The 72,089-nt window shown below is 41.9% G+C and overlaps 1 protein-coding gene across 1 annotated transcript; it reads left to right on the top strand.

Annotated features, from left to right (window-relative positions):
• The first annotated feature begins 14,708 nt into the window (after window positions 1-14,708).
• On the top strand, window positions 14,709-55,366 carry GNAT3 (G protein subunit alpha transducin 3). The gene is given in 8 exon segments (XM_073331887.2): window positions 14,709-14,826; window positions 29,890-29,932; window positions 39,224-39,365; window positions 46,796-46,953; window positions 50,721-50,849; window positions 52,918-53,047; window positions 53,444-53,597; window positions 55,176-55,366. Coding segments are annotated over 8 exon segments (1,065 nt in total).
• Window positions 55,367-72,089: the final 16,723 nt, after the last annotated feature.

The raw sequence follows: 72,089 nt of genomic DNA, 5'->3' as shown, positions 1-72,089 counted from the left end.
TGAGGACATTGGCTATTGGCACAGATTAGAGCAGACTTCAGACTGCTATAACCTGTTCTGAGGGATTAGCCCAGCGCATACTAGACCCAGGATTAAGGAGCACTAATAGCAACTTGCAACCCCCACTTCAGTAGTGGGTAATGTTCCCTATTTTTACAGCTCCCAGGGGAGTACAAGGTGTTTACAGCACAAACAAGAACACTTGGTCCCTGCCCCGAAGACCTTGCAGCCTCGCTGTTTAATTAGAGATGAATTCACAGAGCAAATTAGATGCTCAGGCCACTACTGGTGATGCACATAGTTTAAATGGACAGACAGACATGAAATCAAATGGAGTTGCACTGACATAAAGCCAACATAAATGAAAGGAGGGTCAGCCCGTTCGTGTCTGCAGAATAAGCAAGCATTTGACTCAAAGTTATAGCCCTGTGCAATCATGTAATAACTGGTTACATTAAAGAACATTTGTTCAAGTAATTACACTGTCAAGCTTCTGCGTATAAAATAGCTGCTAGCTGCCAGGAATTAGGAAGATGCTTGGATGGATAGGCTATTTCATAATTGTTTGATATGGGGTGTCTTGCACCTTCTTCTGAAACATCTAGAACTGGCCACTCTCCAAGACAGGATCTGAACTAGATGGACCAGTTGTGACCTGCTATGGAAATTCTTATGTTCATCATTATTTTCAAAGCAAACATAACTATTTTAATGAACTAATGTACTGCAGGAGATCTCATTGATGGAGGCATAAAACAACCGGTTATCGGGAACTGCCCAATTTTGTATGATACCAACATCCTCTAAAATGAAAGTACCAAAAGAATTAGAAATAAAAATGGAAGGACAAGAAAAAGGTCATCACAAAGATCCCAGTAAGAAAACTTTTGAGTTGTGTTGAGGGGATTGAAGATGGGATTTTAGCCATATTTACAACTAACATCTGTAGTTCTGTAAATAGACATGCTCTACAGAATACATAAGAAGTCAGTGGGTCACTTACCTGCCCACACACATATCTCACCTCCAACCCTCCACAAAAGCTCAGAGGAACCAGGCCAGGTATGAAAAGAGGCAGTGCTCTTATTGCTGGGGCTCTGCTGGATTTAAAGAGGCTTGGCAAGTACAGATGCGAGTATAAGGAGGCACATAGTTGAGAGTGTGAAAATGTAGCCCAAGGCACAGTTAGAAGAGAAACAGGTAAGGAGGGAGGTAACATGAAATGGAACCATGAATGTGGAGTAAGGTAAAATTGTGTGAGGCCTTGAATATGTGGCTGAGGAGCCTGAATTTAATGCAGAAGGAGAGAAAGATGAAACTATTCTACTACCATCCAGATTGATAGGGACTCAGATTGGTTACCCGCTCATGGCTGTTTGTTCGGTGCAATCAGTTGGAGGTGCCAGTCCAGGTTCTATTAGAGATGTGTCCATGTCTCGAAACCACTGCCACAAGTGGCACTAATTGTCACCCTTAATGGTAGGACACATACTGATGGGCGTGGAAACAACAATCTCCTCATCCATAAATGTGATTCATATTTGAACCTATTCACTATCTTCACCAATTGTGCAGGACAAGTGTATTTGAAATTTTCTGGAGAGAGGACGTGAGGAGGATGAAGAGCTTTTTTCCCATCTATTTTTGTTAATCTGTGGGTGATGCTTCCTGAACATGTGGACAGGAAATCCCTTCCCTTTTCCTAAGGATCTAGGGAGCCTCAGAGCTACACTAACTACATTCAGAAGAGACGTTAGTTTTTTTTTTCTTTCCCTTTCTGATGCTGGAAAAAGAACATTTGAGGGCAACGGTCCCATTCAAGTGGAAATACTTAGCTCTTAAAGTTCCTTCTTTGAGTATGGGGGAAGGAGAGAGGAGATAATCCTGCATTTCTCCCAGAGTCCTTTGCAGGAGAATACTTTCCTTTCTATGGAAAGTGTCAGGAAGATCTATGGACAGCTAGCAGGATGCTGCAGCATAAGCGATAAGGGTATTAATATGATATCAGCACCATTGTATTTTTATTCTCAAAATCACCAAACAGTGACAGGCTTTACTAATGCCCCTGTGTGCTGCATCTGTGTGGATGGGGCCTATCCAGCTTGTAGCTATGAATAGTTCAGGATCACACAGACATTGATCAGAATGTCCTCATTCAGGGTGGCAATACATAATGTGGAACTCTGTGTTGTCTATGCAGAATAGCTGGACTGAGCAAACATGGGCTTGGTGCAAGATGAGCAGGGGGCATGTAAAGGCGGCTTTAGTCACACTTTCAGCCCACAAATCTTGGGAATGGCCAGGAACTAGACTGCTCCCTGGTGTAAGATCACCCATTCTTACAGCTGTCTGCCTATTTCCTCAAGGGACTGTAATGACAGTGGGGTATCACCAGGATGTAGGGACATTTCGGCTTTTCCTCAAGCTACATTCTCTCCCTGCATTGGGCTCCAGGAAGGAGGGTGGCATAGAAATCATTCAGTCAGCCGAATGGTACCTGAGGATTCTCTTAGTCAGGGATTGTCATAAATATACAGGGAAGGGTAACCACCTTTCTGTATACAGAACTATAAAATCCCTCCTAGCCAGAGGCAAAACCCTTTCACCTGTAAAGGGTTAAGAAGCTAAGATAACCTCGCTGGCCCCTGACAAAAATGACCAATGAGGAGACAAGTTACTTTCCAAGCTGGTGTGGGGGGAACAAAGGGTCTGCCTGTCTGTGCGATGCTTTTGCTGGAAACAGAAAAGGAATGGAGTTTTAGAACTTAGTAAGTAATCTAGTTAGATATGCATTAGATTCTGTTTTGTTTAAATGGCTGATAAAATAAGTTGTGCTGAATGGAATCTATATTCCTGTTTTTGTATCTTTTTGTAACTTAAGGTTTTGCCTAGAGGGATTCTCTATGTTTTGAATCTGATTAGCCTGTAAGGTATCTACCATCCTGATTTTACAGAGGTGATTCTTTTACCTTTTATTTAATTAAAATTCTTCTTTTAAGAACCTGATTGCTTTTTCATTGTTCTTAAGATCCAAAGGTTTGGGTCTGTGTTCACCGATGCAAATTGGTGAGGATTTTTATCAAGCCTTCCCCAGGAAAGGGGGTGTAGGGCTTGGGGGGATATTTTCGTGGGAAGACGTCTCCAAGTGGGCTCTTTCCCTGTTCTTTGTTTAACAGGCTTGGTGGTGACAGCTTCAGGTCCAAGGACAAAAGTTTGTACCTTGGGGAAGTTTTAACCTAAGCTGGTAAGAATAAGCTTAGGGGGTCTGTCATGCAGGTCCCCACATCTGTACCCTGGAGTTGAGAGTGGGGAAGGAACCTTGACTCAAATAAATTGGTTAGTCTCTAAGGTGCCACAAGTCCTCCTTTTCTTTTTGAGAAAAGACTTAGACTACCACCACTGGCAGTGCTTCTACTCAGGGTAGTAGTAAAGATCCCTACAGCACAGGACACCCGGGGCAGTTCATTGTCTCTGAAGAACATGCAGTCCCTTGGGTGGGGATTACAGTCAACATCTCAACAGCTCCTCCAGAGAAAAAAGGCAAAGAAGGACCTACTCTTAATGCAGCAAGTTGTCGCCCAGTCCATAACTTTTTAAGCCACAGACTTCTCCCTCTGATTACATAGCACAAGACTACATTGCAGATACATGTGACCTGAAAATCTGGCAGTAAAATGTTTTTCAGTAACTCTTTAGAAACAATTATGCTGAACAGAGCTGCTTTTTCAGGGATATTTTTTATTTGACTCATCCATCCCATGAGGAAGTGGGCCCATCAGGCGTATTTGTCCTCTGAGGACTCTTGCATACAAGTGCTTTCCATCTGTAAGTCCTAACCCTTGTTTGTCACTTAAATGCTGCTTAAATGCTGTTCAAAGGTCAGCCTGCTGGAACATGCTCACTGAATTGGAAGGAAGGAGCTTGCTGCCTCATGAGCACTATGGAAAAATGTGTGCTTTAATCTGTTGTTTATTTGCTCTTGTGTTAATTGGGTCTAGGAGGGAAAGGTTAAAATGGGGGGCTCTACTCAACACATGAAAATTGTGTGTTTTCACTGTTGCTTCAGTTCCTGTGCTGTTAGGCGTTGTGGAAGCTGGCAGGTTCTAAAGATTTGCTCCCACGGGAATTGAAATAAGCCAGAATGGGATGTTTACAGAAAGATGTTCTCATTGTTTTAAGCTGTTCCTTCATGTACTATGTCCACCCTGTACTTGGCAAATGAACTTTTCAACTTAGACATCAAGGATTATCACTTTTCCTTCTGAAAGTCTACATCCTATTTTTTCTAAATACAAGCTGTATCCACAGCAGTAGTAAACTTGGGGAAATGTGAAACAGCCTCATAAGGAATGGAGCAGCATCAACCCATAGTCATAATAGTAAACCTGCAAATGGCTCAGGAGCTGCAGGGTTCTCCCACTGTTCATCACACTGCATTATGTTTTGGCTGGTGTGTGGCTTAACTTTCCTAACAGACTCAGTGAGCTAACATTGATGAGGACTGGAACCTGTTATAAGGGAACCCTCCAGGCAGAAAAGCAGCCACTCACAGTCTGTCAGAGCCCATAGCATGGGCAGTCTGACCTAGTGCTTGGAGCCCAGAGCAGGGTCATGGTCAGGGGTCAAAGCCAGAGTCACAAGCCACACAAAAAGAGAAACTCCGGTACGAAACTGCAGAAAAGCTCCGGTACGAAACTGCAGAAAAACCTGAGTGTCTCTGGATTAAGTTTAGAAGTGTGAACAACAAGAGTGATGTAGTGGTGGGAGTCTGCTATAGACCACCGGACCAGGGGGATGAGGTGGATGAGGCTTTCTTCCGGCAGCTCGCAGAAGCTACTAGATGGCACGCCCTGGTTCTCATGGGTGACTTTAATTTTCCTGATATCTGCTGGGAGAGCAATACAGCAGCGCATAGACAATCCAGGAAGTTTTTGGAAAGCGTAGGGGACAATTTCCTGGTGTAAGTGCTAGAGGAGCCAACTGGGGGGGAGCTTTTCTTGACCTGCTGCTCACAAACCGGGAAGAATTAGTAGGGGAAGCAAAAGTGGATGGGAATCTGGGAGGCAGTTACCATGAGTTATTTGAGTTCAGGATCCTGACACAGGGAAGAAAGGTAAGCAGCAGGATATGGACCCTGGACTTCAGGAAAGCAGACTTCGACTCCCTCAGGGAACGGATGGGTAGGATCCCCTGGGGGAATAACATGAAGGGGAAAGGAGTCCAGGAGAGCTGGCTGTATTTCAAGGAATTCCTGTTGAGGTTACAGGGACAAACCATCCCAATGTGTCGAAAGAATAGTAAATATGGCAGGCGACCAGCTTGGCTTAATGGTGAAATCCTAGCGGATCTTAAACATAAAAAAGAAGCTTACAAGAAGTGGAAGGTTGGACATATGACCAGGGAAGAGTATAAAAATATTGCTCGGGCATGTAGGAATGAAATCAGGAGGGCCAAATCGCACCTGGAGCTGCAGCTAGCGAGGGATGTTAAGAGTAACAAGAAGGGTTTCTTCAGGTATGTTGGCAACAAGAAGAAAGCCAAGGAAAGTGTGGGCCCCTTAATGAATGAGGGAGACAACCTAGTGACAGAGGATGTGGAAAAAGCTAATGTATTCAATGCTTTTTTTGCCTCTGTCTTCACTAACAAGATCAGCTCCCAGACTGCTGCGCTGGGCATCACAACATGGGGAATAGATGGCCAGCCCTCTGTGGAGAAAGAGGTGGTTAGGGACTATTTAGAAAAGCTGGACGTGCACAAGTCCATGGGGCCGGACGAGTTGCATCTGAGAGTGCTAAAGGAATTGGCGACTGTGATTGCAGAGCCATTGGCCATTATCTTTGAAAACTCGTGGCGAATGGGGGAAGTCCCGGATGACTGGAAAAAGGCTAATGTAGTGCCAATCTTTAAAAAAGGGAAGAAGAAGGATCCTGGGAACTACAGGCCAGTCAGCCTCACCTCAGTCCCTGGAAAAATCATGGAGCAGGTCCTCAAAGAATCAATCCTGAAGCACTTATATGAGAGGAAAGTGATCAGGAACAGTCAGCATGGATTCACCAAGGGAAGGTCATGCCTGACTAATCTAATCTCCTTCTATGATGAGATTACTGGTTCTGTGGATGAAGGGAAAGCAGTGGATGTATTGTTTCTTGACTTTAGCAAAGCTTTTGACACGGTCTCCCACAGTATTCTTGTCAGCAAGTTAAGGAAGTATGGGCTGGATGAATGCACTATAAGGTGGGTAGAAAGTTGGCTAGAATGTCAGGCTCAACGGGTAGTAATCAATGGCTCCATGTCTAGTTGGCAGCCGGTGTCAAGTGGAGTGCCCCAGGGGTCGGTCCTGGGGCCGGTTTTGTTCAATATCTTCATAAATGATCTGGAGCATGGTGTGGATTGCACTCTCAGCAAATTTGCGGATGATACTAAACTGGGAGGAGAGGTAGATATGCTGGAGGGTAGGGATAGGATACAGAGGGACCTAGACAAATTGGAGGATTGGGCCAAAAGAAATCTGATGAGGTTCAATAAGGATAAATGCAGGGTCCTGCACTTAGGACGGAAGAACCCAATGCACAGCTACAGACTAGGGACCGAATGGCTAGGCAGCAGTTCTGCGGAAAAGGACCTAGGGGTGACAGTGGACGAGAAGCTGGATATGAGTCAGCAGTGTGTCCTTGTTGCCAAGAAGGCCAATGGCATTTTGGGATGTATAAGTAGGGGCATAGCGAGCAGATCGAGGGACGTGATCGTCCCCCTCTATTCGACATTGGTGAGGCCTCATCTGGAGTACTGTGTCCAGTTTTGGGCCCCACACTACAAGAAGGATGTGGATAGATTGGAAAGAGTCCAGCGAAAGCCAACAAAAATGATTAGGGGTCTGGAACACATGACTTATGAGGAGAGGCTGAGGGAACTGGGATTGTTTAGTCTGCAGAAGAGAAGAATGAGGGGGGATTTGATAGCTGCTTTCAACTACCGGAGAGGTGGTTCCAGAGAGGATGGTTCTAGACTATTCTCAGTGGTAGAAGAGGACAGGACAAGGAGTAATGGTCTCAAGTTACAGTGGGGGAGGTTTAGGTTGGATATTAGGGAAAACTTTTTCACTAGGAGGGTGGTGAAACACTGGAATGCATTACCTAGGGAGGTGGTAGAATCTCCTTCCTTAGAAGTTTTTAAGGTCAGGCTTGAAAAAGCCCTGGCTGGGATGATTTAATTGGGGATTGGTCCTGCTTTGAGCAGGGGGTTGGACTAGATGACTTCCTGAGGTCCCTTCCAACCCTGATATTCTATGATTCTATGAAAAGGTCAAACTGGAGTCAGTAGCTGGTGTTAGGGCGAGGAAGCGGGAGCAAGGTGTGGTAACAGGAAAAGGGTGTGGGTACCTGCAAGGTACCAACAGTTAAAAAGGAGCTGGAACGTCAAAAGTGCTTTTATCAAACCATTGCAGCACGTAGAGAGAGAAGGCAAAGTTGTGCAGGATCAGGATGCAAATAAATTAAACTTTTCCAATTAGTCTCAATAACATCCACTTTTGTTTACTTAGTTAAAACTATTGCTGGTTGGAGATTCTCCAACTGAATGTGGTTTTTTTTTTTTCAAAATACTGATTCATTTAAAGCAAAATGTTTCATTGAGATGGTTCCAGTTTGACAAAGTTGTGATGGAACACAGGCAGGATTCCATCTGAAACCTAATCGGTTTCCCACCAGTTTGCCTATCTGATTCCTCAGCAGCTTGCCTGGTGAACTGACAGGGAGCTGAGAGCCTGAAGCCCTGGGGCTTTGGCATCCAAGCTCTCCTGGTGGGAAGCCAGGAGTGTGGAAACTGTGGCTCCCAAGCTCCAAGGCTCCAGACTCTGCTGGTGCTTATAGGCTCCTGGCTCCCCTTCAGGCCCCCAGCTGAGTTGCAAGGGAGCTGGAAGCCTGGGACCTGTGGCTCCAACACTCCTTGGCTTTGCCAGGGCTCCTCCAAAGCTTGCAGGGAAGGCTGCCAAGGTGCCAGGACTAGAAGCTCTGGGAACAATGGAGCCTAAACTTCAAGGTCCTGTCTTCTGAGCAGCCTAGGTTCTCATAGCATGCAAGATCTGCTCTGGATCTGGACTCCATTCCCTTTCATGCCGAATTTTGGGTTTTCATTCTACAACAAACCAAATTTCACAATTTTTGCAATACTCTGTGAAACAGGATTCCCTTCCTCTGCCCAGCTCTAGAGACACAGTGCAAGGATATTCTTCTTCTCCACTTTGTTCTAGTTATTTTGGCAGTGGTGTCATACCATGGAGTGTGAAGGTGACAGCCCCTCACTGCATGGATGGGTTGAAATCTAATTATATATTGCATTCAATTATGGACTAGTACACCAACAACTGTATTGAAAAAGCTATGTTAGAGAAATACTCAAGCTAATCTCTGCAGAGTCAAGAGCTGAATGCAGTAGATTTGTTGTCCCGATAGCAGCAGCAGGATGAAAGCAGGCTTAATCAGTAGACGAAAGCTAATCTAGACCCCAGCGATTAAAGCCAGAAGGTCCAGAAGAGGCTGACATGTTAGATAACATAGTTCTTAAGCTTCATTGGAAACATGTAGCACAAGGAAGAGATGTCACAACAAGAGGAATAATGTAAGGAGGGTATTAATAGTTGTAGTAACTGACCTGTTCCTACTTGAAAGCTGGATCATTTTTACAGGGATATCTTTTTATTTATGTGTTTTTATTTTATTGATTCCCCCCCCCCCAAATGAGGGGAGAACAGAAAAAAGAACCTCAAAAAGCAGAAAAGTAAAGGAATGGGAAGGGAGGGGCAGAGAAGGGAAAGAAGAATGACATCACAGTTTCCATCTACCAAGAATTAATCAAATATAAAAAGTAAGACCTAATCATTTCAAATTTGTCTGAGGGCCCTTGATTCCGAAATGTTTTTGCTTGGGAAATCCTTGAAACTTGGCAAACTTTTCTGTGGAAAAAGGTGTCTGTATCAGAAAACTTTCAATTTCAAGTAAGTCTGCAATTTATTGTGGATATCTCACCCAACATTAGTGGTGAGTGCCTAGTATGGGCCACTGTTTCTCCATCCCATGAAGTGTCTCTGGGGGACTGTATGTTTATGACACTCACCTGACAGCTGAAACAGTGGTGAAGATACCAAGGATGCAGAGAAACACTATAAATGCTAGCATGGATTTCCTTATAACTACATGCCACAAAAGTGAAGTCCCATATCACTACTTGAGCCCAATCTATAGATTATATCTATATCTATTTAGATAGATAGATAGATAGATAGATAGATAGATAGATAGATAGATAGATAGATAGATAGATAGATAGATTGATTTAAGAATCCCCAGTTATTACTTTGAGGGTTGATAGGTTCTTGTCCCAAGATCAGGCCCAGTATAATACAAACTATTATATAGTTGGGAACCCTGATGTGCACCGTTGTAACACTCAGACTACAGAAACTCCTCTATGTTTACCAATAGTTTATTAATTCGTTTAGCACAGTCACAAACACCCCAACTCAGTAAGGTAGATAGAGATACTACAGAACGTACATCTGTGCATTCATATAATCACACCATCCCTCGCAGAACAACCTGAAATGTTAGCCATCATTTTCCTCATCACCATCACCTTCCTCCTCATCACCGCTGGTCCTCATTTTGGCACCTTCCAATGATTATATCTCCTCTGACTGCCCCTAGGCTGGGATGTGACTTGTGAATGTTATGCTGATGCCACTATGTTTGATGCACATTCAGTAGGATTATTTCCCCTTTTCCTTATTCCTCACCTTACTAATGTTGGAGTGTCTTTACTATAGGTTAGTGTATCAATTATCTCAACTTATTATCATATAATTCAATTCCATACCATAGCCCTCTTGTGGTTGGGTATCTGCGGATGTAGCTCATGTACCTGTTATATACATCAATGCGTTACCACAATGCTCTTGTGGTTGGATCATGTTCCTGTGGTCAGAACTTCCCCTTAAACACCCTATTTTCAGTTCCCCAAAACTTGGGGTTTCTGTTGCTCATTTATCTGTTCAAAGTTTATCTGTTTAAAGTTCATAGGCCTTAAGCCTTATGCTAACTGCTGAAGCTAATGTCTTACAGGATACAGGCCTGTAGGTTCCTTGCATTACTGCTGAATATAATAAAAGCAGAATATAATGCAAAGCAGTGAATATTTAAGAATCCCCTGTGGGCAAGCTAGCCCACTGGGCTACAATACTGCATGTTTACTAGGGGTTAGAAGGTGCTATCAGACTGTTCCAAAAGGAGCAGAAGTGTTTCCAATCTCCCCCTTCTCGTTGCTGGCATTTGAGTGCTTGTTAAGGGAGAGGAGAGTGTGAGGAAGAGAAGAGTAGGGAGCTCAGCACTTCATCTTGATATAGAGCCAAACCTGCATTCAGTGTTTGAAATTTTAAAATACAAAAGATGGAAGCAATTAAATCCAATTAAAGACAATCAATATGAAAAACCATATATTTCCTAAATGCTTAAATACTAGAAAAAGAACACAATTGCCAGGTAGGTTCATAAAGCTGTGGTATCCTTCAGCAGGATGATAGAAAACTTTCACCATCCTCATGATCCAAATAACTTTGGAGTTGTTCCATTTTCTCATGTACATGGTTCCTGGGACAATCATATAGGTCACAATCCAATGTGCATTAACATGATTTATAACACTTCCATTAGTCCAATGTGCATTGAATCAGGTCCATAAAACTTACAGATCCTAGACTTACTCAATTGTTTTGCTTGATTAAGTTTCCTTCTCTTCTCACTGATATTCATTGAAATGGTTGGGAAAAACATTAGTGATAGCGGAAATTATGAGCAGACTCCAGTCTATAAAATGTCATTCTTTACTGTAAAAATATGAAGAAAGAAAGAAAGAAAGAAAGAAAGAAAGAAAGAAAGAAAGAAAGAAAGAAAGAAAGAAAGAAAGAAAGAAAGAAAAGCCATGCGGGGGCAGATTTCCTCACCTGTCTCTCTCTCTCTGATTAGGAAGAAAAGAATGCTGAAGAACTTTGAAATTCAAAACTGGATCCACTGCAAAAGTTTGCAGACTCTCTTATTATTTGCCAAATCAGAACCCTGGATCTGAACAGCCCTTTATTTTGGGATGTTCAGAATCCAGATACAGATCCAAATTTTCAAACTGATCCTATTCCTTAAAAAAACAATGTAAAAAGTCTCTTCTCTATCATTTCCCTTATTGGCAAAATAATACCATTACCACACACTGCTTTGAATACTAGCACCATCTACTGTGCATTCCTAGCATAAATCCAGTAACATAAATTGAATTACTTATCCTTTTAATGAGCAGTTATAGTCCAAAAGCTTATTATTTCCCAGTAAATTTGATATCAAATGTAGTTAGTTTAGAGATCAAGCCAGAATAAACCCATTTTATTCTCCCATAGCTGTACTGGCTAATATGAATAAAAAGTAGTAAGACTGTTTTTAATGAAATATTTTCATACGATTTGGGAGACAGGCAGTACGCAGGTCTAATGTTACTTTTATAGTTATAATATACCAAATAACACCTAATTAATACCAATATTTGTTTTTATCTTTACTGACTTTCATTACAGCTCCCCTAAGCTAGCAATTTAATTGAAGTGAGTTGTTGTAAATAATCACACTAGCAACTAGAGTTAGTGGGAAATTTGTATTTTAAATGTTGTGGAAATTATAGATCTGATTTTTGATTGCCTTGCTCCTGTGCCAAGTGAGTACAAAGAGGATGTAACACTCTCATTCTGACCTATTTACACTCACCTTGTGCCGGTATACATGACAACAGAAGGTGCAAGGAACTGAAGAACCATTATAGGGTCCAGTTCACCATTTCCCTATTCCAGTTTTATGCATGTGTATCATCAGTATAAAGCTGGAGTAACACAGTGATGAATTAGGCCCATAGTTTTGAGACAATGTTATTCTTCCCTCTAGGCTTGTGACTTTATCATTTAAATTGTAAGTCACTTTATATATATATAGATGTACTGCTCTAAAAATCTAATGCTCTGAAGTTAATCGGAGCTCGAATTCTGATAAACAAATGCCTGGCACAAATCTTTCAGTGATGTGACTCAGTGATTTCATCTTAAAAACATACTGGAAAGATTTGGTTATGCACAGAGATCTTATTACCTGCTATTTTAAAGAATAAATATAGCAGGAATGTTGACTTAACACAGCAGAGTGTTTTTTGGCTGTGCAAATAAGTATGCAAAACTCAATTGTTGACACTTAGCAACTGGTTCCACGCCTATAGAAGAGCAATGCAGAGAGTCATTAAATATGTTGTTTTCTGGTAGAGTTACACCAGTGAGTAACAAGGATGTAATGAAGGAGCCAAATCTGCAGACCTCTGCACCGGGTTATATTGTCTTGTTGATGTGTGGGGATAATGCCTATTACCTAATGGGACCTGCACAGAGGAAAGGATCTATTCCTCAATTAAGACATTTCTCCATTTTGTTCCAAGAGGAATGTAGCCAGTTAATACCATGCTTGCTTTCTCTTTATTCCTTTCTCTGCACATTCACCTCATCCAGCACTGGCCTCCTTCCTCTGACTGCTGACAGTCTGGCCACTACTGGTGCCAGAAACTTCTCCTCTGCTGCTCCTGACCTCAGGCCTCTGTTCATCTCTCTGCCCCCTCGGCACTCATTCTCATTTCACATCTTGTCTGAAAATATAGCGAACCTCACCTGCTTCTATCTGGTCACTGGTATTTCCCTTGGCTATTATTTACAGGGCAAATCCTGAAATACTTGATTTATTTGTGCTACCATAGCTCCTAGGAACCCTATTTGTGGAACTGGATGCAAGTGCATTAAGTGCTGTACAAATGCAGAAGAAAAAGATGGTCCCTGCCCCAGAGAGCTTCCAGTCTAGCTATAAGACAAGAGACAACCAGTGAGTTCAGACAGACAGACAGAGGGGAACAAGGAAATAAGGGGATAATGTTGGTTAGCATGATTGGCAGTGATCTCTGCACAGGTAGCTTAACTGCTGTCAAGTTTTTGGTAAACATCACAGAGAAGACTAATTTTGAAGGGGGATAATGAGTTAGTTGACGATGTTTGCAGGGAACTCCTCCCAAACATGAGGGGCAGCATAGGAGAAAGCATGAAGATGTTTGTTTACAAATGTAACATGGTGATGCAGGCTTTCGTCACACACTGATCAGAGGCAAGAGTCAACCTTTCCATGCTGAGTGAGATGATAGGTCTGGTGGGGATGGATCATGAAGGGCCTTGAAAATGAAGGCAAGTAGCTTAAGTCTAATACAGTAGAGAAAGGGGAGCAAATGAAGAGATGCAGAGAGATGAATGACCTAGGCAAAGCAACTTATATAACCCTCATCACTATGGAATCTGAGCACCTACTGACTCATACAGTCTGGCAAAACTTTTGTTGTGTGTAACCCTGGCATCATTAAAGTCAATGGCAAAACTCCCATTCAGGGCCAGGATTTTACCCGTTGAGTTTTAAGGGAGTTTAAAGTAAGGAATGACTAAGAACTGGACATCATTTGAATTAAATCCTCATCTGCCTTCAGTGTGCACTGCATGCACTTGGACGGAGGGGACAGGAAAGGAGTTGTTTCCAACCCTCCAGTCCTTAGGGGCTTTGTCCCATCCTTTAGCCATGTATTGATTATAGCCGCCACTCCCAGGGCACTGGTGACTTCCCCATGCCAGGGGAAATTTCCACCTGGTTGGCTCCACTGGTTTTGGGAGCCCTTTGCACTGGCCGACTGGCACAGAAAGACCATTGCAAGGGAGAGAATTTGGCCCTTTAGAAAAGCCTGTTCTTCCACCCCAAAAAAGAGGGAGAGTGATATTTCTAACTAAACCCCCAACTGCAATGTGTTCCATAACAGTTAATGGGGTGATAGGAATTGGCAAAGACACCATCGCTTTTACCAAAAGGTAGCCACACAAAAGTGTACTCCAGCAGTTACATATTGTTACAAAGTCTGAACAGGAGTCAATGCATATTCTCATAATAGTGTGAAATTAGAGAACATTTAGACATCCCAGGATGTTAATAATTGATTTATTCTTAATGACGTGATGTCATCAATAACTACCCCTAACCTAGACTTCTCAATGTGAATAACAAGAACATTAGTAAGGATTAAAAAAATTTTAAAATGCACCCAATTGTTAGGGATATAATAAATCCTTATGCTTAAAGGCATAACCCAGCCACTGACTCATGAGGTGAGAAATTTACATTCCCTAGAGCCAGGTTATTCTGTAATTGCCCACTTCAGGTTTCTTGCACTTTCCTCTGAATCATATGCTACCAATCATTGTCAGAGACTGGATACTGGACTAGATGGGCTGCTGCTCTGATCCAGTATGGAAATTCCTATGTTCCTATATCATGATTCTCCATAGCTATAATAGCTGAGTAGGCCATTTTAATTTTTTGACATCATAACCCAGTAATTCCATGTCCCTATGTAAATCTCTGTTTGTGCCGTCTCTGAATCGTGTGATGGATCAAAAGCAACTGCTTAGTCTGAAGGCAATCTCTAGATAAGAGGCTGAATGGGAATTTTAGACTTCCTTATAATATTGCTGTTGCATTGCCTGTTCGAACTAAAGCAGCTCTTCTAATTAGAAATAAACTAGCTAGGACAATACACTGATTCTGTAACACCACACCATGGGTAGTGGAGTCAGTTCAGAGAGTAAGGAGTCTGCCAGAAGATCAAAGGAACTGGAGAAGACACTCCATGAAGATGCAGAGCGGGATGCCAGGACAGTCAAATTGCTCTTGTTGGGTAAATAAATAATAATAATCTATTAGTCCTTCTATTAAAGTATGATTTTCACATTGAAACTAAATTTCAATACAGTGATTATCCAGCTCTTACAATTTTACTTTAAAGCAGACAATTATATAAAGTGAGAAATACAAAAAAGTTTTGTGATTTTACAGTGATGCCATGCACCTGCTTTATGTCAGAACATGAATGATCGGGACAAGCAAGAGGAGACAAGCAGGTTGAAAATGAATTTGGTCTTTTTACATTTAATCATTTTTAGATCATTTAAATTCATGGAATGAAAGAATTTGAGAAACAGAAATCACTCTTAGAATAATTAGTTAGAGTAATTGCTGTAGTTTTTTGTAATGTATAATACAGAAAGTAAGAGTCAACGGTACAATAAGCAGTCTAAACGCCCTAGCAAATGGATTGAAAGAGGCAATTGATTAAACAAAAAATCGACAGATGCAACTGCCTAATGAAAATGTGTTGTTTTAAATTTGCAAAACTGTTGCAACTTGCTGTATAAAGTAAAAACAGATGGTTTAGTGAAAATGTCTATATGTAAAAATGCTTCTGTGTTCAACCTGTTTTAGAATGTTTAGCGGATTATGTGAAATTAAGGCAGATGGATTTTGCTATATGCCATTTCTCCTCCTGTGAACTAGGGAGTACTTGCCAACAGGCAGCATAAGCAATACCGCAGTAGTAGTTCTGTACATGAGAAAGTTTGGAATTTTATCAGACCTCCATCAGTACACTATGTACTTCTATAGATTTCTGAATAGTGTTCTAGTGTGAGAGTAGTGTGATATTTGGCGTAACAATATAAATGAATTTGATCAGATGACTAGGACTCACTATACCTGTATTTACGAAATGCTTACAAAAGCTTTTACATTGTAGTTTATTCATACCAGTCTCATGGGAGAATTTAACTTCCCAGATTAGACTGGAGGACGAGTGCTAGTAATAATAATAGGGCTCAGATTTTCCTAGATGCGTTAGCTGATGGATTCCTTCAGCAAGTAGTTGCTGAACCGACTAGAGGGGATGCCATTTTAGATTTGATTTTGGTGAGTAGTGAGGACCTCATAGAAGAAATGGTTGTAAGGGATAGTCTTGGCTCAAGTGATCATGAGCTAATTCAGTTCAAACTGAACGGAAGGATTAACAAAAATAAATCTGCAACTAGGGTTTTTGATTTCAAAAGGGCTGACTTTCAAAAATTAAGGAAATTAGTTAGGGAAGTGGATTGGACTGAAGAATTTATAGATCTAAAGGTAGAGGAGGAGGCCTGGGATTATTTTAAATTAAAGCTGCAGAAGCTATCGGAAACCTGCATCCCAAGAAAGGGGAAAAAATTCATAGGCAGGAGTTGTAGACCAATCTGGATGAGCAAGCATCTCAGAGCGGTGATTAAGAAAAAGCAGAAAGCATACAGGGAGTGGAAGAAGGGAGGGATCAGCAAGGAAATCTACCTTATTGAGGTCAGAACATGTAGGGATAAAGTGAGACAGGCTAAAAGTCAAGTAGAGTTGGACCTTGCAAAGGGAATTAAAACCAATAGTAAAAGGTTCTATAGTCATATAAATAAGAAGAAAACAAAGAAAGAAGAAGTGGGACCGCTAAACACTGAGGATGGAGTGGAGGTCAAGGATAATCTAGGCATGGCCCAATATCTAAACAAATACTTTGCTTCAGTCTTTAATAATACTAAAGAGGATCTTAGGGATAATGGTAGCATGACAAATGGGAATGAGGATATGGAGGTAGACATTACCATATTTGAGGTAGAAGCGAAACTCAAACAGCTTAATGGGACTAAATCGGGGGGCCCAGATAATCTTCATCCAAGAATATTAAAGGAACTGGCACATGAAATTGCAAGCCCATTAGCAAAAATTTTTAATGAATCCGTAAACTCAGGGGTTGTACCATATGATTGGAGAATTGCTAACATAGTTCCTATTTTTAAGAAAGGGAAAAAAGTGATCCGGGTAACTAGGCCTGTTAGTTTGACATCTGTAGTATGCAAGGTCTTGGAAAAAAATTTGAAGGAGAAGGTAGTTAAGGACATTGAAATCAATGGTAAATGGGACAAAATACAACATGGTTTTACAAAAGGTAGATTGTGCCAAACCAACCTGATCTCCTTCTTTGAGAATGTAACAGATTTTTTTTAGACAAAGGAAACGCAGTGGATCTAATTTACCTGGATTTCAGTAAGGCATTTGATACCGTGCCACATGGGGAATTATTAGTTAAATTGGATAAGATGGGGATCAATAGAAAATTGAAAGGTGATAAGGAATTGGTTAAAGGGGAAACTACAACGGGTCCTACTGAAAGGTGAACTGTCAGGCTGGAGGGAGGTTACCAGTGGAGTTCCTCAAGGATCGGTTTTGGGACCAATCTTATTTAATCTTTTTATTACTGACCTTGGCACAAAAAGTGGGAGTGTGCTAATAAAGTTTGCGGATGATACAAAGCTGGGAGGTATTGCCAATTTAGAGAAGGACAGGAATATCCTACAGGAGGATCTGGATGACCTTGTAAACTGGAGTAATAGGAATAGGATGAAATTTAATAGTGAGAAGTGTAAGGTCATGCATTTAAGGATTAATAACAAGAATTTTAGTTATAAGCTAAGGACGCATCAATTAGAAGTAACGGAGGAGGAAAAGGACCTTGGAGTATTGGTTGATCACAGGGGTTGATGACTATGAACTGCCAATGTGATATGGCCGTGAAAAAAGCTAATGCGGTCTTGGGATGCATTAGGAGAGGTATTTCCAGTAGGGAAAAGGAGGTTTTAGTACCGTTATACAAGGCACTGGTGAGACTTCACCTGGAATACTGTGTGCAGTTCTGGTCTCCCATGTTTAAGAAGGATGAATTCAAACTGGAACAGGTACAGAGAAGGGTTGCTAGGATGATCCGAGGAATGGAAAACTTGTCTTATGAAAGGAGACTCAAGGAGCTTGGCTTGTTTAGCCTAACTAAAAGAATGTTGAGGGGAGATATGATTGCTCTCTATAAATATATCAGAGGGATAAATACCAGAGAGGGAGAGAATTATTTTAGCTCAGTACCAATGAGGACACAAGAACAAATGGATATAAACTGGCCACAGGAAATTTAGACTAGAAATTAGACAAAGGTTTCTAACCATCAGAGGAGTGAAGTTTTGGAATAGCCTTTCAAGGGAAGCAGTGGGGGGAAAAGATCTATCTGGCTTTAAGATTAAACTCGATAAGTTTATGGAGGAGATGGTATGATGGGATAACATGGTTTTGGTAATTAAATATTCATGGTAAATAGGCCCAATGGCCTGTGATGGGATATTAGATGGGGTGGGATCCGAGTTACCCAGGAAAGAATTTTCTGTATTATCTGGCTGATGAATCTTGCCCATATGCTCAGGGTTTAGCTGATTGCCATATTTGGGGTCAGGAAGGAATTTTCCTCCAGGGCAGATTGGAAGAGGCCCTGGAGGTTTTTCGCCTTCCTCTGTGGCATGGGGCACGGGTCACTTGCTGGAGGATTCTCTGCTCCTTGAAGTCTTTAAACTACGATTATATAGCACAGATATAGGTGTGAGGTTTTCTGCAGGAGTGGTGGGTGAAATTCTGTGGCCTGCATTGTGCAGGAGGTCAGACTAGATGATCATAATGGTCCCTTCTGACCTAAATATCTATGAATCTATACCAGATCATCAGCTAATATAAATCAGCACAGATCCATTGACTTCAGTTTTAAACCAGACTTCAATTTGCACCAGCTGAAGATCTAACCCTCATTATTTAAATAAATTATGGAATAAACATAACACCATAGATATCTCAAGCAATAGTAAGAAGGTACCAGTTTGGTAAATATTACTTGGTTACATCATATTAGGGATATGATGTAATTTGTAAGCAGGAAAAGTTGTAAATCTATTCAGAGATGTTTAGTTGCATATCACATTGGCAAATACTCTATATATGAAAGTTTTCCCTGCAAAATTGACAAATCAGTAATGTTAAAGGGATATATCTTTGCAATCTACTGATGAAAAGTGCTACATAAAAGATAGGCATTTATTATTATTATCATTATTATTATTGTTGTTGTTGTTAGAAAGCCAGAGCTGTATGTGACCATATCAAATCATGAGAAACAGTGTTCCTTAAATAAGACAAATTACTGTCCTCTCAGAGAAAACTAAAGTTGGTCAAAAGTTGGGGAAGAAGGAATCTTTAAAAAAAAATTAAAATTGAAATTCTAAATGTTGATAAAGATTTTAGTCAAAATTTTTAAAAAATTGACCAGCTCTAGAAAAAAAATCCTATTATAGCCAAAAACAGTGGATAGATAGATAGATAGATAGATAGATAGATAGATAGATAGATAGATATTGGTAGGAAATATTAGAATTACCACACTGGATCAGACCCATGGTAACTCTAGTCCATTATCCTGACTCTGACTCTGTCCAGCACCAGTTCCTGCAAAGTAAGGTGTGGGGAAACTCAAAGGAGACAATTATGGGATAACCTGCCACCAGGAAAAAATTTTTCCCAAACCCCCATCATGTAGGGGTTGCATTATACTATGAGGCATGAACAGTTTTATCCCTTCCAAAATGCTTCTTTTTCAGTATTTATTATTATAATTCTGGATATGCTTTGCTGGATAAGAGTTTACTACCGTGTTGAACCCCATTAAGATCTTGGCCTAAATGTTATCCTGTGGCAATGAATTCCATGGCCTAACGGCATGTGATATGAAAAAGTATGCCTTTTTATCATTTTAAATTTGCCACCTTTCAATGTCGTTCACTGTCCTCTTGTTCTTGTCTCAAGATATAGGGTGAGTAGCCTGGTCTACCTTCTCAAAACCGTTCATTATGTTTAAGCCCTTTGCTTCTCAGTTTAAACTGATTTTTACTGAAAATTTTCGGGGTTTTACAAAAAGTATTATTCAGGTTTTTTCTGATTTTCACCCTACTTTTGTATCATTCAAACATATAAAAATAACTTGTTTTATTAGGAAAATACAATACATTGCATGCGATATCTGTATTACGATAATACATTAGTCTGTGTGTATATGCAAAGCTGCCTATTGAAGTAAGGCTATGTATGAGTCTAGAAGATACACACAATAAACAAACAGGTACGCATGCAAGCTCTGAAATGCATGCGCTTCTGAACATACTGATGAATCTCCCACCCACCACATACACATTTCAAGCTGTTAGCAGATAACAACTTAAAGATTTGACACACTGCAATGGGAAGGAAATGAAAATCTGTATCAGAATGCATTTCAGAACACAAGGAAGTATTCCAAAGTTTTAAAAAAAACAAAACCAGGAGAAACGGATGAAGTTGAGTGTATGCACTGCAAATGGTGTAGCCTAGTTATTAAATGTAAATATTTATAGTCAAATAGTTCTAAGTCTACAACAATCAACTGTTTATTGAAATGAAAAGTTTTATTTGGGGATGAGAGATATATTTGGGGATGAGAGAGATATATTCTTAAACTCAGAGGTGGCATTGTGTTTTGTGTTCTGTTTTCATTCTGCAGCAAACCTCGTTGATGAATGGAATTCAAGGCCTCCCCTCCCCCCGTCTTTCCATCCACCAAAATAAACCCCGATATTTTTCATCTGCTTTTGTTGTTGGGGTAATAAACTCTGATAAATTCCCGGGAAAAATTAAATGAAATAAAAATGGAAAAAGAAGGGTCCTAATTATGTTGTACCTTTCAGTCATGTCCCCTTTTATTCACCTTCTCCCTAAGGGAAAGATTTCAGTCTTTTCCATGGGAAATACGTTTTCCCTTCTGGAATCCTTCATGTGGACAATAAGGAGGCAGCTATCTACTAAAGAGCAAGTGAAAGGAAAAGATTTTCTGGGTTTAGCAGATCCTACTTACAGTGTCCTTTAAAAAAAAATATGGAGCTACTAAGACTGTACTTGGCCTGCCCCAGAGGGAACCACAGTGCTTCCCTGAGCTCCTTGTGCAGATGCAGCATACGCCCCCTTCCATGATTAACTAGCACTACTGGCCAGACTAGATCTGGGCCCAGTTCACAGATTTTGGATCTAGCTCTAAAGATGAAATTTCCCCAAAGCTTAGGTTGCTTAAGGTCTGGGCTTTTGGTCCATACCCATCTCTGAGTAAGAGCATGGACCTGATTCTCCTTTCACTTTACACCAGGGTAAATCAAAGCTGCCTGCAGTGTAACTGCACTGAAGACAATGGAGTTACATCAGCGAAAATCCATTTTGCGATCAGATTCAGGACCCCTCATGTGGGGACGGGGAAATGTATAGATGATGTCAGTACTTTGAGCATGGGTCAGCTATTTTTTGTGCAGAAAGTGTTGTTTGTATCCTTAATGTCATCAAGACCCCAATTATTAAATAATTTCAATGTAATTCTACTGAGCATCATAGAAAAGGACTGTCATGTAGACAGATTTTTACCCATTCAGACCATATATTGCCACTGTATTATAGACCAGATGTCACCATTGTTTCTTTAGAGATAGACATATTGCAAATTAGAAGAGTCCTGAGAGTGACCATAATGCCCTTATGATTAAAAGAATGTAATAGAGTGTACTGTTTCCAGCAGTATTTTTACCAAGAGGAGGATTTAATACTTAGGCTAATCTCTCTGGAGTTCACAGCTTTCAAATAGGAACCCACCTACAAAAATGAAGACATCATTACTTAATTCAATTTCCATTATTTGTTCAAGGAGTTTAGCATGGAGATGCTGATTATTGCTCTTGGAACAGGAATTGGGTTGCACAGAACTATAGGTTTCGGATTCACATAAGTCTCACAGTGGATGCAAAGATGAAAGCCTTTGTGATTCTATCTCCTCCCCCTGGAAAAATGCCCCACTCCCCACCATGACCATCCAGACATGCACATAATTCACATTTGATTTATGAGCTAGGAACAAACCCCAAGGAAATAATAAGGTCTCCTTGAGAACATTTGAAAACTTAGTTAAGTGGCAGCCTTTTTTTTTTGGTACATTTCATTTAGACTGTACATTTCACAGAATGGAGACCTGCTACTTTATTGTCCTGCCAAACTCAATGGAGACCCATGACACTGCATCAATAATAATCACAGCGCTCCTATAAGATTGGGCCCCACTGGTAATCTAAGTGATAAACACATTGTTCGAGAATCCTGCTTCAGGACTGCTGAGACTTTGTCCTTTGCTAGGGCTCCAAGCAGCATCAGGACTTAGGCAGCTTTGTGCATGCTGAGCAGAGGCAAGTTAAGTGCCTGAGCTCCCTTAGCATCTACAGGGTTTGGCAGCTGTTGAATGGTGGTTTTTAGAATGTCAGTGGTCTTTAAATGTCAGATTTTGGTGTCTTGAGAAGCAGTTAGGTGTCTAAGGGCAGGTTTACACTTAAAATGCTGCAGCTACACCACTGTAATGCTTACGTGAAAATGCTCCTCCTCGGATTGCAGAGAGCTCTCCCATTGGCATAGTTAATCCAGCTCCGTGAGTGGCAGTAGCCATGTCAATGGGAGAAACTCACCCATCAACATAGCGCTGTCTACATGGTGGTTAAGGTCAGTGTAGCTACATTGCTCAAGGGTGTGGATTTTTCACACCCTTGAGCAACATAGTTATACTGACATAGGTCTGTGGACCTGACCTAAGTGCCTTTGTGAACCTGACCTTAAGCCACTTTCAAAAATGAGACGGGGGCTTGTCTACACAGGACCACAGTCTGGGCTACATGGGTGAGGGGGGTGAATTGTAAAGTGCTGTAACGTGTTGCACTCTAACTGCCTCTTGTAGACCCTGTAGGCACTAGCTAAAAGGCACCTAGTTTGTGCTGATGTAGACCGAAACAGCACTGTGTTAATGTGAACTAGGTACCTGTTAGTTCTCATCAGCGAACACATTGGAGCGCTAGGGTTGCCAATCCTCCTGGATTGGCAGGGAGTCTCCCAGAATCGGCCTCAATCTCACGGTGCCTATTGAAACCAATCCAGCAGATTTTAATAGGCTGCTAAAAGTCTGGTTGGTGGCACAGTGGGGCTAAGGCAAGCTCCCTACCTGCCCTGGCTCTGTGTGGCTTCTGCAAGTGACTGGCACATCTCTCTGGCTCCTAGGCACAAGGGTGGCCGGGGGTCTCTGCGCACTGTCCCCATCCCAAGCACCATCTCTGCAGCTCCCATTGGCTGAGAACTGCAGCCTAGAAGCCAGATATGTCAATCATTTCCTGGAGTTGCCTGAGGTAAACACCGCCTGAAACCCGCATCCCTCAATCCCTCCCACACCCCAAACTCTTGCCCCAGCCCTGAGCCCACCCAAACTCCCTCCCATATCCTGCAACCCACACCCACTCCTCCATCCCAACCCCATACCCCAGGCTCAGGTCGGAGCCACCTCCTAGTCTCAGATCCCCTCGGCCCCACCCAGAGCCCACACCCCTTCTGCACCCTGCTCCAGCCCAGTGAGAGTGAGCGAGGGTGGGGGAGAGGGAGCAACAGAGGAAGGGGGGAATGGAGTGAGTACAGGGTGGGGCCTCAGAGAAGGGGCATGGCCTCGGGATAGGGGCAGGGGAAGGGTGTTTGGGTTTGTGCAGTTAGACAGTTGGCAATCCTATAGAGTGCTCTACAATTCACCCCCTCCCCATTGTCCGGACTATGGTGGCATCAGTCAGTTAGAAATAGTGTAAACCTTTATAACCATATTAGCTATTTGCGGCCTTTCCCTGGGTTTAACCATAGCCAGCTAGCACACTTTTAAAAACTATTCTCATTGTCTATACTAGGTGCTAAGAGGTGTAAGACAATGTGTTAACTAAAATGTGTTATTTAACACAGCTCATTTATCCCAGTGTAGACAACACCCAGCTTACTCCAGATGCCCATACCAATCCTTACTGCTCCTTTCACCTCCTGTTTCTCACACCTGATTTCATGACTTCTTTCTTGCTGCCCTCCATCCTTTCCCCCACCATACGCCAAGAACATTTCACTAGTCTATAAATAGCATAGCTCAGCCAGATTCACTTAGCCTAAATACCCCCCCACACACACACACACACCTGCTTCAACAGAAGGGAGTCAGTCTCAGCAGTGAGGGAGGGGACATTAACTGAGGGACACCAAGTAGCTTCTTCCACACCCCCACCAGGAGTCTCTGGCACTCATTGACCAGCTGTGGGGAAAGGTGCTGAATGGCCAGTATTCCCCAGCTCCCTGGATTTAACCTGAAGTGGGAGCCATGTGGAGCCTCTTATCCACCTCAAGCTAGGAATGGGAACCCACTCTGACAGATGCTGTGGGCCTAGCTGATCATTTGGGGGGTCAGAAAAGATTTTTTTCTCCCCTGGTCCAATTGGTAGAGGATCAGGGAGCATTTTGCCTTCCCTGAAGCACCTTCAAGCCACAGTGGCTTAAGTAGGAACAGGTGTAGTATCTAATTAAGGTACTGGAGTGGAGTTGTTTATTGGGCACAACTTGTGGCCAGTTTCCAGTGTAGTTAAAAAAATAAAATGAAGGGTTTGCAGAGGTAAAAGATCTGGGAGCTGGTGTTTGGCCTTGGGCTTTTGGGATAGGGTGAGACCATGTGGCCTTATGGCTCTTGTGGACTGAGGTCCCAACCCTTCAGCACCCTCTGTCCCTCTTGCAGGGGGAAGGTGCTAGGATTCAGAGAGAGCTGAGTCCTGGGGGGTTGGCTGAGGAAAGCCTACCCCGTGTTATGGGTTATATGGTAAAGAGCCCTGTAGCTGCCACAGTGGAACCAATTAAACGCCTGGTATAGAAGAGTGTGGGTGATGGGCAGGTAGCGCCCCTCCCCTGTGCTAAAATGTAATAAAAGTTGCAGCTTGCCGCTTAATTCCATGCATGGGCCTGTCCTCATTTCACTGCTGGTCCGTATCAGTCCAGTTATATTTCTGAACTCGTAGTCATTCATAATCTGTTGAAAAATTTCCTTCCCACCTTCCTTCCAGTCATCATTCATTCCTAATCCCTACCCTCTCTTCCTATCACATGGTTCTGTCTGAGTTTGGGGCTGGTTCGCAATGTCAGATGCTATCTGGCCCTACCTGCTTTGTTAACATCCACTCAATGTGCAGCGGCAGTCAAAAAAGCGAAGAGAATGCTGGGAATCATTAAGAAAGGGATGGATAATAGGACAGAAAATATCATGTTGTTTCTATGTAAATCCATGGTACGCCTACATCTTGAATACTGTGTTCAGATGTGGTCGCCCCATCTCAAAAAAGATATATTGGAACTGAAAAAGGTTCAGAAAGGGGCAACAAAAATTATTAGGGATATGGAACAGCTTCCGTATGAGGAGAGATTAATAAGACTGGGACTTTTCAACTTGGAAAAGAAATGGTTAAGGGGAGATATGATTGAGGTCTTTAAAATCATGACTAGTGTGGAGTAAGTGAATAAGGAAGTGTTATTTACTCCTTCTCATAACACAAGAACTAGGGGTCACCAAATGAAATTAACAGGCAGCAGGTTTAAAACAAATAAAAGGAAGTATTTCTTCACACAACGCACAGTCAACCTGCCAGAGGATGTTGTGAAGGCCAAGACTATAACAGGGATCAAAAAAGAACTAGATAAATTCATGGAGGACAGGTCCATCAATGGCTATTAGCCAGGATGGGCAGGAATGGTGTCCCTAGCCTCTGTTTGCCAGAAGCTGGGAATGAGCGAAAGGGGTTGGATCACTGGATGATTACCTGTTCTGTTTATTCCCTCTGGGGCTCGTGGCATTGACCACTGTAGGAAGACAGGATACTGGGCTAGATGGACCCTTGGTCTGACCCAGTAGGGTCATTCTTATGTTCTAACATTACTCTTTAAAATGACCACTGGCCCACATTCATCCCTGGTGGAACTAACTCTGTGAAGGTTAGTGGACTTAACACTTATAGCAATTCTCTGTCCCAAGTCTTTAAGAAACAAGTTTTATGTTTAGCCATTTATACTAGTCTGAGCATGAATGAAGAGTGTATTTCAGAAAGTTAGAAATGGCTTGTTATAGATTTAAAAGCTTCAAAGGTTTAGTTCAAAGAGGCACCCAAGAATTAGGACGTATGTGCAGACTTTATCCCCTTAACTCAAACATCTTGTGTTTAGACTCTAAATATCACAAGAACAGGCTTTCTAGAGACACTTCCATCCAATGAAGTGAACTGTAGCTCATGAAAGCTTATGCTCAAATAAATTTGTTAGTCTCTAAAGTGCCACAAGTACTTCCATCACTGCATTTCACATTCCATTCAGGAAGAAAATGCAGAGGGAAGTCTTTTCTTATATATTCAACAACAAGCCCTGATGGACTGAGTGTGGATCTGGGGGTCAGGAATCCTTAAATTTTTATCCTGGTTTTGCCATTGACCCACTGTGTAATCTTAGACAAAGCACTTAAACACTCTGTGCCTCAGTTCCCCAATCTGTAAAATAATAAAATACTTCTCTAGCTCACGGTAATGTTGTAGAGGCCCTGACCTGAGATTTTCCAAGTACCTTCCACCCCACTGACATCACTGGAAGTTGCAGGTGTTCTGCTTCTCTTCAGAACGGACCCCAATTTTTAAAAGTGGCCACTGATTGGGGGGGGGGCTTCATTTTTGGGGTGCACAACTTGAGAAGTTAAAATGGAGGCACTCGATGTCAGACGCCACTTTGGAAAATGTGAGTTCCGATGCTTTGCAGGTCTTTGATGATATGAAGTTCAAAATACATGCCAAGGGTCTTTCCTGCCAAGCTCAGCAGCAAACTTTGATATTTTCGAAAGTTTACTGAACTTTTCCAGGCTTCAGAAAAGGGTTGGGGTTTTTTTTTCAGCTGTAGACACTAATTAGGGTCAATCATTTTTTATTCAAAGTAGTGTGCCCATTCCAGGACAAACTAACAAATAGTCTGGTGGGGAAGAGTTCTTTATGTTGTTCCTGAATAGTTATACCATTAAAACATCATTTACCTATGGAGAGACTCCAACCTAGGTAGTTATGCAGCTCTTATCATTGTGTATTGTATCTTTACCTTTCCTGGGGCTTGGACTCTGCAGAGGTAGCTGGTGTTTTATGAGCATAAGTGAAGCAACATGTTGCAAAGGAGATGCACGCTGCTCTCACTCACACACGTACACACAGAGATACACCCACACATGGGGACTTCGTTTTTGCATTCTCCTTTTATAGTTTTTTCTCTTTAATCTAAACTAACAGTGATTGAAACTGAATGTGACTGACCTTCCTGCATGGAAAAATTTAACACAGTGGTCCCCAAACTTCTTCATTCATGCCCCCCACCTGGTCTGTGCACACACACACACCCCCAGAACTGCTGTCAGGAGCAGGGCCAGAGCTGCGTTCGGGAGCTAGGGGGCCAGAACGCCAGGGGCAGAGTGGGGCTGGGTTGTGCACCCTCCCTGCCCCCAGTAAGGGCAGGCATGGGCCCCACTCCCCCCGCAAAAAATAGTTCCCCCACACCCATCTAGGGGGCATGCCCCACAGTTTGGGGACCACTGATTTAACAGAACTTATCTCAGTCTTCATCAGTTACTCCAAGTAGGAGATAACCTAAATAGTTGGAAGGATGCAGTGTTGCCTTCTGGCTAGAGCGCTGGACAGGCACTGAGGAGACCTGGGGTCCATTCCCAGCTCTTCAGCTGGCTTGCGGGGTACGTTTAGTCACCTCTCAGTGCCTCAGTTTCCCTATCTGTAAAATGGGGGTGAAGATACTGATCTCCTTTGTAAAGCACTTTGAGATCTATAGATGAAAAGCACTAGATACTACTTAATAAATAAGCATGATTAGATTCACTTTGTAATAGCTCCCCCGTGCATAACTCCAGGAGTGTACATAATTCTGGTCGTTCAGTGTTACGAGCAGAGGTCTGGGAACTCCTTGCTTCCCCTTCTGACTCTATCCCAGACATAAGAGATACATATAAGGTAGGATTATCACTAGCCCTAATCCTCAAAGCGGAACAGGAGGGAGCCAAGGCCCCCAAGACCCTATGCAACCCACTGAAGAGCTATTGTGACTCTGGGTCCTCAGCTCACTTGCCACTGTTCCCTGTGAAGGAGGGATGGAATGCAGGTACAGTCATGACTCTCTGCCCCTTGAATGCTCTGGCCAGAGGAGCGGGCTCAACATGAGGAAAGAAGAAAGGAAAGATTCAGGGTCCAATAAATTCTTACTATTACACTCCCTTGGGAGCAAGAGCTCCTTCTGAGGCAGCTAAGAGTGATCCTATACTCAAGACTGAACCGAAAAGTTCTATGTAGCCTATGATTAAAGTATTCCTGAAAGATTAATTAAGAGTATAAACAAAGGAGAAGAGATGCACCCATTGGGTTTAAATCCCAGCTCCTTCTATAATTTAACATTGTCTTTCAGTCACTGAACAGGGACTCATTTATGTATTATTTTCACTAACATTGTTCAATGCCCTGGGCTAGCATTGGTATTTTGCACGAATATCATAAGACCAGACCTGAAGAAGAGCTCAGTACAGCTTGAAAGCTTGTCTCCCTCACCAACAAAAGTTGGTCCAGTAAAAGATATTACCTCACCCCCCTCATCTCTCTAATATCCTGCCAAGACAGCTACAACAACACTGCATAAGACCTCTCTGTCACGTAGTGAAACTGTAGTAAACATTGCATAATCCGGGATGGGCTGTGGTTTGCTCAGTTCCTTAAATGGGTATTGAGAAGAAACTGACTGATGACCTATTACAAAATTTGCAAGTTTCAAATGCAAAACCAATTGTTGACATGGTCGTAATTAATCACAGAGCGTGGCAGGTGGCTGCATTGGCCAACTTAGCATAATCATGGTATTTTTCACCAGTGCTTTCTGCCACTCATCTGATGGGTTTCAGAAGAATGTTTTGCATCTGTTTTGCTGGTTGTTGTGACTCATTTGCTGACATTTAAATGTTGTGAACTTTAAAAAAAATCTGTTTAGAAAATACTTCTCATCAACTCATTCCCTTTAGCCAATGAACATCTAGTTGGAATAGCGATGGCCTGATTCTCCACTGCAAGTAGCCATTTACACCTGTGCCAAAGGAGGGTAAATCAAAGTATTTATGCACTCATGCTGTAACCGACAAAGAGCAGGGCAATGGAAAATCATGTTCCTTGAGTTCCTGGCGTTTAGCCCTCAAATTATGCCCCAATTCATACAATTGAAACATTAGGGCCTAAGACCTAGATGTGGGAAGTAAGTTACACACCTGAGCTGCGAACATTGCTACTCCCCAGTCTGTGCTCTGACCGCTTTTCATGTGAGTAAGTGCAGCTCCGCTTGCTTTGCAGCAGGGGGATATCGTTTTGTGACTGTTAGCCATTTTGCACCTGAATAGGAGGGCCAGGTTCAAATAAATAAGGCTACCCACTCCCAAACCCTGATCTCAGTTCTTCAACTGACTTTATGCAGGCAGACTCAGGGACCCAGGCAGAACCTCGGTGAAGTCAATGGGGCCCTGTGCAGATACAGAGTTCTTCCTAAACTGAGCGAGCTTGGTTAGGGTCCTACTTTCCACACACACCCTCGCTCTCCCTTCTGCATGAGAGTCCAAGGTTATGGTGCATAGAAAGTGGAGTTATATCTGCAACAACGGGTTTGCACCCATGATGCTTCTAACTTTCCACACTCCCCCACCATGCAACATGATGCAGAATCAGGGGACTTTTGTTCATGAAGCTGAGCTCTCATATGCTTCAAGTGCCCAGTGGATGCTGACAGAACATAAGTCTGGCCCATTTTCTTTTCTCTTTGTTTCCAAAATCTATATTATTTTAATTACATCAGTGTTCTTTTAGCTTTTACAAATGACATTTCTATTAGGATTTCAGTGCAAAATACGCCTTGACTTAAAAAGAAAGAGGATTCTATGAGATAAAATGATGCCTCTGAAGAGAGTATGCGCCTCTCCCCTTCCCCAGTTTTTGTCCATGAAAATTATGGAATTTGCAAGATTATTTTAATGTCTATTAGTCTTATTTGTGTATCAGAAATATTTTTGAATATTCCTTTTCTGCAGGTGCTGGAGAGTCAGGAAAGAGCACTATTGTGAAGCAAATGAAGTAGGTATATGAATATTAATTTCCATTATAAAGTTTGTATACTTGCAATATGTGCAGCAAATGTCTCAGCTATCAGTAATTTTATTTTCAAATAAAATGCAACAAAAAATTAAAATCAACTTCCATTTCCAACATACAAAGTGAAATACAAAATGATCGGAGATATATAGCTGATTTTCTAATCAAATATATTTGGCAAATCTTGCACTGATCCAACTACTACTGAAGTCAAGCAGCCTTTCCATTAGCTTCCACAGGAATTGCACCAAGCCATGAGTAAGGCTGCATGTCTGTCATGGAGGTCACTGAAGTCACAGATTCTGTGACTTTCCATGACCTCTGTGATTTTTGCAGTGGCCGCTGCTGGGGCAGTCTCGGGCCACCACGTCCCCCCTATCCCCACCCCAGCAGCAGCAGTAGTTTGGGTGTGTGAGGGGGCTCAGGGCTGGGTGTGCGGGCAGAGCTTATCTCTGGAGGGGGCTCCCCGGAAGGCCAGGGGGCTCTGCACGCTGTCCCTGCCTGCACCCAATGGGTGCTGCAGAGCCAGAACTAGTGGCAGGGGCAGCGTGTGAAGCCCCTCTGGCCATCCCTCCCCCTAGGACCTGCAGAGACATGCCGGCCATTTCCAGGGAGCTGTGAGGAGCCAGGTAGGGAGCCTGTCAGCCCTGCCAACCCCCCCCAGCATCAGTGGAGGTCCTGGGCCATGTGTCACTGCCCACCACCCCACTTGCACCAGAGGTGGTCCCACGCCACACGCCACTGCCTGCCTCCCCCAGCACCAGTGGGGGTCCTGGACCACCCCACCCAGCAACCACAGTGCCCCCCCACCCCCGAGCCACCTCCACAGCACCTGTGGAGCCCCCAACAGGCCATCCCCCAGCACCCGCAGTGCCCCCCCAGGGCAAGTTTTAGTTAGAAGTATATAGTACAAGTCATGGACAGATCACAGGCCTTCAATTTTTGTTTACTGCCTGTGACCTATCCTTGACTTTTACTAAAAATACCCATGACTAAAATGTAGCCTTAGCTATGAGTATTAGATCAAGGAGTATAACTGAACTCATAAATCTATGCTTTGCTTCTCAGAGTGTCAATCGCTGTTGATCTTCACAGATTTCAGAGTAACAGCCATGTTAGTCTGTATTTGCAAAAAGAAATGCATCCGATGAAGTGAGCTGTAGCTCACGAAAGCTTATGCTCAAATAAATTGGTTAGTCTCTATGGTGACACAAGTCCTCCTTGATCTTCACAGAATTACTCTAATTCCTGCCTATAGCCAACTCTCTAGTGAATGCAAAGATTGTGTCTGGCCCTTGTGCCTTGTGCTGAGTGGGAGGTACAAGCATACCTGATTGCACACTTTGCACCAAGGCTAGGGACAAGTGCAGGGAATGATGTCTTTGTGTACCCAAGGATGTAAACCTCTCCAAAGGGCAAGGGAAGAAGCTGGGATGATGGCCCTACCCCACTTGCAGGCATCAATGGTCCCAGCTGGACACGCTGGGAAGCACAGGTAGGATCATCCAAAGGGCAATATCCCTTTACAGACTCTCATTGGGGATTTGATTGTGCCATTACTTCAGATAAACCTAGTGCAGTAACTGTTCACTCAACAAGGGCCTGGTCCCGCTACCATTGAAGACAATGACTGTATTTCCATTGATTTCAAAGGGAGTGGATTAGGCACTGAATGAGCTTCATCATGGACTATTTTATTATATTTATAGCTAGGCTGTTCACATTTCTTTACATGTAACTAAGCAGGCCAATTTTTCTAAAGGTAGCTAAAGTAGTAGTTTAAAGAAGTAACTCAACTGTGCCAAACCAGTGGCAACATAACTCCAATTTAAATGTGCAGCCCATGTCCTCCTTTACATTTAAAAATTGTAAAATTGTATTGTTTAATCAGGGCTTATTTTTCCAGGTGAATTTGTGAATTATTGCCTGAAATTGCTTTTTATAGTCATCTGACAAATACAGAGGGCGATTACAAAATTCCAGAGCCAGAACCATTGTAATTATTTGAGCATGCCACCACTGTATTGGTATCAATCTGTTCCAATGTAAACATTTTTAAGGAGAGCATTTTTAATAGAGGGGACACTTTATCTCTTATTTAAAATTTTCTGGTTATTTGACATCCTTATCAACCCATTTAAAGAATAATTTGGATAATGTTGGCACAGGGATAAATGCCATAATGGAAAATGTTTCCTTCTTTTCCTTTTGGGTTTGCAGCAGGACAATTTTAATAACATCACCATAACTTTCACCAAATGTTTTTGCCAACTTTTCTGTTTCAAGTAAGATAATGTATTTTTTATTTCCTTCATTGTAAGTCTGATTGAGCCGCACATCCTCTGCACACTCTGCAAAGTGCTTTAAAACGTACTTAACCCCCACTGAAGTTGTGCTGAAGTGCTTTGCTGAATAGGGCTAAATTTAAGCTTGTTCTGTGAGAAATCTGAGAGCTAATTTACCCGATAGCATTAGAGGTAAACCTGAAAAGCTCTATGTAACTTTTAAAGCCCCATGTCTATAAGATTTAGAGCTGGTGGGAAAATAGGGGGGTTTCCATGGAAAATTATTAAAAAAATTGTTTTCATTTTTGTTAACAATTTCCATGGAAAAGTTTGACTTTTTGGTGAAATATCAAAGCCAAAATATGTTGGCCAAAACATGAAATATTTCAATATTCAAAGGTTTGATTGTCAGGTGTTCCGTTTTTCAAAAAAATGTCAAAATTTTCCATGGAAGCAGACACTGTTTCCAAAAAAAAAAAAATTGTTTTGTTGAAAACTTTCCTGTCAAAAACAGTTTTGACAGAAAATTTTTGACTAGCGCTAATGAGGCCATCCTAATACTACTAATATGATTTTTTAATGAATACATTACAATACTATACTTTCTATTATTCATCATAATGGAGATATCTGTAGACCTGATCCAAACCCCACTGAAGTCTGAATTATTCCATTGGCTTCTGTATTCTTTGGATAACATCCTCGGAAACATAAAGGAGAATTACAGCTTATTTTCAGTTAGAATTGAGGAAGACAATTCTTCAGCTATTAAAAGATTTTCTTATCCTTCTGAGTATTTACAAGGTGATATCACTGGTTTTAAATTTTCTCTAAAGAAGGCTATGCTTTGAGAGTGCATTTGAAAATGTTTCCTTGCTTGTTAAAGTCATACATAAAGAGAATAGGGGGCTGCTACTGACTAACTATTCTTCGGGCTGGGTAGCATGGATGCTGCCAGAGGACGTGAATATAAATATAAAAGCCTCAAGAGAAAACAAGTATTTTTCTTTTTGTAATTACAGTAGCTAGTGCTATTTTGAGGCCCTCTATTTTCTTCCTTTCTTTGTTGTTCAAATGCTTTTAAGGATAATAGCAACATTTAAAATGACTGAAAATTATAAGTGCATTTGCCTGTCTTCCCTTCAGATGTTCACAACCCCCCACCCTTTAAAACAGACGGTAAAAACGTGTTCTTTTAATCCCACAACTTCCACACAACCTCTAATGCATGCATTGCTATGGGGCATGCAGACTAAAACAGCCAGCCTTAGGTTTTGAATTCTCTGTAGTTTGGAGTTTCCTTACATTTCATGCCATTGTATGTACTAAAGCATCTGATTTTTATAGCTGGAGGGCTATAAAGGTCACTGCACAAGTTCCAAAATATCTTGAAAACATATCGGAAATAGTTTTTTTCTGTAACAAATAGCATATACAGAAAGTGAGATGGGATAGTACAATGTGGAGGTTTTTTAATACTCATTTGGATGACTTTCTCATGACCTAGTTTTCCACTCATGACGAACATAGACATTCCACGCTCACCCCAATAAGTACTCCATGCTACCATGTATCCTCTACGTGCCTCATATGTTACATACAATTGGCATTCATTTTTTTCTTTCATTTTGAACGTTTCTAGAGGTTCTAGAGGTGTTTCTCATTCTGGGGCCAAGCCCACTGAAATCAATGGGAGTCTCTGAAGCCTTCCACTGTCTTTAATGGGCTTTGAATTAGATCCAATATATATTCATTTTGAGAATGTCACTCAAACCACTAGGCACTTCCAAAAAGGAAGGTAAGCTTTAAGCTATTTTGGAACTGTTTTAGAGAGGGGGTTTGGTACCTCACTGTATGCAAAGTTGTAGCTTTGCCTTTTCTTTTGTGATTCAGGTCAGAGATATGATAGGATTCATAGACATTCCATTCTAGTCCACTCCCATTCTCTCCTAGGCCTTGTCTACCCTACACAGTTTTGTCGATGCAGGTTATGCCAATGATCAAAAACCAGTATAATTACATCGCTTGTGCATGTTCACACAATGCTCCTTCTGTCAGCAGAGTGCGTCCACAGTTGGTGCTCTAGTATTGACAGTGAAACGCTATCCCACTGTGCTACTTCCCACCTTCTGCAGCTAGGAGGTGTGCGACGGCAGAGTGGATCGCAGTGCATCATGGGTGTGGCTCCACGTCCCATGATGCAGTGTTTTCCATCCCATCATTCCATGGGCTTCTGACTGCGTTTCACAGCATTTTTCAACAGCCCCTGTTTACTGTGCGCCCACCATCTCTGTCTGAAAGGATTGATCCTGCACTGCTCTCTACTGTTGTGGTCACTGTTATAAACATATTGCAGACGGTTATGCAATATATCATGAACTCCCCATCTGAGCAGGAATCAGAGTTGCCTGACCTGCTGTTTGTCATGGAAAGAAACTACACCAGATTACTTTAGGCATTCATGGGGCAGCTGCACACAATGGTGCACCGCTTTTGGGCTTTGGTGGAGCACTGAGTGGTGGAGCACTGAGTGGTGGAATCACATCGTTATGCAGGTCTGGCATGATGAGCAGTTGCTGCAGAACTTTCGGATGTGGAAAGCCACCTTCCTGTGTTTGGAGCTTGCACTGCGGCGCAAGGTCACCAAAATGAGAGCTGCCCTCTCAGTGGAGAAGCATGTGGCAATTGCTGTGTGGTGACAGTTACAAATCAATTTGGAGTCGGAAAGTCCACCGCTGGGGCTGTGTTAACGCCAGTGTGCAGGGCCATTAATCACATCCTGCTATGAAGGACTGTGACTCTTGGCAATGTGCATGAAATAGTGGACAGCTTTCCAGCAATGGGTTTCCCTAACTGCAGCAGGGCAATAGATGGTATGCCTATCGCAATTTTGCCCCAGACCATTTTGCAATGGAGTACATCAATAGAAAGGGGTATTTTTCTATGGTATTTCAACTACTTGTGGATCACTGTGGATGTTTTACTGACATCAAAGTGGGATGATCTAGGAAGGTACATGACGCATGCATCTTTAGGAACATTGGTCTGTACAGAAAGCTACAAGCAGGGACTTTTTTTCTAGAACAGAGGATTCCAGTGGGTGATGTTGAAATGCCCATATTGATCCTGGGAGACCCAGCCTTCCCCTTAGTCCCATGGCTCACAAAGCCTTACACGGGAATCCTGGACAGCAGCAAGGAACACTTCAACAATAAGCTGAACAGGTGCAGAATGGTCATAGAATGTGCCTTTGGAATATTAAAAGCACACTGGCGCTGCCTTTATGTCAGGTTAGACCTAAATGAGGAAAATATTGCCATGGTCATAGAAGCCTGATGTGCACTCCATAATGTTTGTGATACTAAGGGTGAAACATTTCCCCCAGGATGGAGTATGAAGGTGGATCGCCTGGCATCTGATTTTGAGCAGCCAGATACCAGGACTAATAGAGGAACACAATGGGGGGGAGGAGGGCTATTTAAATCAGGGAAGGTTTGAGGCAACATCTTGACAATGAGCAGCAGTAATGTGTCTTTCTATACAGCACTCTACCATGCTTTGTTAACTTTCATGAAAATTTTGATGATTCCGGATCAGGATTTGTAATCAGCCAATGATGAAATTGCCGTCGTGTATTAATTCCAGCAGCAATCACCATGTTTTGGAGACAAATAAAGATTGGTTATCTTTCAGAGAGTTTATTTTTATTAAATACCAATTAACAACATACACAAAAGGCTTGGTGGGAAGGGATATAATAGTAAAGGGCAGTATAGGCTCTCATACCTGTTTATAAGTTCAGCTATCATTTTGGAAGCTGTCCGAAAGCGTGGAGTGAATGAGTTACCGAGATGGGCTGGGAACTTAGAAGGAATGTGTGGGAGGAGTTTGGGGAGGGCATGGAAAACAGTTCTGTATCAGCTCAGGGGGAAGGGGTGCACTTCCTGCGTGTGAACAGTTTCAGACCAGGTTGCTATACTGCTCACCTGTGTGCTGCTTTGGTCCCTGCACAAGCAATTGCTGATTGGCGTGGGAAAGTTTCCTACAATGGGGGAAGGAACAGAGCTCTTCTCTCCTGTATCATGAGACAGACTCCTGGGACTGGCTAGATCCCTCGGGACTGGAAAAGAGATCTGGACTCGCCACACCACCAGACGACCCTGCCATATGCTGCACATCATCCTCCAACTTGACCTCCTCATTCACGACTTTATCCTTGGGGTTGAGTCCACTGTCCTCAGTCTCCAACCCTGCCGAAGTATCCATGGAGCTCTTGGTGGTTGTCATAAATATAAAGGGAAGGGTAAACCCCTTTGAAATCCCTCCTGGCCAGGGGAAAGCTCCTCTCACCTGTAAAGGGTTAAGAAGCTAAAGGTAACCTCGCTGGCACCTGACCAAAATGACCAATGAGGAGACAAGATACTTTCAAAAGCTGGGAGGAGGGAGAGAAACAAGGGGTCTGTGTGTCTGTCTATAGTCTGTCTTTGTCGGGGATAGACCAGGAATGGAGTCTCAGAACTTTTAGTAAGTAATCTAGCTAGGTATGTGTTAGATTATGATTTCTTTAAATGGCTGAGAAAAGAATTGTGCTGAATAGAATAACTATTTCTGTCTGTGTATCTTTTTTGTAACTTAAGGTTTTGCCTAGAGGGGTTCTCTATGTTTTTGAATCTAAGATTCAAACCTATAACCTATAAGATATCTACCATCCTGATTTTACAGGGGGGATTTCTTTATTTCTATTTACTTCTATTTTTATTAAAAGTCTTCTTGTAAGAAAACTGAATGCTTTTTCATTGTTCTCAGATCCAAGGGTTTGGGTCTGTGGTCACCTATGCAAATTGGTGAGGCTTTTTATCCAACATTTCCCAGGAAAGGGGGGTGCAAGTGTTGGGAGGATTGTTCATTGTTCTTAAGATCCAAGGGTCTGGGTCTGTAGTCACCTAGGCAAATTGGTGAGGCTTTTTACCAAACCTTGTCCAGGAAGTGGGGTGCAAGGTTTTGGGAAGTATTTTGGGGGGAAGGACGCGTCCAAACAGCTCTTCCCCAGTAACCAGTATTAGTTTGGTGGTGGTAGCGGCCAGTCCAAGGACAAAGGGTGGAATATTTTGTACCTTAGGGAAGTTTTGACCTAAGCTGGTAAAGATAAGCTTAGGAGGTTTTTCATGCAGGTCCCCACATCTGTACCCTAGAGTTCAGAGTGGGGGAGGAACCTTGACAGTGGTGAAGGTGGGGTCACTGCAGAGGATGGTGACCAGCTCCTTATAGAAGCGTAAAGTTTTCGGTGCAGCATCAGAGCAAAGGTTTCACTCCCTTGCATTCTGATATGCTTACCTCAGCTCTTTTATCTTTGCATGGCCCTGCTATGTGTACGATTTGTAGCCCTTCTCCAGAATGCCATGAGAAATCTGGCCATAGGTATAAAAGTGCCTATGGCTGGAGCGCAGCTGGGACTGCTCTGCCTCCTCTCCTCACAGTGCCAGCAGATCCAACAACTCAGGTGTGCTCCAAGCAGGACAGCATTTGCTGTGTGGAGCCACCATTGTCATCTGCGAAGATGCTGTGAGAGCTGTCCATGCCAAGAAAACAGGAAGTGGAATTTCAAAAATTCCCAGGTCTTTAAAGGAGGAGGGGTGGATGCCTGTGTACCTGGGTGCTAACTGCTGACCAGAGCAGTCACAAACGGCACTGTGGGACACCTCCTGGAGGCCATTTACAGCAACATAACCAAGTGCAGTGTCTACACTGACACTTTATCGATATAACGTTGCCGCAAAAAGCTCTTCGCCTCTTGTCGAGGTGGTTATATTTTGTCGGCAACGCAGGAGAGTTTTGTTGGCAGAAGGAGCATTGCAGTGGGTACACCTCCACTGTTTTGCCAACAAAACTGTGTAGTGTAAACAAGGCCTTAGTGTAGGCTTGTGCCTTGCAAGAAAAGTCTCGCTCTACACTTCTGTTCATTCAGAACTACATTGTCACAGCCCTTATTCTACTGGGCAGGGAGTACTACTTAGCCCTGTTTGGATTGTAATTCTGGCTACAGGGAAACAGCAGGAGTAGCTCACTTGGTACCCTTTCTTCACCTTTGAGTAAATGGGCAGGAAGAGTGGGAGGAGTGGGAGTAGCCTTGGCTCTCTGCCCTGTATTTCCAGTCAAACACCTAGCTGGATGCACAGCAAGGAGTAAGCTGCACCCCAAAATGAGGGGAAGTAACTTATTCCCCTCCAGAGTCAGTGAGGAATTGTGTCAGAGGGTTTGTTTTCATGCACCGGGGCACCATGGTAGCACTTAAGTGAAGACATGACTATGCCAAAGGGAGAGCTTCTCTTGTTGGTGTAGTTAATCCACTTCCCTGAGAGACAGTAGCTATGGCAACAGGAGAAGCTCTCCAGTCAAGATAGCACCATCTACATGGCAGGGTTAGATCGGTATAACTATGTCGCTCAGGGTCGTGGATTTTTCACACCTCTGAGCAATGTAGTTATACCGATATAGGTCTGTAGTGTAGACCCGACCTGAGTAACAATTTGTTCTCTGGGCTGCTCCTGGAGCAGTGAAATTAGGTGCCACCCCTAACTCAGACAGATCATGAAGTTCCAATCTATCCCTCAGTGTTAGATCTTCCATTCATCCTCACTGTCCATCTGGCTGTGAAACAGGAGAGCTACCATCCCAGTCCTTTTGTTCCCTTTAGCCAAAGGACTGTTCCCTGCTAGTTCCCTACTATATTAGCCACTCCAATGTGGGCAGAGATGTGTAGAGATAGTGGTCTTGAACCTACCCACCTCTTCACCAGCCAGAAGAGCTGACTGACTTCAGAGACTCACAATTGGCTTCACATTTCCTGATTTACAAATGGTTCTTCTAGAGGAGGCTACATTAAGTTCTTCTTAGTATTCAAACAGAATTCAAAAGCACTTGTTATCCAGCTCTTCTTGAACCTTTACTTGAAAGTTATCTGAGATCTGTTTTTCTATTTGCATCACAGGATCATCCATAAAGATGGCTTCACAGATCAGGAATGCATGGAGTTCAGATCTGTCATTTTCAGTAACATATTGCAATCCATCCTGGCTATCGTGAAGGCAATATCCACTTTAGGGATTGATCATAAAAACTCAGCCAGTAAAGTGAGTATGACATCTGTGCCTTTGAAAAGGCATACAAATACAAACGTTTGTATCAAGATAATGGATGCCTATGGGATAGCAAGAGAGCTCAGCCTTTGTTTTACTGTAGTGGACACATTTATTCTTCTTGAATTTTGTTTGTGTCACTGTGTCCTTCGGCATCTGAATTGTAACATTTAACACTGAATTGAACATTTTTTTGAAGGCTGACACATGAGATTCGAGATCTAAACTTTTGAGTAAAATGTTATTCAATTTGTACAAATATTGCCCAGAACCCAAACCAGTAACTCACCTCCTCGCCACTAATAAGAGAGAGAATCCCTTTGTGTTTAATAGCTACTTTTCCACTGCTGTTGGGAAGTGCAATGAATTTTTCCCTTTTATGGACAAATTTGGGGGCTCAGTTTGGGGGCTGAAAGGTCACAGCCATGGTGAGAGTAGTGCAGAGTTACATGGCCTGCTTGTGCTCCCCAGAGCTCCCACATTGTGCAGAAGCAGCACACCCACCACTGCATCTGTAAGGGGTGCAGCGCCTCCTCCCCTGTGTGGTTGCTTAATTCTGCTGGTGGTGCACAGAGGAAGACGTGACCTCCACCCCCCACTTCTCTCTCCAGCCTCATGAGGGTGGCTGGTGGCACTAGTGGTGCTGGTACTTTCCAATCCCTGAGTACCCATCAAATATTGCCACTGTGGCTTGCACACGGTGGAGTGCACAGGGAGTAAAGGAGGAGGGAAGCCCCTTGCTCCCTCACACACACTTTGTGCCCTTGCACACGGACCAGCTACTTTGAAGTCCTATTATGTATTAATGTTCCATATGCAAAATGAAAGCGTTAGGTCTACTCTTTAGAGATACAGACATACAAGTAATTCTCACTTCCTCCACACAAGAAAGTCTATTATCCCAGACTTTTCATGCAAAGCTCCCATCACTATCACCAGGAGCCGCAGGGACAGAACTCAAATAAGGGCCTACATCTTTCCATTTAATGCTATGATTAATCAATTCCCGGTAATTAACACATATATTCCCTACAATTCACATCTATTGATCTGGAATCACAGTATAGTAAGGTCATATTGGGCTTTCAGAGTGGAGAAGCCCCAGCAGGTACTGACCATCTCCTTGTTGCTAAAATGGCAGTTACCTCCTGATTTCACTGCAAGGCTGTGCCTCTTATGACACATAAGGCAAAATGCATCTGTGAAAATTCAGCACTTGCTAACTCCGTCACAATAGAGAACAAATTTGACACACATGGTGCTCTCTCAGATGACGTAGAATCAGCTTGGACAGCCATAAATACAATCATCCAAGAAGCCAGAGATGCTGTTCCCAAACTGGAATGCTACAAGTGATTCCCTTGGCTATCTGATGAGATATTTCAAATTTTGCATAAGAAATCTAAGGCTAAACAGAGCCATGATGCTGCTGAACAAGGTGTTTGCCATGGTGCCATTGACAAGGCACTTTTTGGTTGAGAGTAAAAATGGGGCATGAAGCTTATTTTGACAACTTGGCAAAAGAGACAGAAGATGGAATAAGATCTAATAAATTATTCTCTGCATTCAAAGCTACTTACTCACTTCGATCAAAACTGGACTTTGCATGAGGTTTATGTGGATAAATACAGCTGATGAGTAAAACATGTTTGACCCAAGAAGTCCTGCAAAGATGGAAAGAATATTATGAGACTGCTCTTAACAATTGTGAATTAACTCCATGCCCATATATGGATGCATTACTAGTAGTTGCATTTCCTGACCCTGAAACCTGTATAGATGTTCCTACATGGGAAGAGTATCACTGCCATGAAGAAACTGCAAAGCTGCCAGACCCAATAGCATAACACCTGAATTTCTCAGCAACACCAGAGAACCCAGAAGAGCAGCATTTTTGTCTGGGCTTGTACTACTGGGAAGGTTTCAGTGGAGTGGAAGAAAGGGATCACCATCCCACTTTATAAGTGCAAAGGTCCATGCACTGAGTGCAGTAGCTACAGGCCAATAACCCTGCTTTTCCCAGAAAAGTTTTTATATGTGTCCTACTCATCTACCTCCAGCCTTTCGTTGTGAAATGCCATTGTCCAGAGCAAGCGGGATTCACTGCTAGGCAATCTACAATGCACACTACACTTGCTTTTTGTCTTTTATTTGAGATCTATCACAAATTCAGTGGTGGCAAAAGGTGGGAAAATTTGCAGACGATACAAAACTTCTCAAAACAGTTAAGTCCCAGCAGACTGTGAAGAGCTACAAATGGATCTCTCAAAACTGGGTGACTGGGCAACAAAATGGCAGATGAGATTAAATGTTGAGAAATGCAAAGTAATGGACATTGTAAAACATAATCCCAACTATACATATAAAGTGATGGGATCTAAATTAGCTGATACCACTCAAGAAAAAGATCTTGGAGTCATTGTGGATAGTTCTCTGAAAACATCCACTTAATGTGCAGCAACAGTCAAAAAAATGAGCAGAATGTTGGGAATCATTAAGAAAGGGATAGATAATAAGACAGAAAATATCATATTGCCTCTATATAAATCCATGGTACTCCCATATCTTGAATACTGCATGCAGATGTGGACACTCCATCTCAAAAAAGGTATATGAGGAGAGATTAATAAAACTGGGACTTTTCAGCTTGGAAAAAAGACAAATAGGGGGGATATGATAGAGTTCTATAAAATCATGACTGGTGTGGAGGAAGTGAATAAGGAAGTGTTATTTACTCCTTCTCATAACATAAGAACTAGGGGTCACCAAATGAAATTAATAGGCAGCAGGTTTAAAACAAACACAAGGAAGTATTTCTTCACACAACACACAGTCAACCTGTGGAACTCCTTGCCAGAGGTTGTTGTGAAGGCCAAGGCTATAACAGGGATCAAAAAAGAACGAAATAAATTCATGGAGGATAGGTCCTTCAATGGCTATTAGCCAGAATGGGCAGGAATGGTGTCCCTACTGTCTGTTTGCCAGAAGCCGGGAATGAGTGACAAGGAATGGATCACTTGATGATTACCTGTTCTGTTCATTCCCTCTGGGGCACCTAGCATTGGCCACTGTTGGAAGACAGGACACTGGGCTAGATGGACCTTTGGTCTGACCCAGTATGGCCATTCTTTTGTTCTTATGTCTTTGACAGCAATATATGTAGACCTAAAGACTGTCTTTGATTCTGTCACCAGAGCTGCCCTATGGAAGGCTATATGAGGCACTTGCATTCCTGACATCCTCTTGAGGTTAATTAACGATCTGCATAATGACCGGGGACATGGATGTGATGGGGGACCCATACATCTGAGAGGTTTTACACTAGATCAGAGGTGAATCAGGGATGTTGTCCTGGCCCCAATCCTGTTCAGTCGTGCAGTGGATTGGTTCCTTGAACATATCTCTGCAAATATGTGTATAACTGTCAATTTAACTTCTAATACAGACCTGGATTAAGTAGATGATGTTGTCCTTTTTGGACAGGGTGCAAATTACTTTAAAGAGGCACTAGAGAGCTTTCGACACATGGCAGCTGCCCTTGGACTAAGAGTTTCTCTGGCAAAACCAAAAATCCAGAGTGATGGCGCAAAATTTCTGATACAGGACATCTGTGCTTCCTGACAAACCATGGAAGTAGTGGATGATTTCATGTATCTAGCAGTAAATTGTCATCAAATGGGTACAGCCAGACACCCTGAGCAGAATCAGTTCAGCAGCCTCTGCCCTGAAGGACCTGCATAGGCTCTGGAGCCAAAAGAAAGTGAAATTATATGAAAAAGTTCAGATTTATCAAATCTGTGTACTTCCGATCCCCTTATATGGAACTGAAACATGGACATTGCTTACACAAGACATCAGAAGGTTGGACGCATTCCATATGCATTGCCAGTGGTGACTATTGGGCATAAGATGGTTTGATTTTATCAATAATAGGGATGTATTCTTAAGAACTGGCCTTGAGAGGACTGAAGACCTTAATGGTCACTGCTGGCTGACACTTTTTGGTCATATAGCCCAACTCAGAGATAAAGCTCCCGCACATCGAGCCCTAAAGGTCGGATTTGAGGTCAGGAGGGGGCACTGCTCAGCCAAAGACTGGCACCAGCCACATGGTCATCCACAATTAATCTGGCTGCACCAGATCAGTAATAACTCTGGGGTGCTTTTAGATACCAGGAGTAAAGCTGTACAATGTGGCCATGGACATTTGGTGCCATGGATCGTTGCCATCTAAGCGTATTGTTGTTGCTGTAGAATTCATATCCTGTTGCAAATTTCTCAAAGGCTTAAGCATAACCAAAATTTCAATTGACTTTTCTAGTTATGGCATGAACTGCTTATTGAATGTTACCCTTATGTTCAATATAGATATTCCCCAAAGATTTATTTAATATTGAATTGAAGCCACTTATGTGAAATTAACTTCTTATTCCAAAAGGCAGCATTTTATGATAATGGCATATGGTATTTTGGCCTAAAAATGATAAACAAACACTTTACAGTTTGAAGAAAATGAAGAATGATGAAATGTAGAAAAATATAAATACTGCTAGTTTATAACTAATAATACAATGAGTCTGCCCATATAATGTTTTATTCATAACTAGAGATGCGTGAAAAATTTGTGATGAAACGCAAAACCATTTGAGTTTCATTATGAACTAGAAATGCATGTCACGTTTGTTCCAAGGATCCACCACTTGATGCTCCTTCTTGGTGAACCTGGACTAAATTATGCTTTCCATTACATCATCCAGAGTTCATGGGTATGGGGAACAGCTTCCATATAGGAGAGATTAATAAGCCTGGGTCTTTTCAGCTTGGAAAAGAGATGACTAAGGAGGGATATGATAGAGGTCTATAAAATCATGACTGGTGTGGAGAAAGTAAATAAGGAAGTGTTGTTTACCCCTTCTCCTAAAACAAGAACTATTAATTAAGAAATTAATAGGCAGCAAGTTTAAAATAAACAAAAGGAAGTATTTCTTCACACAACACACAGTTAATCTGTGAAACTCTTTGCCAGAGGATGTTGTGAAGGCCAGGACTATAAAAGGGTTCAAAAGAGAACTAGATTAGTTCATGGAGGATAGGTCCATCAATGGCTACTAGCCAGGATGGGCAGGGATGCAAAACAATGCTCTGAAGTGTTCCTGGCCTCTCTTTGCCAGAAGCTGGGAATGGGCAACGTGGGATGGATCACTTGATTATCTATTATGTTCATTCCCTGTGAAGCACCTGGTATTGGCCACTATCAGACGACAGGATACTAGGCTGGATGGACCATTGGTCAGACCCAGTATGGCATTCTTATATTCTGATCGTTTCTCACAGTTTTGACCTGAGACTGGACAATACTCATTGATTTCAACAGGGCTTTGCTTTTAGATGCAAGTTTTGTTCAAACCCAAACCTATGAAGACTGAAGCAAAAGAAAATGTTTGCACAAAGTTCTTTGGGTGAAACTACTGAGTTTCACAGATCCTTATGGCTAATCCATTTTTTTAAACAACCTTCAATTAAAATACTTTACTTATTCATTTGAGATAGGAATAAAGAAACTTACATTTCAGATCAGACCAAGACTCTACATCTAGAGCAGCATCCTCTTTCATTCTATCCAATGTAATTGGATATTCTGAGGTATATGACACCCAAGTCTGTCAAATTTTGTGAAATATATTTGACTCCAGTGTTTGTATTTTACTGATGCTGGATATACTAGAAAGAGAAATAGACATATAATATATGGTCCACAGGACCCAATCGGCTTTCATGATTCATGCTCAACATCTGTTGTATTTTTCTCTTGTTTTCTCTAAATGACACTTTCCACCAGAAAACTTGGAGGAAGTAGTTTTGTTATTAGTGATGTAGCTATTGTGCTCAATATTGTGTAGATATAGGATAAGGCTTAATTCTGTCACCTTTACTTTCACTGAGCAGTATTGACTCAAGTCAACATGAATAGGATTCATTAAGACACAGTCCCTGCCTTCAGTGATCACATTTAGGAACAGAGAGGATCTACTAGACAGTGCTCCTGCCTTTTTAGCCAGTATTGATCACTACTGCTATAATTTAAAATAAAGGGAAGAGTTTGTTTTGTTTTAGAGCAAAAAAAAGGGAGAATATTTCATTAATTTTTTCAAACGCATCCATTTTTATTCTTCAAAACTTTCAAAATATCATATTTTCAATCAGTTCTAGTTATTTCTTCATTGTGATTCATTTGCTTCACATGTTACAGTAACCAACTTAACTTTCTGCAATCAGCTTCATTCACTCTACAGTATCTATCTGGGAGTGGTGAAAGGGACCCAGGAAAAGTAACAAAACAAAACAAACTTTCAAAAATTAAAAAGAGAACAGACAATTTGTTCCAATGGTTAGAACACAAGACTTGGAATTAGGACACCTTGAGCTCATTCTGTGAAAGGCTTGCTGCATCTTACTCTGGGCAAATGCCAACATTATCAAAACTGTGTGCTCAAAAGTAGGTTTTTAAATCCTTACTTAGGCACCTAACTCAGTAGCCTGGTGTTGAACAGCCATAATACACATTCAAATTAATATCTGGTTGCAGTCATTTCAGTTGTCTTATTATATTACTTAGCTTGGTGAGAAATGATGGTAAGGGATTATTTTCTATAATTATCCACTGATATGACAGTGTATCAAGTGATCCTTATATAATCAAGCTCTATTTAAATTCTGCTTCTCAGCCACTGGGTATTGAAATATATATATATGTTCCACACAGTACATTGCCTGCAGTCTTTTGTTGATTAATTACAACAGGATGCACACAACTATGAATAATATATTTAAAACTGCCACTCTTTTCTTTTTCAATTACAGGTTCCGTCCCTAAAGTCCACATCAGAAGGGAAATGCATTCATTAGCTGGATTCACTTATCAGCTTTTTTTTTTTGGGGGGGGGGGGGTAGTGCCCTAAAGCTAGCAAAACCTGTGTAATATTTTTTTTCAAATTACATTAAAAATATCCTTAGGAAATATTTAAGTCTTAAATCTCACTAACACTTTAGCTCAGACGACATGTCTCTGACACTACATAAAAAAATCTTTCTTGCCATATCGATCTGCTGTGAATAGCTCTATTAGGATGAAACTGACCTGTGGTACAGAAAGCCAGAGGATGCTTTCTTAACCACTTAAGTCCTGCTTTGGACCTGCACCAGAAGGTGGTGTGATAAGCTGCGAGGCCATGAAGGTGTGTGTATGTGCCCCCCCACCTCCCCACACACAGAAAAGTTGCACAGATCAACATAACAACGACAAAAAAACCTGCAAGAATGAGAAATTTCTAAACCACTGTGATTCATTATAGAATAAGTATATTTCAGAAAGAGATCAAGGACCACAATATGTTTGAACTATATTTACTGAAATTTCCCTTTAGGAAGATGAAAGACAACTGTACACTATGGCAAATTCTCTAGAGGATGGATCCATGACTCCTGAATTGTCTGAAATCATAAAGTGACTATGGAATGACCCCCGAATCCAAGCCTGCTTTGAAAGGGCAGCAGAATATCAGCTCAACGACTCAGCAGTTTAGTAAGTGACAAGAATTTTCCCTTAAGAGCGTTTAGATATTGCAGTGATGTGCAAGAAAGACCTAAAATTAGATGGTCTTTACCAGAGCTTTTAAAAGGTAGTTTCTACTAGCCATTCATTTATTATTGCTATCAAGGAAATATAGCAAGTATAGCCTGAATATCGTGAGAAAGGCAGGGATGCAGCAAATGTGGTGGGTGAAAATAAATGCATGGTAACTTGAAAAAAAACAAGACAATTTTTGATTTGCCTATGATGCATTAGTCACATTTAAACAAAGAAAACAAGTAATGATAAGAAGATATTTCATTCTTTGAAATTTGGTTGATAAAATAGTTGAAATATTCTTAGACTTTTGTAGGGAATTTGATTTCGTACAACACAACATTCAGACTAAAGAATTAGTACTATACAATATCAATTACATGGATTAAGAATGGCTAGCGGCCAGATTTCAAAGTAGCTATCAATGGGAAATCATCACTGAAAGGAAGTGTTTTCTAGTGTGGTTTCCCTGGGGTTGGTACTAGACTATTATGTTCATAGCATTCAATCAGAGAAATTGTATAAAAAATACTCTTTCTGGAAGGTTGCAATTGGAATGTAACACTAATTTATTTCTTAAAATCCAGAACCATAACACAAAGAACCAAAAACAGTGAGAAAGTAGAGAGGCATAACTTATCCTACCTTACTCTAGGCTGGCTCTTGGAGACTGACTCTGAAAGACCCACTTCCCTTCAAACCCCTTGCAAACTTAAAGTGATAGCTTGTAATTTTAACACCATTTTCAATACACCACATAGGCCAGATGCTAGCCAAGATTTTCATCAATGATCAGGAAGTAAACAGAAAATCATTGTTGATAAAAATGTGTGGAAGACACAAGATTGGTAGAGTGGTAAATGATGAAGAGATAATGGATACTTTTAAAATACCACTAGATATCAATGTGCATCTTTAGGCACCTAAATACCTTTGAAAATCAGACCTTTAGAGCAGGGATCGGCAACCTTTGGCATGCGGCCCATCAGGAAAATCTGCTGGCGGGCTGGGATGGTGTGTTTACCTGCAGCGTCTGCAGGTTTGGCCGACTGCAGCTCCCACTGGCCGTGGTTTGCTGTTCCAGGCCAATGGGGGCTGCGAGAAGTGGCGGCCAGCACATACCTCGGCCCACGCCGCTTCCCGCAGACCCCATTGGCCTGGAACGGCGAACTGCGGCCAGTGGGAGATGCAATTGGCCAAACCTGTGGACGCTGCAGGTAAACAAACCATCCCAGCCTGCCAGTGGATTTCCTTGGCGTGCCGCGTGCCAAAGGTTGACAATCCCTGCTTTAGACCCTGATTCTGTACTGTTAAAGTGCAGGTGAGTTTTGTCATTGCATTCAAAGCTCTCATGGTCAGTTTAAAGCCTACTGGAGCCAACCAGCCATTCTAACATTGCACTTAAATTGCTTTTAAAACTACTTAGATTGTAAGCGCTTTGGAGTAGAGACTATCTTTTTGTTCTGTGTTTTTTTCAGGGCCTAGCACGATGGGGTCCTGATCCATGACTGTGGCCCCTAAATGCTATTGTAATTCAAATAATGCAGAATAAAAGACACTTCCTCAGAGGATGTAATTCAGTATAGCTCCACTTATTTCTATGGAGATACTCCAATTTATACCTGCTGAGGATCTGGCCCCAAGAGTTTCATTGACTGATCTTTGAACTTTTTTGTTAGGTGAGTCCAGTAAGTTTGGACACTCTCCTTCTTTCCGGTGTTTTTTTATTGTTTTTTTGTTTTTTCTTAAACTTCTTGAACTCTGGAGACCATCTCTATGTTTAGGGTATCATAATTTAGAAATTCCTTGTTCAAATCAGTTCAAATTTGGCTGAAATTTTTTATCTTGGAATCAGACACAATTTATCCAAATTTAAGGTCAGTGTAACAGGGGAAAAATTAGGGTTATAATAGAAATTCAGTTGCAGCCTGAACTATGGAATGACAGAACAAGCACTTAATGCCTCTGGCTTGTTTAGGCACTTAACTGTTTTTGTGTTTAAGAAGACCCAAGGTGTGTGTATACTGACTAGCATATACACATGTGCTTTACCACTTTTACACATAGTGAAGACTGCCGTGGCTCCTGACTCCCACAAACTGACCTCTGGCTAGAGTAACTGCTAGGACCCGTGCTCAGAGAACAGAAATTTAGATCCAATGAACAAGAATTTGATGGCAATTTTAAAACAATAGGTCAGCCATTTCTGCTGGACATATATAACAGGCTGACATTGAAATGCTCAGCTGAGCTGAAGTACTCCTTCCTTCTTCTGTGAAGTCTATTTAGTTTGCAATATGAAAATCCCATTTGTTTACTAATCTGCAAGGACTGGAAAATCCCAGCACTTTTTAAATTTGCAGGTATGTTAAACATTGCCGGATTACGATGGTGAGTTGCGGTGTTTGCTTTTGTAGTTCTCCAATTAGCTGAACTGTACATAGGCACATCGCACACAGGCTAAACCTTGTGTGAGAGATGAAAAAAGCACAAAGCCTAACAAACATCAGAGAGACTTCCATTTGGGCTACATTCATTGTTTGTCTTTGATACACAAATCACTGAAAAAGTGCCGGCTCAGAGACATCCCAGAGGTCTGAAGATGATGACACCATTGTTAAACCACATATCAAAACTGATGTATTTTGCCTTTACATTTTGTTCACTATTTGGATATCAATTGTAAGAGTCAATATACTTATAAGCCAAAAAAGTTCTTGCCTTCCTTTTTGTTGCTAGTTCATAACTCTCTTTATGTTAGCGTTTAACTTCTTAATGGAGGGAATCTTTACATGTTAGGGAGTTGGGTTACTGATGAGCCATTTCTAAACCTTTACTTGAAGTTAAAAGAGATAGGAGAAGGGTGAGCTTCAGGATGGTCAATGCACTCAAGACTCATGAGATCTGGTTCAATCCCTGGCTCTGCCACAGACTTCCTGTGTGATTCCAGGCAAGGCATATAAACTTCTGTGCCTAGTTTACCCCTTGGTAGAATGGGGATAGTACTCCCCATTTCACAGGGGTGTTGTGAGGATATTAACAAAATGGGCCCCCAACTTGGGTTAAGGCCTCCCTGTGCTACTATAATATAAATGTGAATCAACAGTAGTAATTAATAATAAAGAAGACACACACATTCCTGGACCTTCAACTTGTAAATTCATGCATGTGCAGGGAAATTAACCTTAATTGTGAATTCTTCTGAACCATTATGTTCAGTCATTATTACATTATTCCATTTAGAAGAGGAAAGATATTATAGCAACAACCTGGGAACATTGTCTGATGCTCAGTTTCCTGGAAGATCTCCTTCTATCAGAGGGATTTTGTCATGATGGAAACTTCTACTTGATTGAACTAAGTTAACTAGACAAACTACCTTTCTGATCTGTGCTTTCTTAGCATTCTTGAGGAAGATTAAAGATGTGCTGGAGTTGAAGTTTTCCAGCAGATGCTAAATTCTTTTCTTGCTTCTGAGGGCAGATCCCCATTGAAACCTATGGGACACCACTCTGTATGTGAGAGTAGAATGAGTCCAAATAAACACTTTGACACAAGTGTAACTCCATTGACTTTAGTGGAGTTTCTCCCAGTTTACAGGAGTGGAAGAGAGAAAGAAGTAAACACAGGCCCATTTATATTGGGAAAAAACCACTCAGTTTTATTGGTATCAGAAATCTCCCTTGATTCACGGATTATTAAACTCTGCTCAATTTCTTTAGCTATCTCAATGATCTGGACAGGCTGACAGCTCCTGGATATGTTCCCAATGACCAAGATGTTCTGCGTTCACGAGTGAAAACAACTGGAATTATTGAGACTCAGTTTTCCTTCAAAGATATGAACTTCAGGTATAAAACCCTCTGATGCTTCTTGCTGGGTCTGTCACATTTCAAGGTCTTTGTAAAGGTTGAAAAAATAATTACAAAAGGCTGATTCCTCCGGATGCTACTTATCCAAAAAGGCTGGTTTATTAATAACTCAGTTGTGGCATCTTTGAATCCTCTATTACTTATTTGATAGTTCATAACTGAAACAAGCAAAATACTATGTCGTGAACTTACCAAGTTTAAGTTCATAATGAAATGGTTTTTAAGAGATCCCTGAGGAATTTGAATTAGGGTTTAATCTTGCAGCCCATACTCAGGCACAACTCCCACTGTCTTCCTGTCTGTGTACGGATTGCAGCATCAGAGACCTAAAAGGGCATCTTTACATTTGCAAACGTCTAAGAATCAGGTTTCATGCTGTGCCACCTGCATGGTGGCTTGTGACTCCTGTGCAATCTGGTTACCTAAATGATTTTAACAGCATGCAAATATTTTACTGTTATGGATTTGCATCTACTTTCTTTCTTTCTTCTTCTTCTTTTTTTTTTTTACAGCAAGAAGAACTATGATTTGCATTGGCATTGAAAATTATTAGTGTGGGTCAAAAATTGGAATTTCTGTCCCATGTGAAATTCCAGTACTTCAACATTTGTTTTCTTGGAACAAAAGTTCTGAAAAATATTGATCAAAACTAAATGGTCCAACATTTTGAAATCTTCAATGTTTCATTTCAGTTTGTTGAACCAAATCACAATATTTAGTTTCAGCTTTGTTCAATATCTAACTGCCACAACTCCCCCGCTACCTCATAGTTTGGGTGCTTCATTCCCCCCATTCTCCTCTATGGGCTGGACTCCATCTCCCACCACTGTCATGGGATTCTCATGATGCACCCTGACAGTCCAACTGGGTGGGGGATGGGGATACTGCAGGGCACCATTAGAGATGTAGTCCAGCCAGGGAGCCCAGCTCATAAGGAAGAACAGGGGCATGAGTCACCTCAACTACAACTCTTGTGAATAATTTAGGCAAATCCAGATTAATGTCAAATGGTCCCAAAACAAAATGTTTCAATTTCACAAATTAATATGTTTCAATTTGAGTGGACTCCACTTGGATTTTCTCCATTGAGAAAAATTTTAAAAAAACAGCAAAGTCAAAAATTTTCCATAGAAAATTTTGATTTTCAAGAAACTGCATTTTTCATTGAAAAAACATTGATGAAAAATTCATGACCAGCTGTCATAATTCTGCCTTATGCTTGAAAATTGGCCATGTCTGCTTCCAACTAAGGTCTTTTCCAGACACAGAGTAAAACATCCCCCTGCCAACACACCCATACTTCCAATTAAACAATTTTTGAAAGGGTTCGTATTAAAAATATACTAGTACCTTATAGCTCAGCTCGATGATCAAAGGCTCCTAAGTGACTAAATCCCTTTTAAAAGTTAGCTTTTTGAATCCTAAATCAGTTAGGCATTGTGATGCTGAGCGCAGCAATACGTAAATACCTTTAAAAATCTGAGCCTTAATTGCTACTGCTAGGTCAACCAGTGGCTGGCTTCCCCTTACTCCTATGTTTTCTATTGATCAATCTGCCAGTTCTCCACATGCACAAGAATTAACCAAAGAAAATGATAATGGATTTGCATTGCCTTTTTTTAAAAAAGGTTAGGGAGGCTCCCTGCCTGTGCCTATTACAAAAGGCCCCCCTCCCCCATTCATTTCAATGGAAAATTTAACGTCCACTCCTGCACCAAGCTCTGGGTGGATGGGTTCCTTCACCTGTGCGGAGCCCTAGTGACTTAACTGGAGCTCTGCATGAATGTATGGGGCCAGCCACCCAGAGCTCCCTTGGAGAAGTAGGGCTTTGATTTGTACTGGATCCCCAATATACACTTGGAAGAAAAAATGCAGGTCTGCTTGGCTTCCCTGAGGGGGAAGGAGAATAGTGCCCACCCAAGGCTTGAGCCAGCTACGTATTAAAATATCCATACATCTCAAGTTACTTTGTGTACTTCGGAGGTGTGAGTGTGTCTTCAATTATCTATTGTTACACATAGTATGCATGTTATTTTTTTCTGCCCAGAATGTTTGATGTGGGTGGACAGCAATCAGAGAGAAAAAAGTGGATGCACTGCTTTGAAGGAGTTACTTGCATCATATTTTGTGTTGCACTTAGTGCCTATGACACGATCCTGGCGGAAGATGAAAATGTGGTAAGTCAGAAGGGAAAAAAAACAACCTCTTGTGAGTTGTGAAGATTCAATGTGTTCCTGATGGCACATTAGAAACCTTCCCTTCCCCTGTTTGCCAGAAGCTGGGAATGGGTGACAGGGGATGGGTCACTTGATGACTACCTGTTCTGTTCATTCCCTCTGAAGCACCTGGCATTGGCCACTGTCGGAAGACAGGATACTGAGCTAGATGGACCTTTGGTCTGAGCCAGTATAGCCATTCTTATGTTCTTATGTTCCCTTTCCTTTTCCTAATAGGCTTCTTTTAATGCTTAACACACTATACTGGTTTATTGATAGAAGAGCACATCAGAGTACAAGTAACACAAGGTGATGGACGCTGTCAGCTTCTAATCAGCACCTTTTGCATTTTAACAGAACAGAATGCATGAAAGCCTTCACCTGTTCAACCATATCTGTAATCAAAAGTACTTTGCTACCACCTCTATTGTGCTGTTTCTAAATAAAAAGGACTTCTTCCAAGAAAAAATAACAAAAGTTAATCTCAGTGTCTGCTTTCCAGAATATGATGGTAAGTTGTAGGTTTCAAGATGAAAAAGACATTAAAATAGTCAGCATAGGCAAAGCTGCTGAGAGCTGTCAGAAGGTTATTAGGACAAACCCACACTATGTTATCATCATTCTGTGTGGATGCTATACTGATACACATCAGACCAAATTCAGAACCAATATAAGCAGGTGCAATGCCATTGAAATCAATGGAGTTTCACCTACTTATACCAGGCCTGAATCTCGCCCATTTTTTCCTGCATTCCATAAAGATATACTGTAAAATGTGTGAATGCCGGTCCTTTTTGGAGGTTATAATTTCTATGGATATAGAAAAAAGTCATTGTTACAGGCTGGTACAGCAGAACATATAAAGTCATGTTATACTGCACTAGTAGAAAAACAGTGCCATGCTCCAGATTGTTATCCTAATATGTACATTAAGGCCCAAATTTTCAAAAGTGACTAGTAATTTTGAGTAATTCCAACTTGGAATACCTTTCACAGGGGCCCTGATTTTCAAAATATGGGTTCTCCAGCACTTTCTGAAATTCAGGCCCCTTAAAGGTGTCTCAAATTGGCTACCCAAAATTGCTACTCAATTTTGAAAACTTAGGCCAAACAGTGAAACAATATGGGCCAGATTCAAAGGAGCTATGCTGATGCTGGCTTAGGACGTGGCCTTGCATAAACATGACTGAGGCCCACCATTGTCTTCAGACAGCAATCAGCCAAAAGTTTTCTCCTCCACATTCTGCCCTTGGCTTAAAATTGATCCCCTGAACCTCCTTCCAGGATCCTTCTTTCTGTAGGGAAGGACAAATAGGAAAATTACATAAAGAAACAAATATTGCATCCTTAGACCCATTTGGCTTTCTTGCTTTTTCTTGATCTTTTTTCCTCTTTCTTCTTCTCGCCTGCCTTCCTGCAGGCCTTTTCGTTTCTATTTTCAACTCTTTTCTTCCTTTCCATCTTTGTCCTGCTATTTTCTCATCTCTTCCTGTTTCTCCCACTTACTGCTCTCCTCCCTTTGCCAAGTCCCCCAACTCTTTTGCCAGTAGAAAAACAGCTCAATTTTCCAGATTGTTTCAGAAGGGTCTAGCAAATTTGAGTGCCCAACTAGAGACACCTTTTAAAGGGGCCTAATTTTCAGAAGATGGGTTCTCAGCACTTTCTGAAAATCAGGCCCCTTTAAGATATCTCAAGTTGGCCATCCAAAATTGCTAGTCAATTTTCAAATTTGAGGTTTATGTGGTTTTCTTGCTTTTTCTTCCCTTTTTTTACTCCTTCCTCTTCTCACCTTCCTTTCTCCCAGTCCTTTCTTTTCTATTTTCAACTCCTTTCTTCCTTTCCATTTTTGTCCTACTATTTTCTCATGTCTTCCTCTATTTCTCACACTTACTGCTTTCCTCCTTTTGCCAAGTCCCAAAACCAGACCAATTATTTATATGATGAAATATGAATTTTGCTGCTCAGCTTAGTTTCAGAAATTTCAAGCGTGGGTGCCTCAAGTTATCTTCCTGACAAAATTGTTTGTTATCAGCTGCTATGAAGCCTTTGAGGAAAAATGTTTATGTCACCCACTGTTGTCTCCAATTAGGACAAAACACATTTGAAGATGCGGGAAATTACATCAAGAAGCAGTTCCTAGATTTGAATTTAAAGAAAGAAGACAAGGAGATATATTCTCATATGACCTGCGCCACAGACACCCGGAACATCAAGTTTGTTTTCAATGCAGTAACAGACATCATAATCAAAGAAAACCTGAAAGACTGTGGGCTCTTCTAACCATTCGCTCCCTCAGCCCCATCCTCTCTTTTTTATCTCTACCTCTCTCTTCTCACCTCTCTTTATCCTGTGTGTGGGTTGTGGTGGAAAAATGAGAGGAAAGAGAAGGTGCTGTCAGCTGGGCTTTGGTTAGATGTAACTTTATACCTTGGATGTAGTTTGCATTGTAGAACAAAGACCCCTGTGTAAGGAGAGTCATGAGATTATATGATCCTGATGTTGAGAGATTCTGTGCTCCCATACCTCCTATTGGAGTCAGTAGGAGTTTCCCACTAAAATCAATATGAGTTACCAAGGTGATCAGCACTTCTCAAGATAAGGTCATTTATTCTTCAGTGAGGGGGGGGAAATGGGGGTGAGTGAAAGACAATATGCAGGAAGGATTGTGCTGAGGGTTTTTTAGATTTAAGAAAACCTTAATATTAAAAAAATACCTCTAAATATTACCCAATCATTTCAGTTCAGTTTTCTTTTGTTTTCATGTTACATTGATGGTTCAAAATTATGTTGCATTAATTCAACAGTTTTATGCAAATATAGAATAACATGCCCCAATGGAATTTTAGATTGTTGTATTTAGTTGGCTTATGACACAAAAGTTTATGGAATATATATGTATAAATACGTACATACTGTGACAAAGCTCTGTCCTTGCTTCCGTGAGTCCCGCGTTTCCTGGCAGATTTCGCTAGCCTCAGAGGCTCACTGTGACCCTCCACGTAACCCTTCTTTCTCTAGAGACAAGAGTCACAGTCTACTGAGCCGTTTTCATCATAAGCCAGCAAGGGAGGTGAGGAGAAGTTATCCTTCCTTGCACAGTCTCTGTTGTCTCCCAGTCTCAGTGATTAATCAGGGGGCAAAGGTTAGGGGGGGAGCCCGGGCCCACCCTCTACTCCGGGCTCCAGTCCAGGGACCGTAATAGTATCAGCTATGGTAGCTGACCTTTTAGAAACATGACATGTACAATTCCCTGGGCTACTTCCCCCACAGCAGCCCTCACTTCCTCAAGCTCCACTTCACCCTTACCTAAGGGCCTCCTTCCTCGTGCCTGATATGGTGTGTACTACTCAGCCTCTCCAACAGCGCAACTTCCTCCCACAGCTCCTGACATGCACATCCACCTGTCTGACTGGGAGGCTTTTAACTAGTTTCAGCCAGCCCTTGATTGGCTTCAGGTGTCCCAATCAACCTAGCCTTCTCCCTGCCTTCTGGAAAGTTCTTAATTGGCCCCAGGTGTCTTAATTGACCTGGAGCAGCTTCCATTTAACTTAACCTGGTACCAGGGATTTGTTTAGCCTGGAGCTAATGTATCTATCTCCCACTACTTTTCTATAGCCATCTGGCCTTGCCCCATCACAATATATAAACAATTTATGCAAGAGCTATATACAAAATTTGAAAAAATGTAATATTGGAAGCATGGGGCATCCAATTTTTGGAAATATCATTGATATGCGGTAGAGCAGAATTAGAGATATACCTTACAGTACATCCCTTAAGGATAAACTGCAAATCTTTCTTTGTAGCTGCTAAAATATGAGTTTATGTTAAACCACTTTTCATAGTATGATAGCTGCCATCTTGGACGACTGAAAGTTCTATATATGTGCAGAAAGTTAAGAGGTATAGAGAACAGTCTATAAATATATGAAGAGGGCAAACATCAAAGAGGGAGAGGATTTAAATGTAGGATTAATGGAATAAAATTAAGAAAGGAAAATTTTAGTCCTACTTTCAGGAAAATTCTCTTGACAGTAACACGATTACACTGCGTATAGTCTTTCACTTGGGACTTTTAAAATTAAACTGAACAAAACACTAGAAAATTGAGTGTAGTGGACAGTCCTGCATTACACAAGATGACCAAATATAGTAGGGTCTGCCATCCCTAATATCTGTGTTTCTATTAACTTCTGAATTGCAGCCCTTTACTTGATTTATTCATTATTTGTATTTTCAGTAATGTGTATTCAATGCCAAGGCCTTGGGTTGACTTTAAATCAACAAATCACTTTTAAAATGAACCCTGTCAAGAGTGGCAGCATCAAAATTAATTTCTGGATGCCATGATGGTATAATGCAAGGCAAAACCTTTTTTAAACCATCCCTATTAATTGGGAAATCCATGCATTATTTATGATATTGTTCACACCACTTCAAGCAAGAGCATGAGCAAATGAATGGACCTTATACCGTGCCCTGAAGGTCAACAAATGTAAATTGCACACTCTGGGGTTTTATGCTGCATCCTCTGAAGCATCTGGTGTTGGCCACTCTCAGAGACAGGATTCTAGGCTTCAAGACCCATTGGTCTGATCCAGAATGCCAATTTATTTGTTCTTAAACTTGAGATCTTGCAAGCCAGCAACAGGAATGAGCTTCAGCATTGAAGGCCCAATACCAAAAATATTCTAATGCTCCCAAAAGTGCAAATCTAACTACTTTTAAGAGAAGCACTTCTTCTGATCTCAGCTGTCAGAAAGGCAGTGTCTGTTGTACCCAGAACCAAGACTATGCCTGTAAAATGACCAGTTTTTCCCTCAGGAATATTTGCGTGCAAAACCTGATATTTTCACAAATTCTGCCAACTAAGCAACTCATCAACTTGCTTAAAGTCACCAGAAGAAGAAATTCATTATGGGCCCAGTCCTGTGAGGTGCTGAGAGCTGTCCACTCCCTTCTAATTACTGATTTATCAATTGCTTTCTTTTCTTTTTTGAAAAAAAAAACATAATTAATATAATTGATTACTTTGTAATACATAACACTTCTTGAACCAGCACACAGAGGCAGCAAACACGAGTACTAGCCATATCAAATGGTACCTACCAAAATTTATAGAACATCACGTCATGGTTCTGCCATCTGCCTGTAGAACTGTTGGGGTTTTTTTTTCCAGAAATCCCGATTAAAACAAAGTGCACCTAAAATTCTAAGTGAGAACAGCAACAATTATATCAGCAAAGCAAGGAAAGGCCCCAGGGATCCCTTTCAGTTTGTCTCAAGCCTCATGAAAATAAATAACCATTAAACATTTTCACAATACACTTGAGATAGTGGGGGATTTTGGGGAAAAGCACTTCCATACATTCATTTCATTTTTCAGTGAAACAGGGCAGCAGAATTATTTAAAGAAAAACCACTAAATCTCCATGTACTTTATTTGGATTTGATGCCAAATTGATTGATTTGCCTCTAAATCTCTCCCGAATAGTGAGCAAACAGTAGTCTATCTCTGGTACTGTGTACAGGAGTCTACAACCACATGGGGGCATGCTGACACCATTTTTCTCCTTTTAGAATATATGGCATAACTTCATGGGTAAACTTCAGTATCATTTCTGTGCTGCTACCGGTGTCTGTAATGGAACAATAAATAAAAATGGATTAGACATAATTCCTCCTAGACACACAGTTCATGCTTCCAGTCCAATAATATACAATGCCATTCAAGCAATACAATAATATAATTTATATATTTTGTATGCCCATACATGCACACAGTGGCTAAATGTTGCTGAGTAGATACTCTCCCAAATTACTGTGCATGAGAATGGATACAATTGAATTGTAATAGAGATTATATTTACCATTAAATCCTCCATCAAGGTACTGTTATTTACAAGAAATCATTGCAATCTGAATTGCCATCCATTGTCTGACTTCAGTAAGTTATTATACAAGGGACTGATCTTGCTCACACGGACTTCAAGGGCAAAAAAGCAAACTTTTATACTTTAATGCCACATCTTACATAGAACTTTTCATCCATAGATCTCAAAGCACTTTACAAATAAAAATATTATGGTTTGTTGGGTGACAAATGAGATTCACTCCAATTTAGACTTACAGCCTTTATTTTGTATGTTTTAAGACAATGCTATACCACCTTTCAGTTACATATGCATGGAAAAACAGATAAGACAAATAAAAGTAATTGATCAAGCTACCTCTCTTGGGAACTGGGCAACTTTTTCCAAATCTCTGGTCTTTGCTATGTTCTTCCCCTATGTTTTCTCCACTTTCCTATTGTCAATGACCTATCTTTTTTCTTCTGTTCTACGCAGACTCCGTTACCTCATCTGTGTACCTATCCATTCTAGACCCGTGGATAAACATTTTATGCATAAATCATAACTAACCTAAGTAATGCATTTTGTTTAACCTGCTAAAACTTACTTTTATCTATTTACTTTTGTCATTTATTCTCCACTGTTAATCCTACTGGCTCCCTCAAGTTGTTAGAAATGGTCTGTTTTTGTGGCCTTGGGGTTTTACTGGTCAGTTTGTCTTGGGGAGCACCTGAAGTTAAGAATTCCCTCATGACACTCTGCTTCATCCTGCTATGTACATAGACCAGACACACAGACCAGGTTTCATGGTTTACACAACCCTGAAGCTGTTTCAGCTAAGTTCTGGAATGCTGTATCAGCAGAGACACATACATAAGAAAAACTTCCTTTATATAGATATACAATCATTTCTTTTCATTACATACTATTTTTCAAAACTGATGCACAGACAGATGAAGTGACTAGGTCAAGGTCAAAGAGCAGGCCTGTGGCAGAATTGAGGATAACGCCAGGTCTCCTGATTGGCAGGCTAGTGTCCTAGTCACTAAATCATGCTACTGCTGTTACCCAGTAGTAGCAAGACCTGTTTACCATTGAAATTCAGACCAAAACAAGATTATTTTGCAGATTATTTTTCTCCTTACAGACTATTCATTTGTATTTTCATTTTTATGTGAAAATCAACAAGCTGAAAGAATCTAAAGAAAAGAAGTGGTGAAAGCCACTTGCTCTAACATATATATATTCTTTCACATCGCCCTCTCTCTTTGCCCTCCTCACAACTAAATAGGAGAGTTTAGTTTATTATTACTGTTATTATTGGACAGACACAAGGTGGGTGAGGTAATATATTTTATTGGACCAACTTCTATTGGTTAAAGGGATGAGCTTTCGAGCTACACAGCTTTAAAGAACAGCTCTGTGTAGTCGAAAGCTTGTCACTGTCACCCACAGAAGTTGATCCAATGAGAGAGATTACCTCACTCACCTTGTTTCTCTCATATCCTAGGACCCAGACCGCTACAACAGCACTGCAAACGTTATTAAAGGGAGCCTCTTTTTTTACACCCAAATGTCGTATGCGTTTGCTTTTCAATCATGTTGGTGTCACAAGTACAGTGAAATAATAGAACTGTGCAAAACAAAAGGAATAAAAAAGAAAGTGCAATTTCACTCTGCCAGGATAGAAATAGCCTTTCATTGTACCTTTCAGGTGAAATACAATACACAGTGATTTCTTGCTTATGTTCACATATTTACAAACCATAGGTTAGGATTTTCAAACGCACCCAGGAATGTGGCAATTTTGCCATTGGGAGCATTCAATGGAAGCAGAGTTAGGTCAAGACTAAGCACCCGTGGTCTCCTCTAGTAGAGTTTTAGCAGGTGTAGGAGACGCACAATCCGCAGTGAACCTCTGCTGAAGCAGAGCTTGAAGTGGGCGCCACCCTTGTGATCTTTTTAAAGCTGCTGTGATGTTGAACCGGCACCCCTGTGAGTCACCCCGCCTTATTTGTAAGTCAGCATCCAAGGGTTTGAAATCTTTTGAGTTAGAAATGCACATTTACATCACTTTTACTTGCTGAATGAAACTGGAAATCCAGGACAAAGTCTTTGTAACGGATTACTGAGACCATAGAATATCAGGGTTGGAAGGGACCTCAGGAGATCATCTAGTCCAACCCCCTGCTCAAAGCAGGACCAATTACCAATTTTGGCCCCAGATCCCTAAATGGCCCCCTCAAAGATTGAACTCACAACCCTGGGTTTAGCAGGCCAATGCTCAAACCACTGAGCTATCCCTCCCCCACATTGTACAGTTTGCATTTTGTGCTGTTTTCATATCAGCGTATGAAGTAAGTAAAGTTGATGTACTGTATGCTTCATCCCTTTGCTAAATTATGGATATGAAGATACAGTACTGTACATTAACCTTCAAGCTAGATAGGCGGGGGTTTTATCGTCTTATAAAACTAAGACTAAAGAAAGAGTGGATAAGATTCTACTTTTTATGTCTGACACTGATTAAAAGTATCTTTAACCATATGATTAAAAATAATGATATATAAACTTGACCACTTTTGTCTTTTATGAAACATAAAGGTACATGTGAAATATCTATGCACATGAATTTGTGACCACTGAACAGTGGTAAGGGACAGTTTAATGACACAAAAGACGTATTTATTCACTGATTTTTATTTTACTAGGTTTCTCCTAGCCCTTTATCCTTTCATCTCACCAATCTTTTGTTTTGCTTTTACTTCCCTCATCTTCCTCCATTCCCATTCACTTTGCATCACATCAACTGTCCTCCCACATCAGAAGGCCAGGATCAGCCCCCTTCTGGTCCTACCAAGCAATTACAATAGCAAAATAGGCTAGCAATCCATCTTGTCTCTGACACTTGCCAGTTGAAAGATGCTTCTGAGAAAGAAGTAATCTACCCTGTGATGCACATAATTATGCAGTACTGTATCTCACAGGATGGAATATTTCCTGCTAAATAACCTGCCACCACTGTACACAAAGGCCCCGCTTCAGGGAAACACTTACGCATGTGTTTAAGCATATGAGACACCCCACTGTAGTCAGTGGAACTACATGTGCTTAAGGGCATTGCTGGATGAGGGCCAAAGAGGTCACTAGAGAAAGACACAAAGAACATTTTCATCCTCTGAGATTACACAGTTTTTTTACATTGCTCCTGGCCTAGGAGCAAAGAATTGATGTCAAATCTCAAATATGGAGTCTCAAAAGGTCACATTCCCTCTAGACCTCTGAATCAGCCACTCTTCTGTAAAAATAAATTCTTTATCTACTAAATTGAATTAAAGACTCTGCAGTCTATTCTCCTGTCGAAAGGGACATATAACTCTTATTAGTGTCAATAAAGATTGCACGTGCCCAGGGAGAGGAAAATAAACCCCTTGACATTCAAATCAGCTGCATCCTAAAGCCATTTGTAGGATACCATTGCTGACAAGCCTTCTATAAATATTGCCCCAGCCATAATGTCTGAGAAGAAGGGAGATGCAGATGCGGCAGGAAGGGCCTGCACATGAATCAAATGGATTTTGAGGTTGAGATAATGAATATCACAAAAGCCTCTTATCCTTGACATAGTCCAGAGTCCATTAGAAAGAAAACTTAAATATTAGAAAGCATTTAAGCATGCTTAGCTGGTTAAGCACTAAGCTTCTGACTGTGTTTGGATGGGGGGCCAGATGCTGTCCACATAGACACACAAAGCCCTAAATGCAGTGAACAGCTGAGGACTCACTGCATGGGAGGCAGCCATGCAAGGGAACCTCCAAAGCCCTGGCATGCCACTAAGCAGTGCTACCCAGTGGCTCTCTCTGCATCAGTAGAGTGTACAGCCAGTGACAACACATTATCCACTGGCCAACACTCTGCTGTTTGCATAGGGGAGATCAGTAGAACAGGATTAACAGTTCTAGTTAGTTGCATGCATTTTCTCTTTGCTTATGTCTATGTGGAAGCAAGCAAGCGGCAGCAAGTCTCAGAGCCTGGATCTACAGATCCAGATTGGGCTTGTGGTGTGGCACTAAAAAACAGCCCTGCAGACATTCAAGCTCAGGCTGTGAAGCCCTCCCCCTTCCCTAGGCTTCAGAGCCTGAGGCCAGTCCAAGCCTGAATGTCTATTCTGCTCATTTTTGTGCCATAGCACAAGACCTGCAAGCCCAAATCTGCAGACCCAGGCTCTGAGACTTGATGCCGCAGGTTTCTGCTTGCTGTGTAGATGAACCCTGTGTCAGCCTGCATGTAGCAGACACAACATACTCTGGAGGCAACAGTCTTAAATGTGTGAATAGCTTTGACAACACATCCAGCAGAGAGCAGGGGTTCTCACACCACACTTCATCAAAGACCCTGATGCTGCATGATCTAAACAGCTTTAATTCCACTTAGATACTCAATAGGATTTGAGGGCACTCAACACCATGCTGGAGGTGCACTGTCCTCACAGGATCAGCCTCCAGTACTTTCCACCCTGGGTTTCTATTTATTGTATTTTATCTAGTTGACCATGTGAGTGCCCACTGAATTTATTAGATTTTTTTCCAGTGACCCCGTAAAATAGTCTTGCGTGATACAGTTTGATATTTACCTGCTGCCAGCATTATTACTTCTACTCAGAAAGGCTCTGTTTATACAAACAGAAAATCTCACTGCACTAGCTCCCGGAGCTGCAAAGGTCCTATTTCAAAAAGGTCCCAGCTAATGCCTGAACTAGGAGGTTTGCAGTTTGGAGCTAGTGCTGGTCTAGGACAACAAAACACCCAGCTGGGCCCCTACAGAGTCACAAGTGTACTGAATCCTGGAGGTTAAGATATCAAACCATCCACTGTCTAATTGTGACATTAATCTCACTCTGCCTACTGCTGAGATGTTAATGCTGCGCTAGAGGCATGTTGCCATGTAAAGTCATTTTATCCTGTGCTGGAAGTCATGGGATTATGGCGGCTTGTATAAACCCAACAAAGTGACACTGAATGGAAAGGAAAAGGAAAGCAAAGAAAAAAGAAACAGGTTTACTGCTTTGAAAGGATAACATTTTGAGAAGCGGCCTCCGATTCGATGTGCCTCAGTGTTTAGGTGCCCAACTTGAGACACTCAGAGGTTACTTTTGAAAAAATTGACCACAATGTCCTGATTATATCAGAGCAGCTGGTGGCTTGGGGGATCAATGCCGAGAGTGAATTAAGCGGCTCAGGACTGCAAAGTGAAGAATGCTAATGGCACCTCTGGGATTTCACTGTCTTCCTGTTTCTTTGATGAGAAATTCGACTGGATGCTGGCAACTGTGGCAAACTCTGAGCCCACACAGGTGAATGACAATCAGCTGAGCAGGGTCAGGACCTTTATAACTCCCCAGTGCCAGAGGAGAGTCATTTGATGGATGAAGGGCAAGAAGTGACCTTGGTGCTGAGGCCAGTCACCAGGGAGGCTGTGCCTTCAGAGCAGCTGCAGCACATGCTAGGTCCATATCTGGAGAAGCTGTCTGGGATGACCCAAGGTAGCAGCCCACACTGGAACCAGCAGAACAGGAAGCACTGTTGGAGCCGGAGCCGGGTAAGTTTCTGCCATCATGTTTATTGTTAATATCTGGACAGGAAGGATTTTTGGCTTATGACCCTATTCAGATACTAATACTAGCTGGGTTGATAGCATGCTTCCATTCAGGACAGAACTCAGACCATTTATCTAGCACCCCACCTCCCATCTGACACTACATGGGATTGAAAATGGACACCGGGAGTGGAGGAGAAAAATGTTAAACAAGCAGGTCTCAAGAAATTTTTACTAGTTCCTCACGGATTGTTAGAAATATGGTTTGGGGCACTACAATTATGGGCATCACATACTCCTTCTAATACAACTCACCTTGTAAATTGAGCACACCAGCACTGTATTGGACTGCCCAGTAAATGGAGTAAAAAAACAATGGCTGTAAAGCATCAAAGCCAAACCAGAGCAGGTATTTGGTCCATAACTGGCTGAAATATGACAATGACAGGGGGTGGTGTTGGTATTAGGGACCTCAATGGCTGGCAGTCAGTTGGGGCTGTCCGTGTCACCAGGGTGCCTGTAAGGTGGCTGCACTATGTCTCCTTGCCACATCACCATCTGGTTGATTTGAGCATGAATTTTTGCTGGTGTCCTATCCAAGAGTCTCTGAAGAACTGGAACATCTGGTAACTCTGGAGAATATTTTTTAGGACCAAACAAGTTTTACACATTTTTTCACTTAAAGATCTCATATGAAATTCTGAAACATGTGCCGACGGCAGAGAAACTTGCAACTCCAGAGTCCATTCTAGGGAAGCAACTAAAAGCTCCCAACTGGAATTAGCCAAGAACTGTCATGTCTGAAAAATGTGAGCTAAGTAAAAACATCAGCTCTCGCTCTTGGAGGAGGAGTTTATTAGGAAATCTCTCTCTTGCCTGGTCTACCTGTGAATGTCACAGACAAATCCCAGATGAGATTTTCCAGCCTCCACAGTAATGGATTCCTCTTGTTAGTTCCTCGATTTCCTCAGATGAGTAAAGCCTGCCAGCTAGGTGCCCCTTTAAAACACACGTATCCTCATGAACATTTCTGTGCTGCTACAGTGAAACCAAGCAGCAGTTCCAATTTCAGAGGTTCAGCTTGGGCTTTTTCTCCCAGCTCTTGTATTACCTACATGCCTCCAGCTTCCATCCAGGACACATCACACGATCCATTGTCTACAGCCAAGCCCTAAGATACAACCAAATTTGCTCCAGTCCCTCAGACAGAGACAAACACCTACAAGGTCTTTATCAAGCATTCTTAAAACTACAATACCCACCTGGGGAAGTGAGGAAACAGACTGAGAGAGCGAGGTGGGTACCCAGAAGTCACTTACTACAGGACAGGCCCAACAAGGAAAATAACAGAACAGCAGTGGCCATCACATACAGCCCCCAGCTAAAACCTTTCCAGCACATCATCAACAATCTACAACCTATCCTGGAAAATGATTCCTCACTCTCACAGACCTTGGGAGACAGGCCAGTCCTCGCTTACAGACAGCCCCCCCAACCTGAAGCAAATACTCACCAGCAACTACACACCACACCACAGAAGCACTAACCCAGGAACCAATCCCTGTAACAAACCCTGTTGCCTTCTCTGTCCCCATATCTACTCTAGCGACACCATCAGAGGACCCAACCACATCAGCCACACCATCAGGGGCTCATTCACCTGCACATCTACTAATGTGATATATGTCATCATGTGCCAGCAATGCCCCTCTGCCTTGTACATTGGCTAAACCGGACAGTCTCTATGTAAAAGAATAAATGGACACAAACCAGACATCAAGAATGGTAACATACAAAAGCCAGTAGGAGAACATTTCAATCTCCCTGGACATTCAGTAACAAATTTAAAAGTAGCCATCCTTCCCACAAAAAAAAAAATCCTTCAAAAACAGACTTCAAAGAGAAACTGCAGAGCTACAATTCATTTGCAAATTTAACACCATTAATTTGGGCTTGAATAGGGACTGGGAGTGGCTGGCTCACTACAAAAGCAATTTCACCTCTATGGACACCTCCTCATCAATTATTGGGAGTGGACCACATCCACCATGACTAAATTGGCCTTCAACATTGGTTCTCCACTTGTAAGGTAACTCCCTTCTCTTCATGTGCCAATACATATTTATGCCTGTATCTGTAATTTTCACTCCATGCATCTGAAGAAATGGGTTTTTTACCCACGAAAGCTTATGCCCCAAATAAATCTGTTAGTCTTTAAGGTGCCACCGGACTCCTCGTTGTTTTTGTGGATACAGACTAACACGGCAACCCCCGATCCTTGAGATTAGGGGAGTTTACTGTGCATGCCCACTCTTCAGTTTTGGAGGCTGGATTCTGCCCTTTGGTGGTGGTGCCTCTGGAGGGGAAAAGATGTCATGCTATTGAGCCAAGTCTTTCTCCTGAGTCACATCCCAGGCAAACCCATCATCTTCAGTGGAGTTGTAGCATACTTAGCACTTTATGTTTTCAAAGTGCTGTACAAATATTAACCCATTAACTCTCACACAGGTCTAGTGAGGGAGGGAGGTCAGTAATCCCAGCCCCATTTTCCACACAGTAAGTAACTGAAGGACACAGAGAGGGTAAAACTCCACAGTGCTTTCCAAGAGGAACATCCAAAGGTATTTTTTCTGCAGGAGGCAGGATTCCTTCCAGAGCACATGGGGCCATAGTGCAGTGCATCTAATGCCGTACCTCTTTATGGAATGCAGACGGTTACCCACAGCAGAAGCATGTAGCTTCATAGGCCAGTGTGCCTGGCTAGGCAAACCCCTTTGGAGGTGCCATGTGTCCCCAGGTAATAGGCACAAAGTAGCCCCTAGGCATAAGGACTGTAATCCCACCAAGCCCTTGCACAGGCCACCATCACATGCGTCTTTATGCACTCTTTACCACTGCTGTGCCCTCTCCTAGGATCAAGGCACTATTTGGCCCAAATCAATTCAAAGATCCTAGGCAAGTAATTAGCCAGTGCTTGGATTAGACTCTGACTATATAATTCATGTGAGCAACTGTTCTAACTTTCCTATACTACTTTGCTGTACTACTTTATCTGTACTGAACATTTACAGGTCCCAGGAGTCTGCTCTGCAGCAATAGCCTTCTTGCCATCTTGCCATGCAGAATGGATGAGGCCTGTTACAGAGGAGGCACACGCTGTGCTCTCCCAAGGAGACTGTTACTGTTGTTGTTAAAAGAAAAGGAGGACTTGTGGCACCTTAGAGACTAACAAATTTATTTGAGCATAAGCTTTCGTGAGCTACAGCTCACTTCATCGGATGCATTCTGTGGAAAATACAGTGGGGAGATTTATATACATAGAGAACATGAAACAATGGATGTTACCATACACACTGTAATGAGAGTGATCACTTAAGGTGAGCTATTACCAGCAGGAGAGCGGGGAGGAAAAACCTTTTGTGGTGATAATCAAGGTGGGCCATTTCCAGCAGTTGACAAGAACATCTGAGGAACAGTGGGGGATAGGGGAGGGGGGGAATAAAAATAGGGAAATAGTTTTACTTTGTGTAATAACTCATCCACTCCCAGTCTTTATTCAAGCCTAAGTTAATCGTTTCCCTTACTCTAAAATAAAGTTCATTCAAACGGCAAGTATATGGTTGCTTGTTGTGTATACAAATTATTAACAGGTACCTTTGTCTGTTAACGTTCTTCTATGCCCTATGCTCTGCAGTATCTGAATGCTGCATTAGGGAATATAGAAAATGGGTATAAAAGAACTAGTTGCTCTTCTTCAAGGTGAAAAATCCAATACAGTATCACGTTAGCCCTGCTCTCTTCCACACAGAGCTGGTCTGGGGGAGATCTTGTCCTGGAAGGTGAATCACAATGAAGCCAGTGTGACAGATTACCCCCACCCCCACCCCCACTCCGAGGTGCCACCTGATGTACCGGGGTTCAACCATCCTGGCCTCCCTTACCCAGTCCTGCTGAGCCAGGCCCTCAAGACTCCTCCAGCACACACACAGGTAGGGATACACCCACCTGCAAAAAGACACAGACACTGAAATCAGCTCTGCATGGGAAGACTCAGCTAGGGAATTGCCTGGCACTCAAGTGCATACCCCTTCTGGGGTGCAAACCCCAAATTGTACTATCTTGTAAGCTTATGAAATTCACCCCTCTCCCTCAATATGGAGGAAGATATACACAGCTTTTAGCCCCCCCCCCCCCCACCCCCCATTCTGAATTCCACAAACTGGTTTTAGGGAAAACAAAAACAAGTTTATTAACTACAAAAGGTAGATTTTAAGTGATTATAAGGGATAGCAAACAGATCAAAGCAGATTACCCAACAAATAAAACAAAAACGTGATATAAGCTTAGATACTAAAGGAACTGGTTACAAGCAGTAATTTCTCACCCTAATTGTTGTTTTAAGCAGCTTACAGAGTTTCTTGAAGACAAAACTGCTCTTGCTTGCAGCTTAAAACTCCAGGTATTCCTTTCAAAGGCCAGATACCTTTTCCAGCCTGGGTTCAGTCCTTCTCCCCGCTCCTCCTCCCCCCCCCCCCCCCCCCCGTCTTTGTTTCTTAGATGTTCACAGCAGCCTTCCTGTGCAGGGATTCAGTGAAGAACAAACCATGATTATCTCACTTCATGGCTTAAATAGGTTTTACATATGGCGGGAAACCTTTGTTTTCTAGTCTGGTTCCCCCCTCCCCAGTGGAAAAATACTGGTATTCCATCATGGAGTCCAATACCAGGTGACATGATCACATGACCCTGCAGTATCAAAGCAGCCTTGAGTCAAAGGCTGTTTGTTGCAATGCAGGAAGGTGGGAGATTAGCATCTTCAAAGACCTATTGTTCTCCGTAATGGTCTATTGACTTGTTTCCAGATTTAGTCAGCCAGACTGATTACATTTTGTCCGGTGGGCATTCCCCAAGTGCAAACACTTTTGCAGTACAGATCATAGAATCATAGAATATCAGGATTGGAAGGGACCTCAGGAGGTCATCTAGTCCAACCCCCTGCTCAAAGCAGGACCAATCCCCAATTTTTGCCCCAATCCCTAAATGGCCCCCTCAAAGATTGAACTCACAACCCTGGGTTTAGCAGGCCAATGCTCAAACCACTGAGCTATCCCTCCCCCCATGTATAGTCAATATTCCTAACTTTAGATACAAAAATGCTACAGGCATACAAACAGGATAATTGTATTCAGTAAATCATAACCTTTCCAACGATATCTCACATGACCCATCCTGCATAAAATACATCTTAGTTATGCCATATTCATATCATAAGCAAATCTCTGCGAAGAATATGGGGCATAGTGTCACAGCCAGCAAGCAGCCATCTGGGGTGGGTCAGAGCCAGTGGTTTGTCAAAATGTAGGCACATTTTTAAGATACAAAAGCGCCATCTTTTTACTGGTTGCACTTGAAATATTTCATGCCGAGCCTCTGAGCGGGAGGGGGGAACCATCAGCTGTAATAGATATTTTCTCCCAAACCATTCTGAACTCTAACATATCATTTTCTGTAGCCATGAAAATTACAGTACTGTTAAGAAACTGCCAACCCAGTAACATGCACAACACGAAGCTTTTGACTCAAAATGTTTTTAAGCCTTTTCTTAAATACAGCGAAGTGTTTCTCATGCTTCCAGTAACCTATAATAAAGAGCCAAACTTTGTGTTCACAAATGGTGGGGCAGGCTTTTCAAGAGACAGGGCCTTTCATTTATTTTATTCATTTCTATTTAGGGCTCTGCTCTTTAAAATTTAGGAAACACAACACTGGAGATGGTCTGTCGAAGCTAGGATTAGACAAGAACTTGCCTACTGCAGTACTTTTTATTTATGTGACTATTTCTCACTAATTCTGATTACTGCTATTAACATAAGGGGCCCTATAAAGCCCCCCTCCAATCTTCATATAGAGTAGATTCTCCCTTCTCCCCCATGGACGGGATCAGCCTCCTCCATGGCACGATCCCAATCCCAGAGCCTCACGGGAGCATTAAGTGAGCTGGGATTTTGGAGGAGGGCTGAGAGTTAGTGGCCCTTTGGAACAAGACCATCAAGATCCACATCATTCTCCCCCAGCCCTGCTGAGATTTCCCAGCAAAGGTCCTACAAGCGAGGGCTGTATTATCCGCCCTGCAAAGCTGGGTCATGGGGTCCCATGACAGCAGTGATCACGAGGAGACTCTGGTAGTGCAGCTTCAGAGAGCCATGCTGGAAGCAGACCTGTGGGTCTGCCCTGGTCTGCAGGGTCCCCAGCAGTCTGCAAGGAATCAGGGATTCCCTGAAAGTTCATTATGACAGGTTTCAGAGTAACAGCCGTGTTAGTCTGTATTCGCAAAAAGAAAAGGAGTACTTGTGGCACCTTAGAGACTAACCAATTTATTTGAGCATAAGCTTTCGTGAGCTACAGTTCACTTCATCGGATGCATACTGTGGAAAAAAGTATGTATGCACAGTATGCATCCGATGAAGTGAGCTGTAGCTCACGAAAGCTTATGCTCTAATAAATTGGTTAGTCTCTAAGGTGCCACAAGTCCTCCTTTTCTTTTTTCTGAAAGTTCATTGAACCCAAAATGTTTCACACAAAATACTTCGGGCTCAGTGAATCATCAGTTTCATTAGAAATTTTCCAGACAGCTCTCTTCCTCACCTTGGATAACCCCAGTGTCAATCTTCATATAATCCGGCCACTTTTAGCCAGTCACCACTAATTTTAAGCACCATGTCAGGTATTTTTGTTCTGAGCAAGATTACAAAAAACAACGGCAGTAGCTGGATATCTTCACTAGGGTGCCTACTAGGGATAAACAGAGATTTTTAGACACTATCACTAGTGTAGATAACCCTCTTAAGAAAAGCTGGGCAAGAACTGTGTCTTATTAGCCTGGTTTATTATTATTATTGTTTGTTGTATTTGTTGTTGCTCTTGCTGTTTTACAAACATATAGCAACCATGGACATTGTAAAGGATGTGTTAATGTCCATGTCCCCATAGGGCTCTCCTTCCTTTAGTGGTTTCCGTTTTAAGACAGAATACCAGAGTTGATTGCTCTTATAGATGCAGGCTTTTATTACAGGTTTCAGGAACTGTATGAAAGAATATTTCTTCGGTGACCTTCTGCACTCTTCAAGCCTTATCACAGTGCAGTGATCAGTATCTGTCTTTGTACTGCATTCTTCATCACTAATGAACAACCCTGTTTGTGAAATCAGCACCAACAGGCAATGTGGCTCAGCATATTCTTAAATCCAGCTGGAGTTAACAGCGTCAGCTTCTAAGCAGTTTTATGTGAAGTCCCACACCTGGTGACTTCCTCATTAGTTGCTTTGGAAGGGATTTGGTTATACATGTACAAGTGCAGACGGAGGCATGGTCTAGCCCTCGCATTTTGCATGTCTCTCAGCAGCAGAGCTGGGTAGAGGCAGAAGTTCCGTTTCATGAAGGATTTTGCAATTCTAAAAATTTGGCTTTGTTCTGAACCACAACAAAAACTGAAAATTTCATAATTCCCCCCACAAAGGAAAATCTTTAAAAAATATCATTGTGGGTTGATTTATGTT

Source organism: Lepidochelys kempii, chromosome 1 (genome assembly GCF_965140285.1).
Source record: "Lepidochelys kempii isolate rLepKem1 chromosome 1, rLepKem1.hap1, whole genome shotgun sequence".
Classification (NCBI taxonomy): Eukaryota; Metazoa; Chordata; order Testudines; family Cheloniidae; genus Lepidochelys; species Lepidochelys kempii.
This window is presented reverse-complemented; position numbering and strand designations above follow the sequence as displayed.